We start from the raw sequence: 72,089 nt of genomic DNA on the forward strand, positions 1-72,089 counted from the left end.
GACTAGTTTGACTTAAGAGATGACAGAAAGGGGCGCCTGGGTGGCTCAGTGGGTTAAGGCCTCTGCCTTCAGCTCAGGTCATGATCCCAGGGTCCTGGGATTGAGCCCCGCATCAGGCTCTCTGCTCCGTGGGAAGTCTGCTTCCTCCTCTCTCTGTCTGCCTCTCTGCCTACTTGTGATTTTTGTCTGTCAAATAAATAAACAAAATCTTTAAAAAAAAAAAAAAAGAGAGGACAGGAAGTTCTAGTGTGAGACCCTCAAACAAAACCCCTAAATTTTTAGACACACACACACACACACACACACACAGTACTACTTCTCACTCCCTGACTCCTTTTTTTCCCAGCCTTTGTGCTCATTCTTACTTGCTCTTTCTCCACTTACTCCTCACATTCCTTTGAGACCATCTCAAGGGCCTTCTCCTCCATGAAACATTTCCTCCATTTTATTTATTTTAAATTTATTTTTATTTTTTAAAAGATCTTATTTGTCAGAGAGAGAGAGAGAGAGAGTGCATGTACGTGTGTGGACATGACCAGGAGCAGCGGCAGGCAGAGGGAGAAGCAGGCTCCCTGATGAGTAAGGGGCCTGACTTGGAACTCAACTCCAGAACCCCGGGATCATGACCAAAGCCAAAGGCAGACACTTAACTGAGTCACCCAGGCATCCCCATTTCTCCCATTTTAAAACACTGATATATGATTCACACACCATACAACTTACCATTTAATGTACTCTAACCACTGAATTTAAGCACAATTCAATGGTTTATAGTATATTCAGAGTTGTGCAGCCATCTACCAAGAAAATCACTTTTAGAACATTTTAAAAAACCGTAAGACACCCTGCATCTCTTAGCTCTCACTCCCAAGCCCCCCATTACCTACTCCCAGCCATAGGTAAACCACTAATCTACTTTCTTTCTATATTTGTCTCTTCTGAGCATTTAATATAATACCAAATCCTTCAATATGTCATGTGTGGCTTATTTTACCTTGCATGTTTTTAAGGTTCCTCCAGGTGGTAGCATGTTGTCAGAACTTTGTTATTTATTATTTTATTAAAGATTTTTATTTATTTATTTGACAGAGAGAGAGATCACAAGTAGGCAGAGAGAGAGGGGGAAGCAGGCTCCCTGAGTAGAGAGCCCGATGTGGGGCTCGATCCCAAGACCCTGAGATCATGACCTGAGCTGGAGGCAGAGGCTTAACCCACTGAGCCATCCAGGTGCCCCATTTTGTTCTTTCTTAATGCTGAATCATACTCCATTGTGTGGGATATACCACGTTTTATCTGTCCATTCATTAGTGACGGATATTGGGTTATTCGCACTTCTTGGCTATTGTGGATCATGGTGCTATGAATATTCTTGTCCAAGTTTTTGTGCAAGTACATGTTTTCAGTGGAATTACTGGATCATGTGATAAGTCTGTGTTTAACCATTTGAGAAGTTACCAGCCGGTTTTCCACAGCAGCTGTGATGTTCCCGCAAGCAGCGTGTATGAGGGTTCCCGTTTCTTCATATCTTCACCACTACCTGATATTTTCTGTCTTCTGATGATAGCCACCCTGGTGGGTATAAAAGTGGTTTCTCATGGTCCAATTTGCATTTTCCTGATGGCTAATGCACTTGATCTTAGCCAAAAGGCCGAGAAGCGATCCTGATGGCTAATGTCAAGCATCTTCTCGTGTACTTATTGGTTGTTCATGTATCTTCTTTGGAGGAATGTGTATCCAGACCTTTTGGACATTTTAAAATATGGTTGATTATGTATTTATTGCATTGCAAATGTCTTTGTATATTCTAAGTACAGCGCCTTATCAAATGTATGATTCACAATTACTTTCTCCCATTTTTCTGTGGGTTGTCTTTTATTTATTTTTAAAAGATTTTACTTATTTATTTACTTGAAAGAGAGAGTGATATATATAGAGAGAGAGAGCGCATGAGTGAGGAGGAGGTCGGAGGGAGAAGCACACTCCCCATGGAGCTGGGAGCCCAGTGCAGGACTCCAGGATCATGACCTGAGCTGAAGGCAGTTGCTTAATCAACTGAGCCACCCAGGTGCCCTGTGGGTAATCTTTTTTTTTTTTTAAATTTTATTTATTTATTTGACAGAGAGAGATCACAAGTAGGCAAAGAGACAGGCAGAGAGAGGAGGAAGCAGGCTCCCTGCCAAGCAGAGGGCCCAATTTGGGACTCGATCCTAGGACCCTGAGATCATGACCTGAGCCAAAGGCAGAGGCTTAACCCACTGAGCCACCCAGGTGCCCCTGTGGGTAGTCTTTTAAACTTCCTGGTGGTGTCTTTTGAACACAAGATTTAAACTTATTTTTTTTTTAAAGATTTAATTTATTTATTTGACAGAGATCACAAGTGGGCAGAGAGGCAGGCAGAAAGAGGAGGAAGCAGGCTCCCCACTGAGCAGAGAGCCCAATGCCGGGCTTGATCCCAGGACCACGACCCAGTTGAGGGCAGAGGTTTTAATCCACTGAGCCACCCAGGCACCCAACAAGATTTAAATTTTGATGAAGACCCATTTATCTATTTTTTCTTTTGTTGCTTGTGCTTTTGGTGTCTGGTCTAAAAAGCCATTGGCTAATCCAAGGTTATGAAGATTTAATCATGTTCTCTTCTACGAGTGTTATACTTTCATTTGTTATATTTACGCTTTGACCCATTTGAGTTGATTTTTATATATGGTGGGAGGTAGAGGTTTGATTTCTTTCTTTTGATGTGGCTACTTAATTGTCCCAGCACCATTTGTTGGAAAAAATAATTTCTCTAATTAATGCCTTGCTGCCCTTGTCAAAACTCAGGATACCAACCGACTGCACAAAACCTTTCTTGACTGTCCCAACTCAAAAGAGAACCTGTGCCGAGGGAGCAGGCTCTATGGGGAGCACTCCCAGTCCTGTGGCAGAGGGAAAATGAGACATGATAAACTTTGGGCTGGCTCTTAAAGTTTTTGCTCAGAAGTGACATGTCAGTCCCATTCTTCATTGGCCAAGAAAAGTCATAAGGCCACCCTGAGGTCCTTGGAGGTAGGAAAATTAGTCATCCTATAGGGTAGGGGCTGCAGGGAGGGAAAAGAGATTCTTACTGGGAATAGTAATACAATTTAATTCTTCCTCACCATCTCCTGTATGACTTGACATCTTGTTCTCCTAGTTTTCTTCTGATCTCTCCTTATTCCTTAGCTTTCTCTGCCTGCTCCTTTCATGTTGGCATTTCCCAGTGTTGTGAGCTTGGCTCTCCTGTCTTCATACTCTACAGACTTCCTGGGGAAATCTCACCCACTCCCTCATCTAATACCTGCCAACTCTCACAGTTACACTGTCAGCTTCTGACCTATGTAACCGATGTCTATTGAACATCCACAGACATCCCAAATTCAGCATGCCCAGTCCCGAATTTATGATGCCACCCCAAATCTGTGCCTCCTCCTGAATCCCCAGCTTGGGAAATAGCACACCACTGTTCCCAGTTTCCTTAGCCAGAATCTTGGCATTTTTTCTTTAGTATTTTATTTATTTATTTAGAGTGCGAGCACGGGGGAAGGGAGAATGAGAATCTCTAACAGACCAACCATTAAGCGCAGAGCCTGAGGCAGGGCTCAATCCCACAACCCTGAGGATCACGACCCAAGCCAAAATCAAGAGTCAGATGCTTAACTGGCTGAGCCACCCAGGTACCCCATAGTCTTGCCTCTTTTTTTTTTTTTTTTTAAGATTTTTATTCATTCATTCGAGAGAGAGACAGTGAGAGAGAGCATGAGCGAGGAGAAGGTCAGAGGAAGAAGCAGACTCCCCATGGAGCTGGGAGCCTGAGGTGGGACTCGATCCTGGGACTCTGGGATCATGACCTGGGCCGAAGGCAGTCATCCAACCAACTGAGCCACCCAGGTGTCCCTAGTCTTGCCTCTTCTAATCCATTCTTCATGTTGCAACCATAATGATTTTTATAAAATGCAAATACAGTTTTGCCACCCTCCAGCCCCCAGATCTCTCACTGGCTTTCCACTGCTCTGGGAATAATGATTAATACACTGACAGGCTTCAGTAAGACCTTTTATGATCTGGGCTCTGTTATTTCTCCGTCCTCACTTCTGTACAGCATCTGCCTGGCATTTTATTCATCTTGAGCTAAATTTAGTTCCCTAGACACACTGTGATCTCTTCATTCAGGGCTTTTGAACAAGCACTTCTCTGTGTCTGGATACTCTTCCTTCTCCTCGGGGTAACGCCTACTTGTTCTTAAAGTAATGGGCTGGGCATCGTTTGCTCCTTCTCTTCAAACTGTGCAAACACAAAGTGATTGAAAGATATTCTAACTCAGAGGTTAAGAGGGAGGGCTCTGTGAACTGATGGCCCAGTTTTGAATCCTGGCTGTCATCTACCAGCTTTGAAACGGTATGCCAGGCCTCACTCTTCTGTGCCTGTGTTTCCCCTGGCATAAGTTAGGGAATAATAAGAGTCCCTATTATATAATATAATCTAATATATATAATATAGAGAGCCTATTATATAAGGCTGTGGTGGGGATTAAATGAATAAATCTATAGAAAGTGCTTAGAATACTGCCTGACATTGTCAGGGCTCAACCAGTATTTGCCATTACTTTTAGGCATCTCCAAAGCACCCTATAGTTACCTCTATAATTAAGCATTTATCAGATAAATATAATTCCCAATTTACTTACCTGACTACTTTACTGCATTTTAAGATCCTTATATTTGGGACAATGTCTTATTCATTAAGCTTCAGTTCCTGACACACAATATTTATTAAATATTTGTTAAATGACTGAATAAATGAATGAATGAACTTGTCTTCATGCAACAACCACTTCTAATCTTCTATTATGAGGATAAATTCTGTCTTCCCCACTTGATGTACTACAAGCATCCTTACTCAGGATCACAAGTATGGTTATCTTGGCCAATCCCATCTCCTTCCAACCTAATGTTGCTTAGCAACACTGAATTAACCAGTTGAATTAAATTCTCCTCCCTGAGAGCCTTTAGTCTTCTCCTGGCTTTTCCACTGGCCATAACTTCTGATCTATTTCTACACAACCCATTGTAACCTGAAATTCCAGGGAAAGACATTCCTCTATCTCCTGCCCATTTGTTAGAGTAGGTTAGTTATACAAGAAGGGGTTGAGGGCAGTTAAATTCAAGTTAGAGTTTGGAGTTACATAGGGTCAGGGGTCCTGTGATTTCTGAAAATAATACTGAGCTGAGGGATTTTATTTTTCCTGATCTTGTAAAAGCTACTGAAATCCAAGGCCTTGTTATAATTTACTTACATGCTGGGTGGGTAGAACAGGCTGAGTGAAAGGGGATTAAGTAGGATGTAGGGATGCAAGTTTTAGTCTAGGCTGTCGACAAATAGATGTGACTTTGGAAGTCACCGCCTTTCTGGGCCTTATTTATCCCACCTGTAAAGTGAAGAAGTATAAATGGTGTCTAAGTTTGCCATAAATTCTGACGTATCATGCATCATCTCTCCAGAAGTAGCTCATTCTAGGAAGACATTTTCTGCTCTTCCACTTGATCTCAAGACACAGAATAGAAATGGTACAGAAGAAACCATAGCTCCATGTCTTTAGCTCCATGGTCAGTAATAACTGAAAATAATCATAGAAATCGTCTGAATAAACCAGGAAAGAATTATTCATATCTTGCAGGTGAGGCCTCAAGTGGGATGTAATACTGGACTTTTGAGTAAAACAGGCTTGAATCAAGTCCCAGCTAAGCCATGTACTAGTTTGAGGGCTGTGGGCCAGTGGGTCTGTGGTTAACTTCTTTATTTATTTATTTATTTTTTAGATTTTCAAAATTTATTTATTTGACAGAGATCACAAGTAGGCAGAGAGCGAGTGAGAGAGGAGGGGAAACAGGCTCCCTGCTGAGCAGAGAGCCCGATGCAGGCCTCAATTACCAGGACCCTGAGATCATGATCCGAGCTGAAGGCAGAGGCTTTAACCCACTGAGCCACCGAGGTGTCTCTGTTGGTTAACTTGTTCTTTTTTTTTTTTTTTTTTTAAAGATTTTCTTTATTTATTTGACAGACAGAGGTCACAAGTAGGCAGAGAGGCAGGCAGAGAGAGAGGAAGGGAAGCAGACTCCCTGCTGATCAGAGAGCCAGATGTGGGGCTCGATCCCAGGACCTTGGGATCATGACCTGGGCCAAAGGCAGAGGCTTTAACCCACTGAGCCACCCAGGTGCCCCTCTTTACCTTCAGTTTCCTTGGCTATAAAAAAGCAGGACTCATATCTATGTTGTAGAAGTAGGGTAAGGATCAAAAGAAGCAGTTCATGTATCACACCTGGTGTGTAGGCCTTGAATGAACATTAGGTCATTTTCCCTGTTCTATTCAATCCTTTGCTAGCCAAAAGTACTTTCACAGATTCCCACCCGGGCCTGTGAAACTATTCATTTGCTTGTCCTCAAAGGTATTTGGGTCCCTTGGATAAATGTCTAACACATACATTTCAAATTCAAATATTATACAAACCTAGATATCTTCAAATTCAAGCAGTGCGTCAAGGTAACAAATACTGTGCTGTGAAAAAGGATCATTTTATTAATCTATACGTAACACATATAAAAGCAAAATCAGGATGTTTTCCTTAGCCATCCTTTCCACATTTTGTGTAGCTTTAGTGAACTATAAACCACTGTTTTCTTCACACCTAAAAGACAAAGAGAAAAGATGGTGAAAAAATTGGTGCTTGCTGACTACATACTCAGCTGGAGCTTCCATGATATTCTAATCAGAGACCTAACTTTGGAGTGGAGCAGTAATGGGATGACTGGGAAGCCCAGGAGACCGTTTTTTTTTTGTTGTTTTGTTTTAAGATTTTATTTATTTATTTGACACAGAGAGAGAAAGATCATAAGTAGGCAGAGAGGCAGCAGAGAGAGAGGGGGGGAAGCAGGCTCCCTGCTGAGCAGAGAGCCTAACACGGGGCTCAGTCCCAGGACCCCGAGACCATGATCCAAGCTGAAGGCTAAGGCTTAACCCACTGAGCCACCCAGGTGCCCCTGGAGTAAGTGAATCTTTTGACTCACAGGTCTATCATCAACCTTTGACTTGAGTAGCTCTTTTAGAGGAGAAAGGAAAACAAAGACAAAACTCTGTATGTAACTAACTGGATGTCCTCAGCTTCCTTTCTATGCCAGCATTCCGACCACCCCAACCCAGCTCCCTGCTGCTGTGTAGCTGCGTGTGTCACCAGTCTGCCCAGAACAAATGTCATTCTATCACTTTCTGCGGGTACACTCCTCAACCCCTTTCAGATTCCTTCTACAGAAATGCCTCCCTGGACAACCCAGGCCAATTCAGACACAGCTCCTCCTGGTCCCAGAACAGCACCTGTGCTGACCTCTCATACACACTTAACCACACTGTGTGGTGTTCATCAGCTTACTGATCTGTCCCTGCACCTAGACTGGGGGCTCCTCAAGGACGGGGAGCTCGTCCCACTCATCTCTGTATCCCTATCACATAGTAGGGACTCAGTAAATGCTTTTGAAATGATGGAACAGATGTACCTCATCTGACCTTCTAGCACCCCTCACCTCATTAATCACAAGCAGCTGATGAAACTGGAGAAGAGACTCTCTGGGAGCTAATGGGACAGAAGTAAAATGGGGTAGAATATGGGGATGCTATTTGTCTGTCAGGTCTAATTGGAGCCTATTTGCAGATGGTATTATGGGCTTGACTTCCTTTGTACTGAGGATGAGATCACTTAGTCTGTGTTTCAGGGTGTGGCTCAAAGATCCAAACGGTCTTTTCCCCCAAGAGATAGGAATTGTGGTTTGTGCTGCCAGTCTGAAATGCACACCTCTGGCAGTGCACTTTAAGCACAGGTAGGCATTGTGGATGAGGTAACAGGACTGAATTTGGAGACTGCTAGCATTGGGGTTTGAGTAGTCTCTTGAAAATACCTGGGCCTGTTACCTGTAAGCTGCCCAGTCCACTTAGAATCTTTGAAGAGGCAGTGGCAGGTAAAAAGGCTGCAGACCAGGAAAACTGTTAGCAAATTCTTCCAGAAACTCTGGCCCAGCTTGCAAACGAACTGAGCCTCGTCAAGAAACTCAGAGCTCCTTTCCCTGCCTCCACCTCTTTTAATTTTCTCCCTGGAGCAACCACTTTGGCGAACCTCATCCACTTGAGCATTGAGACTGGAAACTTCTTACGTAAGGTGCTTTTTAATATTCCAGCCAGAACCAATCAAGACACTAAGCAGAACACAGGTAGGTACATACAGTAAGGTTCAACACAGCAACCCCAGGGCACTAAGTCACAGCTAGAGGAAGGTGCACTGGCCATGATAAGTCCCAGCTCAACTTCATAAACCTTACATACAGACATGCTGGACTTTAACATTTAAGGTAGATATCTAAAGTACCTCAGTGTCACCATGCAGCCATATTTTGTTGCTACTGCATAGAAACTTCCCTTCATTGGGGCACCTGGGTGGCTCAGTCAGTTAAGTGTGTGCCTTCAGCTCCAGTCATGATGTCCTGGGATTGAGCCCCACATCAGGCTCCCTCCTCAGCAGGGAGTCTGCTTCACCCTCTCCCTCTGCCCCGGCTTATGCTCTCTCTCTTTCTCTTTCACTTTCAAATAAATAAAATCTTTAAAAAAAAAAGTCTCTCCCTTTGACAGCTCTGCCTGAGATTCTTAAAAAGACCGTAGCAGGGAACTGTGTTAGAAAGAGCACTGGAGGGGCGCCTGGGTGGCTCAGTGGGTTAAAGCCTCTGCTTTCAGCTCAGGTCATGATCCCGGGGTCCTGGGATCGAGCCCCGCATTGGGCTCTCTGCTCAGCAGGGAGCCTTCTCTCTCTTTCTGCCTCCCTCTCTGCCTACTTGTGATTTCAGTCTGTCAAATAAATAAAGTCTTAAAAAAAAAAAAAAAAAGAAAGAGCTCTGGAATAGGAGTCAAGAGACCTGAATTCTAGTCCCAACTGGGCCATAAACTTACAGTGTGTCACACCCTCTCTGGGCTTCAACTTCCTCATCTGCAAAGAGACTGGTTGGACTAGTTCAGAGTTCCCTGACAGGGGGCTGTGGGCAGGTTTCAACACTGGTCTGCAGGCAAGTTAGGAGGAAACCAGGAAAGTTTGCTCTGTGTGTGCATGCATGCACTTCTGTGCCAACGGTACAGATTTCGTTGGGTTTTCACAGGGAGCCAGGATTTGCAGAAAGTTAAGAGCCAATAGACTGGAATGAAGGATCCTTTCTGCCTTAATAGTCTAACTGCAACACAAGTGGAAAACTAAAACCCCATGAAGTTGTGGTGGGCAACCTTTCCTACACAGGGCACAAAATGCTACCCATAAAGGACAAAACTGACAAATTGTATTGAATAAAACTGAGAATGCCTTTTCATCAAAAGACACCATCAAGAAAGTGAAATGACAGACCCCCAAGTAGGAGACTTTTGCGTTTCATATATCAAAGGACCTGTATCCAGACCAAATAAGGAATTCAGTAAGAAAAGGCAGACAATTCAAGAGAAAAACAACGAAAACACTGGAATAGGCACTTCACAAAAGAGGATATCCAAATAAACATGAACAAGTGCCCAGCTTCATGAGTCATCAGGAAAATGGAAATTAAAACTCTAATATGATGCCACTACTCACTTACTGGAGTTCCTATAATGAAAAAGACACAGAGTATTAGGTGAGGAGGAGATGCACCTAGAGCTCAGCTAGTGGGAGTAGAATGTGGACAACTGTTTGATAGTATTACCAAAGAAGAACATTCACATACACTAGGATGCTGTATTCTACCCAAGTATGTACCTAAGAGAAATGTATACGTTTGCTTACCAAAAGACAGTCACAAAAATGTTCACAGCAGCACTACTGGTAAGGGCCCCAAACTGGACACTCCAAGAAACAATTAAAGGAGAGTAGATAAACTGGTATAATCATACAATGGGTTTGGTGCAATGAAGATAAATGAACTATCGCTGCTTCCAACACCATGTTAAATCTCACTGATGTAAAGAGGAGTGAAAGGCCTGGGAGACTACAGATTTATCTAAAGTTCAAAAATGGGCACAATAGAAGCATGGAATTGGAGGTCAGAGAGTAGTTACTCCTGGAGGACTAGTGACTATGACTGACACACCATCTGGGGGACAGTCCTATTCTATTTCTTCATCTTGGCCCTAGGTTCATGGGCATGTTTACTTGGTGAAAATTCACCAAATTTATGATTTGTGCACTTTTCTGTATCTATGGAGATTTTTTTCCTACTACCAGAAAACCTAGAATCTTTCATTTACTCAGTCACTGAAATACACTGAACCAGTACTTATAAAGACATTGAACTAGATGTTGAGGTTATGCTTATAGTCTCTGCTCTCACAGAGTTCACAATCCTCAGAATTCTACTTGGCTTACATTAAGCCTACTTTTGGTTTCTGCTCACTTTCTAGAGAAAAGGATGATGATTTAGGAAGTCTGCATTTAGAATGTGTCTTTAGGGAAGACAGTCTGCTAAGAGAGAAACTTTAAGAACAATCATCCTCGTCTTTGCTCCCTCCCCAATGGATAAAGATGCAACACCTCTATAGATAACAATGTCTTTAGAGACATCTTTATCCACTGAAAGTGAGTCATTATAAATTTTGACTAGTATCTAAAGTCAAGTCTTTTTTGGAAGTGTATAGAAATCCACTTCAATATCTGGATCCTCAAGTTTTACTTTTGTTCATTTTCAGCCTGTTTCACATGACCTGCAGCAAAGTTACTACACATGTAAGACCACAAGTCCTTGTGTGACCTTAAATAAGATGCGTCCAGTGACAGACATGGTTCTCCAGGAAACAATATGAGGCAGCAATATGAGTAGGTTGTGAGAGGTCTCTCCCTTCCCATAATTCTACATTTCAGATATTTAGGAGGGAAAATCAGTAAGCCCCCAAACATTCTTCCAATTATTTTCTAACCACAATTAGATATTATCTACAAAGAAGATCTCTTGAAGCAGAAGTACAAACTTATATTAAAAGGACTCTCAGGTTAAGTAATAAGCAAATCATTAGAAAAAAAACCCTTAATTATTATTATGTGTTCTTCTTATTTAACGTGTAGATACCAAAAAATGGAAGAAGTACTTTAGTTATAAGAAATCAGAAGCGGAGGGTAATTGACAATCCATTCTCTTGTGTTCCAGGAAAGGGCTGGTAAGGAACCCTTCAGGCATGCCAGAAACTTCTCAGCAAGATCAAACCTGTCTTGTTAATTCAGGTGAATCCTTTGAAGCTAGAGAGGTAAACAGGTATTTGTCCCCAGAGTCAGTTCTGACTGACCAGAAAGTCAGGTGGGGAAAAATAAAGCAAGATTTCAGAAATTAAGCTCATCATCCTCCCAACCTCCCTCACCTCTGGGAATGGCACCACTTCCCAAGCCAGACACGGAGTTATCTCTGACTCCTCTCTCTCCTTCACTTCCCATATCCCTCCAACCATCTGGAACAGATAACTTGACCTCTAAATACTGTGTGCATCTCTTCTCTCTACCTGTACTGCCATGACCTGAGTTCAGGGGGCAACCACAGCTCCTCTCTGACTGGCTGCAATCACAGCTAATCAGTTTCCTGAGCAAGAATGTTATTTCCCTTCCATCTGCTCTCTACTCTCTAGCCATTGAAGTCTTTCTACAGTCCTTCCTTGGCTTCCCTCCACCCTCAAAAATAAACTCTGAATTCCTCTGCCTGGCTTTTCAGGCTCCCTTCACCAGCTGCTGCTTACTTCTCAGTCTTATCACTAAATCTCCCATCTCTCTCCTATTCCCATACCAGAAGACTCAGACAGGTTAGTAATGTGAAGGCTGTTGCTGATCAGAATACAACACTTTGCTTTGCTGGTCTTCTGTGACCAGTCTGAGAAGTGATGCCATCTGCTGCTACCATGAAAAGAAGAGAAGACAAGTATCAGGAGACTAAATGGCCTTTCACTTCTCCTGAGCTGTTGGTGAGTTAGGCTAAAAGGGGGAAAAAGTGTTTGGGTTTGGAGGCATATCTGTACTCAACTTTGAACATGGGTGTATCTGATGAAGGGATTGAGGGAACTAATAAAGACAGAGTGTCAGACCACATGAGAACAGGCAACTGTGTTATCTAACACACTTTATGAGAAAAGGCAATCCTCTGGGCTGGTTATAGATTCCTGGCCTCTATCTTGTCTAGGAATATAGAGTTGTTTAGATCTAGACTCACCCAAGTTTATAAAGCACCTACTAGGTTCATACTGGACATGCTGAACTCATAGTGGCTTGGGTATTAGTATCCCTTCCACTTTAAGGAAGGAGGACTAACTAACATGCCAGGGTTAGAGAGTGAAAAATAAGTTGCTACAACTCAAATCCAGGTCTTCTGACCCCAAGCGGAGCTCCTTGGTTAGTGCTCTCTCTGAACTGAACTTGAATATAAAAGGTATTCACTAGCTAAAGGGGAAGACTGAACCTTCCTTTTCACCCCCACTGAGTGGGATGGTGAGAAAGGGGAGGGGTGAGAATGGCTTCTATGGAATACAAACTCCATCAAATACACAGGTTCTCCCCCGTCACATGATGGATCAGCCAGCTGAAAAACTGAACACAAGTAGAACTTTGAGGGTCTTGCCTTAGCAAAGTGAGCAGTGTGACAGCTATGACCACAATGAGATGCTTCTAAGGAAAACATGCAGAAGCATAAAGGTTCTGAAACTTGCTGTGAAGTCAGAGGGAAAAGAAACAGTAAACCAGCCACTTGGGGCCTTTCGTTGCTAGTTTACTACAATTGGAGACCTGGTTAATGGGTCAGCAAATGTCATCTGAATATGACACTGCAAAGAGGCCTATTCTTTTTTCTTTTCTTTCTTTCTTTTTAAAAATATTTTTATTTATTTATTTGGCAGAAAGAGTGAGAGAGCATAAGCAGGCAGAGCAGCAGAGGGAGAGGGAGAAGCAGGCTCCCCACTGAGCAGGGAGCCTGATGAGGGGCTCGATCCCAGGAGATCACGACCTGAGCCAAAGGCAGTCGCTTAACCAAATGAGCCACCCAGCCACCCCCCCAAAGAGGCCTATTCTAAAGAGGGGTCAGGAAACTTTTAGGTAATGGTACCAAAAAGAGAAAGTCCATGTACAGTGCTAGATGGGTTTGTTTATCGTAAGATGTAATTTTCACAACCTGGTGAGGCAGGTATAATTATCTCTATGAAATTAAAACTAAAAAAAAAAAAATTGGGTGACTTGCCCAAGTCACAGTAGTTATATTGGAATATGAGCTCCAGGCTCTAGGCCTTTGGCCTGGGTCAACTTCACAGCCCACAAGCACCATAAAACCAGAGAAGCCAGAGCACAAGGTAAGTAAACCCACACTTTGAAGGGATGCCCATCACTTTCCACAGTTTCTGCACCTGCAGAGCAGGCTGCATACATTCAGGTATTTTGGCCTTCCATGATCCAATAAGGCATCTTTAGAAAGGAAAGGGAAGTAGGCAGTGAGCACACGCAGGAAGGAACACTGGGCACTAGCCCAGCCACATGAAACGGCTGCAGTTTGTATCACCCGCTGCCCTCTGCTGGCCACTGGAAATAACAAGTGGAAAGAGGACCAAAGATTCATTTCACGTTGAAGCGTCAAGAGGTGATGATGACGGATTTCTAAAAACATTTTATTAGACAAAAACTCAAACTTATAAAAGAAGAGTAGAATATGTCCCATGTTTCTTCACTCAGCTTCAACAATTTATCAATTCAGGGAGAATATTGTGTCATCTACCCCAACCCACTTCCCTCCACTATGTTTTTTTCCAAGCAAAACCCAAACATCCTGTCATTTCATCTGTAAAAATTTTAATATGTATTTCTAAAAGAAAAGAAAAATTAAAAAAACCCATAACACCTGATCACAGCTTAAAAAAAAGTCCATAAATCCAATAATTCCTTATGGGCCAAACAGCCCCAAATGGGGGGCGGGGTGGAGAAAGAAAGAAAGACCTAAAGCATTCAGCCTCACCCAAGAAGCTGCAATCATGCAAATCACAGATTAATAGCCTGAACCACCCAAGCAAACAAAAACACTTCATCTATAGCCTTGCCAGGATAAACCAGCAGGAACATAGATAAAAAGACTATGTGAACTGGAAATGCAAAGCTATGTACTTCTGTATAGTAGGAAGATTTTCAGCACATGGGCTACTAAATCTTTGTTGCATTTTTGGCTAAATCTTTCCAAAGACTCAGGAGGGGCAGCACTGTGTCCTTGGGGCCAAACATAGCTGGGTATCCATTGGGGTGAGAGGTAAGAGGGTGACCACACCCACTTCCCTGGGCAATCTCAGCCCAGGGATCAGAATCAGGCTGAAAGAGTATTCCCTACTTTGTATTACCTCTACGCCATCTATCACCCAGTATTGCAAATTTCTATTCACACATCTGCCTCCCCTTCTAGATAACGAACTCCTTGAAGGCAGAATGATGTGTTCATTTTTGTATCCTGCATGGCTGACACATTAGAGAGGCTCAGTAGATGGTCACATAAAGAAAGACTGAGTCAGGAAAGTCCATCATTTGACAATACCAAGTGTTGGAGAGAAATGGGGAGAAAAGAGAACACTAATTTCCTGCTAGTAGACCTATACATTGATGTAACCACTCCGGAGGGCAATGTGGCAATATCCAAAGATATGTTCAAATGCTTAAGCCTCTAAGACAAGAACAGAATATTTAAATTAAAAAATATATATATACATTCTGGGGCTCCTGGGTGGCTCAGTTGGGTAAGCGTCTGACTTCTGATTTCAGCTCAGGTCATGATCTCAGGATCATGAGCTCAAGTCCCACATGGGGCTCTGTGCTCAGCATGAAATCTGCTTGAGATTCTCTGCCTCTCCCTCTGCCCCTTCCCCTGCTCATGTGCACACGTATGTGCACACACTCACTCTAATAAATAAATCTTTTTTTTTTTTAAGATTTTATTTATTTGACAGACAGAGATCACAAGTAGGCAGAGAGGTAGGCAGAGAGAGAGAAGGGGAAGCAGCCTCCCTGCTGAGCAGAGAGCCCGATGTGCGGCTTGATCCCAGAACTCTGGGATCATGACCAGAGCCGAAGGCAGAGGCTTTAACCCATTGAGCCACCCACGCACCCCAATAAATCTTTTTTTTTTTTAAAGATTTTATTTATTTATTTGAGAGAGAGAGAGTATGAGAAGGGGGAGGGTCAGAGGGAGAAGCAGACTCCCTGCCAAGCAGGGAGCCCGACGCGGGACTCGATCCCGGGACTCCAGGATCATGACCTGAGCCGAAGGCAGTCACGCTACCAACCGAGCCGCCCAGGCATCCGCCCCAATAAATCTTTAAAAAAATTTAAAAAAATGTACATTCAGAGAATAAAAAAGAACACAGATAGAGCTCCTGAAAATTAAAAATATAATAACAGAAATACTCAAGAAGGGTTGGAAGCTAAAGTTGAGAAAATCTCCTAGAAAGCAGAGCAAAAAGACAGAAATCAAAAACAGGAGAAAAAAGAAAGAAAGCCAAAGGGCTCTTCAAGGAGGTCTAATATTCGAATAAAAGGAGTTCCAGAAAGAGAAGAGAGAAAACAGATGGGAAGAAGGTAAAAAAACAATAAAAGAAAAATTTCTTATATTCTTATTTTCTAAGTTTCCAAAATGAAAGGCCAATGAGTACCCAGTAAAGTAGATAAGAACAGATACATTATCAAAGCATATTAATGAGAAATATCAGAGCCCTGGGGGCAAGTGAAGACCTAACCAGCTTCCAGAAAGAACATACACAAAGGATTGAGAATGGCTCTGGATCTCAAGAGCAATCCTCAAATGAGATGATAATTGGAATAATGATATCAAAATTCTTATTCTTTTAAAGATTTTATTTATTTATTTGACAGAGAGAGATCACAAGTAGGCAGAGACAGAAGAGGAAGCAGGCTCCTTGCTGAGCAGAGAGCCAGACGTAGGGCTTGATCCCAGGACCCTGGGACCATGACCTGAGCCGAAGGCAGAGGCTTTAACCCACTGAGCCACCCAGGCGCCCCATGATATCAAAATTCTTAAAGAAATGATTTCTATCTCCAGCTTAAATGTCCATTATCTGTAAGGATTAGCTAACGAGATTTCTAGTTATACACAGTCTCCCGATTTGCCTCCCTGCATCCTTACTCAGGAAGTTACTGGAGGCATGCTTCATCAAAATGCAAGTATACACCACAAAAGTAAAAGACATAAGAGATGGGAAGATAGGGGATCCCTCCCAAAAGACAGGGGAAGACAATCTCCGTGGGAAAACAAAGTTGTGCAGGGAAGGAAAAGTGTATGATACGGCTCACCTATGAATCACAGTTAGAGACTCATATGTTGTAAATGCTGACAACTGGCTTCACCGAAGGTGCACAGTAACTACCCGAGGACTGAGGGATGGGAGGGGTGAGCATGTGTGGCCTGGTGGGTACAAGAGCTGAATTCTAATCTGCCACAGTGAGAAGTCCACAGATGATGCCAACAACTGAAAAGGAGAGAGGCGGCAGTATACACATACTATTTAGCAAACTGGCAGTGGAAATAAAACCAACCCACTAGGAGAGTTAGCAGCAGGTGTCTCTGGAAAGGTGAAAATGCAGGGGTCGGGGAGTGTGTGGAAGGGCAAGGTACTGCTGCTTTGGTAACGATCTGCACATGTGACTTCCATAAATCCTAAAATGAGGGGATAACCTGCATACAAGGAGTTATTTGGAAAACTGAAGAGAGGCAGTAAGGCTTCCAACAGTACATTACATGGTTTTGACTGTTTCAGACTGATGACAGTGCTGTTTTGCCAGTCTGTACACCAGTGCTATGTCCTAGTTCATGACTGTCATAATTTAGCACTTCAGAAGTACTTGCAGGATACAGATACAGCTTTACATTTTAATCAGGAATACTGAGACCTTTGATCCAACAGGTACATTAAGCCTAGATCTTCAAGAAGGAAATGATTTTACTTTGCAAATAACTAATGTCTCTAAGACGATGTTTTTAGGTGTTGGTTCAGAGGCTCTTCCCTGTCCCCTCCCTTGAAAGAGAGCTCTTATAACCCAGGACTCGGCCCAGGTAACACACACAGGAGACGAGGGTAGCAAATGGTGATAGGAGCTTTGTATAGCAATATGTACATTTGTGTTATAGGCCTTTTCACGCTTTATGTGTAGATTTTTACCTGTAACCTTCATTACATTGTGAATTAAATGTAAGTCTTGTCAAAAACAGAAACAAAAAACCAAAAACAACCAACCATGGATTTTTGGAAGTTCTTACCAGCAGTGAAAATGCCTTTGGTGCTCTGTTTCATACTAGAGGGTCTCACAATTGCTGAAAGCCCTGTGAGAGAAAACCAACAAAGATGCAAAAAAACCCAGATGTTAGTCATCTTCACACGTTTAAAACCTAAAACAAAATACTCTTTCCAGTTATCTATAACACCAGCAAATCCAGCTCTGCCCTGGTGTCACAGAATGACAATGGAAGGGGTATCAGGATTGAGGGCCAGGAGATCAGAGCTGCCAGCTGTGTTACCGACCAGCTGTGGGAGCTCAGACAAATGCCTGGTCCCCTCTGCGCCTGGGCCTCCTCGCCTTAATTAAAACAGGAGGTAGATTAAATCAACCTCGAAGCTCATTTTATGACTTTTAAATCTGGTTAAGGCTGCTGGTTCTCAACCCCAACATCTGAAATGATTAAAAAGAACCCAAAGTTTCCATCTAGGAGCTTTCATTCCTCAGTCCTCCATCCTCTCACAAAGGCAGAAGAGATCATATTGTGACAGAATCATGTTAAAATGAAAACAAACAATGTGCCTCCTCACTTATCTTCAGAAATAGATACCTGGGAATCTAGATGCATGCCCTGATAGCCTGGGGCAGGTCCCCGGGAGAATGCATCACTGGGTAGGGTATCTAAGCCAGTAGCTTGCATCCTTGAGGAGCTCTAGAAATATTTACTCAATAAAACAGGAGAATGTGCTCATCTGGAGAAGAGAGTCATTTTTAGTCATGATTATTTCTTTACGGACAGCCCTTGTAAACACCTCAAAGGGAAGCAGGTCTCTGAAGATAAGATTTTTGGGTAAACAGGAGCACCTGGGTGGCTCAGTTGTTAAGCGTTTGCCTTTGGCTCAGGTTATGATCCCAGCATCCTGGGATAGAGCCCCACATCAGGTTCCCTGCTCCTCGGGAAGCCTGCTTCTCCCTCTCCCTCTTCCCCTGCTTGTATTCCCTCTCTCACTCTGTCAAATAAATAAATAAAATCTTAAAAAAAAAAAAAAAGATTTTTGGGTAAACACTGAGAAGGCCCCAGGGTAATATGTGGAACATGGGCCATGTCAGAGGGAACTGACGAAACACATGATGAGACACACTGAACAGGAGTCAGCTGGTGAAAGCTGTATTCCTGATGTTATAAAAGCACTAAAAATGTCACCAGTCTCCTTCCTTCTCAGACCACCATGAAGGACATGGAGGAGTCTTTGGAAAAACTTCTAGAAGTTATGTTCTTAGAACCAAAACAAACATTGTTTTTTCCTTTGACAGTGATTTAGGATCCAGGAATCTGAAAACAGAAGTACTTTCACCACCCTACTTCAAACAAATGACAATTTAGATTTGGAAAAACCCCAGACTGTTAGCGCTTTCTTCTTCCATGAGACAATCTGTCTCTCCATCTCACCAGGAAAGGAAGAATAAAGAATACATTTCAGTCACAGAGTTTGCTTTTTACCCATGGTCAGCATTTCCTGAATATCAAATCCAGAAACATACCTAGTCGCACCACTTCTCCACAGTCAGGATCATGAGCAACTTGCAATAAAGTTTCTTCCACATCTCTGTTTTTTCCAGGAGGGTCCATAATATGATTAATTTGTTGCTGTAAGGTTTTGGGCAATGTCATTAGCTGAGTGAATTGTCCTTCTGGGCTTTTATCTATCTAAGGGGGGAAAAAAGATAATGTCTATGCAAAGTTCTTTGAATTTTATAAAGATTCAACGACACATGGCTTCTCTTTCAAATCACATAAACATACACTGAACCTATTCCCTAGACTGGGCAGCACACTAAGGAGACTTGCTCCTTTCTGAAACTGAATGCACAAGAGTTCACATGCTAAGTTCCTTCAAAGAGGTCAACTCCTTTCCTATAATGGTCCATTTTTACATGAAAAAAGTATAGAAGCTTCTTTCAACGATCAATTTCTGTCTCTCAGTTTTGAAGTTCCTATGGGTCTTATATCCAGCAGCTGAAGGAACTGAGGCTGCTACTAACATTGACTGAGGCTCAGCAAATCCAGGTACTCACTCTCTCCCATTTTAAACACAGAGGCACTGAGTGGCACAACCAGGGTCCTACCGCCACTGCGAGAGAGCCACCTCTAACCTCGTGCCTCCTGCCTTCTGGGCCTTTTTATTCACCAGGCCGTATTTCATTAACTGTAGGAATAAACTGAAGACAAGTTTATTTGCTTTCAACCTTCTGGCACATAGTAGGTAGTCAAAAACCCTAGCTGAGTAAGGAATGAATAAGTGCATCAATAAAACTTAGTTTTTGTTATTTCTTAAGGAGGATTAAATTACACCAGTGGTTTCTGTGCCCCACATATTCCAAGGACATCAAGTTGAAAGATAAATACAGAAATAAAACATACAAACTACACATCAGACTTTACTTTGAATCCAAATTTAGCCACAGAGCCAAGACCACACCTAGCTTCCCTAACTCCTAGTCTAATATACTTTACTTCATGGAACTAAGTTTTTACAAAATCATATAGACACTGCCTGCCTGTCAATGTGAGAACCGGTTAGCACCGCCCTTAATGGCTCATCCCATTATTTTTCAGGTAAGAATCTGTCTTATATTCTTTCACCAAATGTTTAGGTTTTAACTTGGACTAAGAGGAGAGTAAGAAAAAATGAGACAAATGAATGTATTAAATTTTAGATCCAGATTTTCTAGATATGACTTATTAATACTTAGTTTCACTTAGTCTACTACTTTTTTTCATATAACAAGTATTTGTTGAGTATTGTCTGGATTTTCCAGTTTTCTATAAAATTCATGCAAAGAAGAGCAAAGTTCTATTATCCACTGGCTCCAGTAAAGGGTTTTTTTTTTTTAAATTTCATATTTATCATTAAAATGATTCTAAATCCAAAGAATTTGTACTCAATAAATGATAGAAATGTGGATATTATGGGGCACCTGGGTGGCTCAGTGGATTAAGCCTCTGCCTTCAGCTTAGGTCATGATCTCAGGGTCCTGGGATCAAGCCCCTGCATTGGGCTCTCTGCTCAGCAGGGAGCCTGTTCTCCCCCACCCTGCCTACTGCTCTCTGCCTACTTGTGATCTCTGTCAAGTAAATAAATCTTTTTTTTAAAAATGTGGCTATTATTGTAAAATATATTAGAAATAAACATTTATGGATTCATACATTGGGGCTAAGAATTGAGATTAGTAAAAAGGATCTTATATTTCTGTAAGGCTTTATCTATGAATATCAAGAGTTAAAAAATAGTATTTGCCACTGCTTTCTTTTGAGGAAAAGAATGCACTGGAATTTTTGCTTGAAGACAGAACATTAGGTGACATTTTCAAATAAACTGCTAAATTCTGTGTAATTATCCTCTTTGATTCTCATTAAAACATGGAAGTGAAAGCATTTAGTTAAATCATGAGAGTCAGTAAATAAAGGAGAAGAATTTGAAAAAAAATCATGGAAGTCAAACTGCATTTTAAAAGCAGATAAGAAAAGGCCACACACTGTATGGTTCCATTTATACAAAGTGTCCAGAATAGACAAATTCATAGAGGCAGAAAACAGATTAGTGGTCACCTGTGGGGTGGGGAAGATAGAAACTACAAATGGATGTGGGATTTCTTTTTCAAGTGATGGAAATGTTGTAAAATTAGACTGTAGTGGTAGTTGCACAACTTTGTGAATATGCTAAAAAAACACTGAATTTTATAGTATGTGAATTACATCTCAATAAAGCTGATGTTTTAAAAAAGCACATGTGGTCACAGGATACTGGATGCTGCATTATACCACACAGATCCTGGCTTAAGGGCCAAGGTATCCACTCTACTAGCTGCTGGGGAAGTTGGCTGACTCCCTCTCTTAGAGTCCCTACCAGACTTGTCCTCAGCCAAAGGGAGGGCTTGGACCCAATGACTGGACAATGCAGTGTACAAAGGCCTGGCCTCTTTGCCCCAAGACGGGACAACCAGGAAAGGCCACCTAGTTCCACAGTGCCATCGTAGGATCAGATGACGGCTTGTTTCAAATCCACTCAATCCCGATCCTACACAATAGGTACCAGGAGTGGTCCTAATGCGCACACTCTGTGTTGGTATTTTAGAGCTGTCATACTAAGGAAGGCCAACTGGAAGCCTCTGAAGCTGCCATTTTACCTCTTATGCAAGACAGTGATTACAAAAACAACAACAACAAACACCATATCTCAGGAGGAACAGCAGGGTATCAGTGTTATCTGTATACCTGAAGGATACAGGGGTGTGATGCTTGATTTTGTGTCACTTGGCTAGACTATTGTGCTTAGTTGCTTGGTCAAACATTAGTCCAGATATTATTATAAGAGTACTTTTAAAGATATAATTAATATTTAAGTCAGCAGACTCTGAATAAAGCAGATTTCCCTCTATAATGCAGGAAGGCCTCATTTAATCAGCCAAAGGCCTTAAGAAAAAAGACTAAAGTTGGGGCGCCTGGGTGGCTCAGTGGGTTGAGCTGCTGCCTTCGGCTCAGGTCATGATCTCGGGGTCCTGGGATTGAGTCCCGCATTGGGCTCTCTGCTCAGTGGGGAGTCTGCTTCCTCCTCTCTCTCTCTGCCTGCCTCTCTGCCTACTTGTGATCTCTCTCTGTCAAATAAATAAAATCTTTTAAAAAAAAAAAAAGAAAAAAAAAAAAAAAGAAAAAAGACTAAAGTCTCCAAGGAAGAAGGAATTCTACCTCTAGATTGCCCTCAGACTTAAAACTACAACATACTCTTCCCTGGGTCTCCAGCCTGCTGGCATGCTCTGTACATTTCAAACTCATTAGTCTCCACAATTTAATTCCTTAAAATAAATCTCTCTCTATATATATCCTACTGGCTCAGTTTCTTTGGAGAACTCTGACTAATACAAAGGCTAATGGTCTCCATCATACTTCCTTTAAGTGTGGCCTTCACAAAATCCAAATGTGTTCTGGAAGATTACAGCAGACTACCACAACTCAACCAAGTGGAAGTCCCAGTTTCATCTGCTGTGCCAGATGCAGTAAATCTATTAGAGCAAGTCAACAGAACTGCAGGTATCTGGATGGGGCCAAAACTAGGGAATGCACTCTTTTCCATCTTTATTTGTAAGGAGGATCAGAAGCAGCTCCCATTCACGAGACAGACAATAGTATATCTATGTTTGCCTCAGGGCTCTGTTAACTCTCCCATTCTGTGTTGTAAGATCCCCCAAGGAAACCAGACAGTGTGGCCATTCCGTGTAATCTTGGGCTGACCCACTTCATCAATGCTTTGCTGCTGCTGTTACCTGGTAAGCAACAGACAAAAGTACACTGGAGTGCCTGGTAGATAAATGCACTCCAGAGGGTAGAAGATAAACCCTATGACGTTTCAGGAGTCTACCATATCAACGAAAAGTTTGGTGGCCAAGTGGTCTGATGCATGCTGGGACATCCTCTCCAAAGTAAAGATGAATTTTGTGCATCCTGCACCTCTTACTGCTAAGACTGAAGCATGATGCTTGATAAGCCTCTTCAGGTTTTGGAGGCAGCAGATTCCACACTTGACTGTAATGTTCAGACCCATTTATGAAGTGGTATAAAAGGATGCCAGTTGTGTGGGCTCAGAGCAGAAAAGAGCTCTACAACAGATCCAGGCAGCAGAGCAAGCAGGCCCTCACTTGGGCCATACACTCCATATATACTCCATAATGCTAAAGGTATCTTTGGTATAAAAAGAAGCCACAGGGGCACCTGGGTGGCTCAGTGGGTTAAGCCTCTGCCTTTGGCTCAGGTCGTGATCTTGGAGTCCTGGGATTGAGCCCCACATTGGGCTCTCTCTCAGCGGGGAGCTTGTTCCCCCCACCCCCGCCCCCTGCCTACTTGTGATCTCTGTCTGTCAAATAAATAAATAAAAATCTTAAAAAAAAAAAAAAGAAAAGAAAAAAGAAGTCACAGGAAGCTTGTGGTGGGCTCTCAGTAGGAGAATCACAATGTAGACTGCTAGGGTTCTGGAGATGGTCATGCCCTCTGGAGTGAAGAACAATACATCATTTGAAATCAGCTCCCAGATATGAGACCCTTCTAACCGTGGAGCAAAAAAAGACCATGCATCAAGAACCGTCCATCATGAACTGAGATCTCTCATATTCACCAACTGTTAAGTTCAGGCAGGCTCAACAGTAATCCACTGTAAGACAGAAGAGGTACACCAGCATAAGTAAGGCCAAAGGGCACGAGTAAGCTGCACACGCAGGAAACCCAGGCCCCATACCATCGACTATGCACTGTTGCACCAGTGCACGCCATCCTATTTCTCCACTGTTTCATGCATATGGCTACATGGAGGTTCCCTTATGACTGGCATGTGGTGGATAAAGGATGAGTTTGCTCCAGGGATGACTTGGCTTGGTATGAACAAGCCAAAACTGATGCATTACAGCCTCACTCAGGGGCAGCCCTGAAAGACACTAATGAGGGGAAATCCTCCCAAATGGGTATGCTTCCGGTAGTGCACCTGGCCATCCACTTTACATGGACAAAGCAGCCCTGGGGAAGAATATACAAAGACCCATGGGAGTGAAGCATGGTTCACTGGTTGGCCAGACCTGAAAGGAAAAATACTGGAAGACTAAAGACAAAAATCTGGGGAGAAGGAGCACCTAGGTGGCTCAGTGGGTTAAAGCCTCTGCTTTCGGCTCAGGTCATGATCCCAGGGTCCTGGGATCGAGCCCCACATCGGGCTCTCTGCTCTGCAGGAAGCCTGCTTCCTCCTCTCTCTCTGCCTGCCTCTCTGCCTACTTGTGATCTCTGACTGCCAAATAAATAAATAAAATCTTTTAAAAAAAAAAAAAAAACTGGGGAGAAGAGGTATGTGGATGCACGTACAGGAGGCATGCACAAAGTGTGAAGATCTTTGTATTTTGCTAATGTCCACGAGAAAGTATCCTTCACAGAAGAATCAACAATAACCAAAAGAACAATTCAGCCAGTTAATTCAAAAGCCTCTGGCACAATGGCTTATAAAAGGAGTAGCCATGGTGGCAGGGAACAAGGTTCTGCCTAGTCCAAGGCTGACTTAGCTACTGCTGTTGTTAAAGTCTATCCTGACAGCAACAGAAGCCAAAGCTGAGAATCTGATAATAAGACCATCTCTTGAGACTAACCAGCCACTTGGTGGACGTTAACTACATTGGACACCTTCCATCTGGGAAGGGGCAGTAATTCATCTTAACTGGAAGTTACACATGTTCTGAACATGGGTTTGCCCTTCCTGCCTACAGGACCTGGCCAATACCATGACAAGGCCTACAGGATGCCTGCTTCACCAACATGGTTGTACTATGGAACATCACTTATGGCACTCATTTTAGAGCAAAAGAGGTACAGAGTTACAGCAACGGGCACAGGACCATGCCTCCACTATAACTACCATATACTTCATCAAAGCCGCCAGACTGATAGAGCAGTTCCCAAAAAGAGGAAATCTGGGGCCCATACAGCAAAGAATTATCTAGCCCCAAATGCTAATAGTTCCATCATTAAAAAATCCTGACAGGGCAATGAAGAACAGGTAAGCCAGCAGCTTGGAGATGATACCCGGTGAGAATGGGGTGCAGTACACATCCTAAATTAATGCCTGTTACAGAGTACCTCATTCCCAACCAGTAGAATGCATAGGTCTGGGAACCAAGGGATGGAAGAGGTAGCCTTGCTTCCCATTGTTCCCAGTGACCCACTCAGAAAATGTGTGCCTCCTATGCCTACGACTTCAAGACTTTAAACTTAAAGGTATGACTGCCACCCGCTCTCTTCAGATCCCATGCCAAAAGTCCAGCAGACACAGAAAGGAGTCACCACAGTGGCAGAAGTAATTGATCCTGATCATCTGAGGTAAAGCTGCTGGTGCACAACTCTCAGTACCCCTTGCCCAATTTTGATGGTAAAGGGAAAGGGCAGCAATCGTAGCCTGAAATGGGAAATGTGACCGGGTCTCAGATGCCTTAGGGATGAGGGTCTGGGCCACCTCGTCTAGCCCAGCACAAGTGCTAGATAAGGGTGAGGGGAGTTTGGAATGTGTAGTACGGGAAGGAGCAGGGGGGTGTCAGTGACAACCTCAGTAGTGCTGGGAACTGTAATTTGGTCCATAAATCTTACTCTTGTAAGCTTCCCCAGGATAAGAGATCAATTAGGACTTAGATCATGCAGGCTTTCATAGGCCATAGCGAGGAATTTGGAAATATCTTCAGGGTTAAAGAAAATTCCCAGCCCTTTTCCCTTGCTCAGTTTCCCAAAAGTTGGCAGCTAGGCAATCTTTTCTGATTCCAAACCAGGGAGTAGATGATGTCTACTGGACATCCTACAGATGTCTGGAGAAATCCTACAGATTCTAACAGTAAGAGAAATAGAAACAATGTAAAGAAGAAGATAAAACTTCAAAAATTATAATGAAGACCACTAAAGGGGTGATGAAAGATAATGCCTTTGGAAAACAAAAACAGGATGCTATAAGAAAAAAAGAACAAAGGAAATTAAATATTTAATAGTGGTGCTAGAAGATCAGTTGGAAAAATTCTTCTGGAAAAGAGAACAGAAACCGCAAAGAAAAAGGAAGGAGAAAAGAAAAATTAAAAAGATCAAACCAGGAGGTCTGACAACCAGCTAACAGAAATTCCAGAAAGAGCAAAGTAAGAAAATGGATATGAAGAAATTATTATAGAAGTAACAAAATTTCTTAGAATTGGAGCTCAAGAGTTTCCAGACTGAAAACGCTCATGAAGTACCAGAATAATAGTGAAAAACACATATACAAAGACAAATCATCATGAAATTTAAGACTGGAAAAAGGGAAAGGATCCTAAACACTATCTGAGAGCTAAAAAAGGACAGGCAATCTGAAAGGACAGGCAATCTGAAAGTCACTGGACTTTTTAACACAACACTTAGAAACTAGAAGAAGGATGCTGTGACTTAAAAAGTCTGAGGGAAAAATTATTTCCAACCTAGAATGTAATACGTACCCCAAACTATCAATCAGTACAAGAGTAGAATGTGCAGAGGTACATGGTCTCAAAAAATTTACCTTCCTTGCAACCTATGGTAGAGAGGTACTAAAGGTATATTTCACCAAAATTAAAGCGTAATCATGAAAAAAGAAGACAAAAAATGCAGAAAACCAAAACCTAGGAAAGGAGAGAAGGCGGAAAGAACCCTCAGGGTGATAATGAAAAGATGCTCCAGGAGAAGAGCTGTGCCACAAGGCTAGAAAACAACCAGTCCAGAAAGAACAGGGCACACGGAGCTCCAGGAAGAAACACCCTCAAGAAAAACAAGAAACAGAAAATACCTGATGTGTTGGTCTATGATGAGAGAAGCTATACAGATCTGTAAGAGGGTATCAATTAGTGACAGGTATTAAAAAAATTAAGCAAATGAAGAAAATGAGACAATTATTAACTCCAAGAAAAACACATTTGCACAGGAAAGAAGATTTCATAGTAGTGTATCCCAGCAATGAAGAAAAAGTAAGTTTCATAATAATGTAAATAGAAAACATTAACTTAACCAAAAATTATGAAATAACTGTACGTGGAGCAAGAGGGAATGAGGTGGGAAGGGAAGTGTGTGCGTGTGAGTGTGTACCCGTGAGAGCATGTTGATGGGAGTGACAAAAGGGAGTAAGAGAATCTTCATCTTCCACAGAGGAGGACAAAAATAAAGTATAAAACAGAAAAAAAAATCAACAAATAACAGTGACATCATATTGTTTAGAAACATGGAGGTAAACATTGGACCGCTAACGAGATGAAAGCAGTCGCCTCTGGGAAGAAGCACTGTGAAGCAGGAAGTTGCCAAGTAGGGAACTGTTACTTTTTGTTATAAACCTTGAGGTCCCATTTGGTTATTAAACCATGTGCTTGCATTTCTTTGAGAAAAGTAAAAAGTTTAAAAAACTTGCAAAATTCTGGGCATTTCATGTTACTCTCTCTTTTTTAAAAAAATACTTCCTTTTTTTTCAAGGTTCCCTTTCAGTTGTAAAAATTCCATTGATTCTATATTTAATATAATATTAGTTGCCCCTAGGGGCGCCTGGGTGGCTCAGTGGGTTAAGCCACTGCCTTCGGCTCAGGTCATGGTCTCAGGGTTCTGGGATCGAGTCCCACATCGGGCTCTCTGCTGGGCAGGGAGCCTGCTTCCCTCTCTCTCTCTCTGCCTACTTGTGGTCTCTGTCTGTCAAATAAATAAATAAAATCTTAAAAAAAAAAAATTAGTTGCCCCTATTATTTGGAAGAGGAAGAGTGTTCTTTGTGATAAACATAAAAAATAACTGTGGTTTCCAGAGTTTTAAAAAATCTTAAATTCAAAATACTTTCCTCAAAGGAAGAGTTCTTTAATATTTACTTTCAAATATTTAATAATATAATTTTTGGGGGTGCCTCAATCGGTTAACGTCTGTCTTTGGCTTAGGTCATGATTCCAGAGTCCCAGAATCAAGCCCTGCATCAGGCTCCCTGCTCAGCAGGGACTCTGATTCTCCCTCTGCCCTTTGCCCTGCTTGTGCTCTCACTCTCAAATAAATAAATACAATCTTTAAAATATTTATATATATAATTTTTAAAGATACTCGGGAAGAAAGTTTCATTTGATGTATCAAAAGGAAAGCCAAGATATAATAAACCCAACGAGTGAGGAAAACAATAAGCATCAGAAAAATATATGTGAGAGCCCATTTACATAAAACCAAACCAAACAAACAAAGACCAAACTCATACATGTGTATATGTACAAATAAATACAAAAATGCACACAAAAAGAGATCTGGGAGAATATATGCTGAACTGTCAGTAAGGTTACGTCTGGGGAGGCAAGTGGGTTTGGGAATGAAGAATCTGAGAATTTATTTTCACTTGTTTTTGACTGGTAATCAGTACATATAGTAAGAATTTCAAATGGCAAAAAAGATATACATGGTAAAGACAGGTCCTTTCCCACATCAGCCCCTGTTCCCTTTCCCAAAGGTGGCCTCTTATTACTTGTCTCTTATGTTACCTTTGGCATTATTCCAAATACATGGACTAGTATGTTTACATATGAAACCTACTTTTTATAAACTGTAAATGTTATCACACTAATCATATTGCTCTAACCCTTCTTCCTCTTAGAATAGCTCTTGCCTTAGAAACAATATAAATTATTTCTCACATACAGTTTACCTCCAGTCGGCCGTGCTGGATCTTATACACCACTTGAGGATTCTCCTGTAGTATGTTGCCATAGAGCTCACGAAAGTGGGCTATGTTGGGCTTCACAATATTCAACACTTTTGTCTTATCCTCTCCAACCACCATCCGAAAGTCGCCTGGTTAAAACAAATGGAAAAACAAATTTTCCATTGAGAGTCCACATCCTGACCTACAAAACTACAGCCCCATATTCATCCTATGCTAGTTCAAGATGGTGGCATCCCACATTCAAATCATTTGCCTTTCCTCTTTAAAACTGTGACTAATACATTACCCAAGAAATGCAGGCACTTGTTCAGGGGCAAACAGAGCCTCTCAAATCATAAAGCTCTTTTTTCTGGTTAAAATGCAGTTACCTAAGTGCAAAAGGTAATCACCATTGAGAAACTGATTTGTTTTTGTTTTTCCAATGCAAATGCACCTATACTTATAATCTTCCATCCTGTGAGCAAAATTCTGTGACTAATCATGGAGCTGATGGCTGTGTCATCTTGGATGTGTCCTTGCTACTGCTTACTTGGCTTGAACCTCTTTGGTGTGTTTGTGCAAGGGCTTTGAGGTACTTTATGAATATAAAGAACTTTATCTATCATATTTGATAAGGACAAGAGCAGCGAGCATTAAGAGTCCTAGCCACTGGGTGGCTCAATGGGTTAAGCCTCTGCCTTCAGCTCAGATCATGGTCTCAGGGTCCTGGGATCAAGCCCTGCATCTGGCTCACTGCTCAGCAGGGAGCCTGCTTCCCCCCCCTCCCCATCTCCCCTGCCTGCTTGTGATCTCTGTCTGTCAAATAAATAAATAAAATCTTAAAAAAAAAAAAAAAAAGAAGTCCATATTCTTAAAAAAAAAAAGATTCCTATTAAGAGGTTTACATTTAAGATGAAATTCTTGAAAGCAGATACCATGTTTTACATCGCAAGTGGTGAGAAATGAGGAATGTTACACTTGCCTGTGGGATGAATTGAGCTGCAGAATAAACAGTTCTGAAAGACAAAGAGCCAATTCTGACACAAATTTGAGGTGCCCTGGCCTGCTTATGCCATTGACAGTTATCGGCAAGATGCAGAGGAAAAAAGATAAGGAAATGTGAAAACTTGAGGGAAGCCCTACTGGGCTAACCATGTCCAAACAGGCTGGGTGCATGTGAGGGCCTCCCAGGTGAAGGCTGGTAAGAGCACGGTGATGAAACCTTCCTGACAGGTAGAAAGTCATCTGGGAAAACAGTGAGGTAGTAAGAGTAGGCAGGTACCCCGGGTGCTAACAAATTCCTAGGCATCAGGTGACAGTGTAATTCATCATCTGAACAGGTCGCTTTTGAGGGTGAAGTGGGCGTGATGGATAATCATACCAGGATAAGTAAAAACTGGGCAAACCCAAACATATGGTTACCCTTGCCAATTCATTTTCTCGGGGGGTGGGGTGGGCAGGAGAGGAGGGAATAATTGAAATTATTATGTGTCACAACAGATATTACTAGACCAAACTATCGCTTTGTTCTAGAAAAAATACTGATACCCAATACTATGTACTTCAGTAAGGAATAAAGTATGGTGGGTTTTAAAGGTTCAGAGGACCAACTTAAAGCACAATTTCGTGGAAAGCAGCTGAGGACTACAAGCTTTAGGAAAACAAACATAAAAACAGCCTCTGCAATCCAACATTTGTGACATGAGGTCTGTTCAGGGCAGTGAGCAGAAGAGAGTTCCAGTTGTAACAAGCTGCCCCAATATGGGCAAACTTATTTTCACTATCATTTTATTTTATTCATTTTATTTTAAAGAAGATTTTATTTATTTGAGAGAGAACGTGAGACCGAGAGAAATCAGAGCAGGCAGGAAGGGTAGAGGGAGAAGCAGACTCCCTGCTGAGCAGCGAGCCTGATGTGGGGCTCAATCCCCAGACCCAGGGAGCATGGCCTGAGCCAAAGGCAGATGCTTAACTTCTGAGCCACCCAGGCATCTCTTTTCACTACATTTTAATTTTTTATTTTTTATAAACATATATTTTTATCCCCAGGGGTACAGGTCTGTGAATCACCAGGTTTACACACTTCACAGCACTCACCAAATCACATACCCTCCCCAATGTCCATAATCCCACCCCCTTCTCCCAAACCCCCTCCCCCCGGCAACCCTCAGTTTGTTTTGTGAGATTAAGAGTCACTTATGGTTTGTCTCCCTCCCAATCCCATCTTGTTTCATTTATTCTTCTTCTACCCACTTAAGCCTCCATGTTGCATCACCACTTCCTCATATCAGGGAGATCATATGATAGTTGTCTTTCTCTGCTTGACTTATTTCGCTAAGCATGATACGCTCTAGTTCCATCCATGTTGTTGCAAATGGCAAGATTTCATTTCTTTTGATGGCTGCATAGTATTCCATTGTGTATATATACCACATCTTCTTGATCCATTCATCTGTTGATGGACATCTAGGTTCTTTCCATAGTTTGGCTATTGTGGACATTGCTGCTATAAACATTCGGGTGCATGTGTCCCTTTGGATCACTACATTTGTATCTTTAGGGTAAATACCCAATAGTGCAATTGCTGGGTCATAGGGCAGTTCTATTTTCAACATTTTGAGGAACCTCCATGCTGTTTTCCAGAGTGGCTGCACCAGCTTGCATTCCCACCAACAGTGTAGGAGGGTTCCCCTTTCTCTGCATCCTCGCCAGCATCTGTCATTTCCTGACTTGTTGATTTTAGCCATTCTGACTGGTGTGAGGTGATATCTCATTGTGGTTTTGATTTGTATTTCCCTGATGCCGAGTGATATGGAGCACTTTTTCATGTGTCTGTTCGCCATCTGGATGTCTTCTTTGCAGAAATGTCTGTTCATGTCCTCTGCCCATTTCTTGATTGGATTATTTGTTCTTTGGGTGTTGAGTTTGCTAAGTTCTTTATAGATTCTGGACACTAGTCCTTTATCTGATATGTCGTTTGCAAATATCTTCTCCCATTCTGTCAGTTGTCTTTTGATTTTGTTAACTGTTTCCTTTGCTGTGCAAAAGCTTTTGATCTTGATGAAATCCCAGTAGTTCATTTTTTCCCTTGCTTCCCTTGCCTTTTGCGTTGTTCCTAGGAAGATGTTGCTGCGGCAGAGGTCGAAGAGGTTGCTGCCCGTGTTCTCCTCAAGGATTTTGATGGATTCCTTTCGTACATTGAGGTCCTTCATCCATTTTGAGTCTATTTTTGTGTGTGGTGTAAGGAAATGGTCCAATTTCATTTTTCTGCATGTGGCTGTCCAATTTTCCCAGCACCATTTATTGAAAAGGCTGTCTTTTTTCCATTGGACATTCTTTCCTGCTTTGTCGAAGATTAGTTGACCATAGATTTGAGGGTCTATTTCTGGGCTCTCTATTCTGTTCCATTGATCTATGTGTCTGTTTTTGTGCCAGTACCATGCTGTCTTGATGATGACAGCTTTGTAATAGAGCTTGAAGTCCGGAATTGTGATGCCACCAACGTTGGCTTTCTTTTTCAATATCCCTTTGGCTATTCGAGGTCTTTTCTGGTTCCATATAAATTTTAGAATTATTTGTTCCATTTCTTTGAAAAAGATGGATGGTACTTTGATAGGAATTGCATTAAATGTGTAGATTGCTTTAGGTAGCATAGACATTTTCACAATATTTATTCTTCCAATCCAGGAGCATGGAACATTTTTCCATTTCTTTGTGTCTTCCTCAATTTCTTTCATGAGTACTTTATAGTTTTCTGAGTATAGATTCTGTGTCTCTTTGGTTAGGTTTATTCCTAGGTATCTTATGGTTTTGGATGCAATTGTAAATGGGATTGACTCCTTAATATCTCTTTCTTCTGTCTTGCTGTTGGTGTAGAGAAATGCAACTGATTTCTGTGCATTGATTTTATATCCTGACACTTTACTGAATTCCTGTATAAGTTCTAGCAGTTTTGGAGTGGAGTCTTTTGGGTTTTCCACATATAGTATCATATCATCTGCGAAGAGTGATAATTTGACTTCTTCTTTGCCGATTTGGATGCCTTTAATTTCCTTTTGTTGTCTGATTGCTGAGGCTAGGACCTCTAGTACTATGTTGAATAGCAGTGGTGATAATGGACATCCCTGCCGTGTTCCTGACCTTAGCGGAAAAGCTTTCAGTTTTTCTCCATTGAGAATGATATTTGCGGTGGGTTTTTCATAGATGGCTTTGATGATATTGAGGTATGTGCCCTCTATCCCTACACTTTGAAGAGTTTTGATCAGGAAGGGATGTTGTACTTTGTCAAATGCTTTTTCAGCATCTATTGAGAGTATCATATGGTTCTTGTTCTTTCTTTTATTGATGTGTTGTATCACATTGACTGATTTGCGGATGTTGAACCAACCTTGCAGCCCTGGAATAAATCCCACTTGGTCGTGGTGAATAATCTTTTTAATGTACTGTTGAATCCTATTGGCTAGTATTTTGTTGAGTATTTTCGCATCTGTGTTCATCAAGGATATCGGTCTATAGCTCTCTTTTTTGGTGGGATCCTTGTCAGGTTTTGGGATCAAGGTGATGCTGGCCTTCTTTTCACTACATTTTGAAGGGGAAGAGAGTTACACAGTTAAATCCTGGGGTAGTGAGGGTGTAGAGAAATTGGTCCCTTCACAAAATACCATTGAGATCCTAAACTGGTAAAATCCTTTGGAAAGCAGTGGATGAAACAACTCCATCTCTATAGAGCAATCCTAAAGGAACAGACCCAGAGTTACGGAGGTAATGTTTGCTGACCACCTGGTAAGAGCCAGGCACTGATGCAAGTGCTTTGCTGTATTCTTTCATTTAATCCACACATCCCTGTCCTCTCAGATAGATACCTATTCTATCCCCATTTAGTATCAGGGCAACAAAGACAGAGATGAAGCCACGGGCCTTAGACTTCCCAGTAAGTAAAAGAATACACTGCATATATACAACTGTTCTTGAGGCCCTATTTATAATACTGAAACATTGGAAGCAGCCCAAATGTCCAACAACAGGGGAATGGACAAGTTACAATGGTACTGCCATATCCTACCAAAAAACAGTATGCAACCATTAAACATTATAATAACCATACATAGCAAGATGGAAAGTGATCATATAATAGTAAGAAGCTAAGAAAACAAAAAGTACAACAAGAAAACAACTTGGTACAAAAAGAGGAAAAATGAGACAAAAAGATGACATAAAAATGTTTTTACTCTAGGGCGCCTGGGTGGCTCAGTGGGTTGAGCCGCTGCCTTCGGCTCAGGTCATGATCTCAGGGTCCTGGGATCGAGTCCCGTGTCGGGCTCTCTGCTCAGCGGGGAGCCTGCTTCCTCCTCTCTCTCTCTCTGCCTACCTCTCTGCCTACTTGTAATCTCTGTCTGTCAAATAAAATAAATAAAATCTTTTAAAAAAAATGTTTTTACTCTAAAAAGTACACATTTATTGTGGCTTTTTTGGGGCGTGCACGCTTTATACTGTTAACTTATTTAGTCCTGGCAAAGCCTCCTAAAGAAGGCAATAAGTATTCCCAATTTTATAGATGAGGAGATTGACGTGCAAAGGTACAGCCACCTCTTGTTATCAGGGCAGTGACATTTTAGGTGACTAGTACAACTGTACTTTGCAGTTTTCCTCCATTTCTCTCACTTCCATAATGCTGGCATATTACTTCTAGCATTTTTAAATAGATGCATGGGGTGCAAAGATGTGCTAACTTGGCAAATGTGCATGAAAAGGCAGCTGGGTTAACTTTCAATGTGTAAATCCTTAGGCTTTTATTTAGAGCCTATAAATGGATTCTATCAATCTTGGAAGGGAAAAAATGTCACCCAACTCTGAAACCAATGTGGCTGGCTCTGAAGTGAAAGATCAGTTCCGATCACCGTTGAATTCTAAACATGTGTGTCTTTTTTTTTTTTTTTCTTGTACATTCAACAAGGAATTCTTACATTTTAGATAGTAACTTTCTAAGAGTGGCTGTATTTTACCAAAATATAAAACAAACTAATCCAAAGTCTACCCTAAAGAGCATCTGCATGTCATGATTAAAGGGCCTGGAAAATACTCTGGACTCTATGAGAACAAGGACTGGGGTGTATTCATCCCTGTATCTCCATCTCCTTGTGCACTGTCTGGCACATGGAAGGCACATCAATAAACGTCTGCTGAATTGAATTTCTCCAACTGCTGTGCAGCAGAACTAGCTCAGCCACAGGGAACAGCAAGCAAATGGGCTTACTACCCATTTCTTCTGAACAAAATGAATAAAATTGTGGGCACAGCATGGCCCAGCATTTTGATCATAAGAATCAATTTTTCTTACCTCAAAGATGTTTGCAACAAAACACAGGGATTGAGAAAAACCGACTGCTGACTTTTATTTTATACCTCTACTGGTAAGTTTAACTCTTGACTGCTCAAGCCAGAAAACTGCCAGTCTAATAACAATGGGTAACCAAAAGGATGATTTCTCTTCGACTTTGAAATGAAATAAACCCAGAGGCTTGTAAAGCATCTGTAGTCGGCCTGCTCTGTGATTCCAGCATGCTACCAATGGCCAGGGGCCTTATTATGAACGTAGGGACGTAAGGGGCTGCACTGCCCAGTGGAAAGACCCTCACTTTCAAGTCTGGCAGTGTTCTAGGGTGACTGGAGATTAACCCTTCTGAGTCAGTTTTCTTATCTGTAAAATGGCTGTAACCATCACACTGACCTCACTAGGTTATTTATTATTATTATTTTTCAAAGATTTTATTTATTTATTTGACAGACAGAGATCACAAGTAGGCAGAAAGGCAGGCAGAGAGAGAGAAGGAAGCAGGCTCCCTACTGAGCAGAGAGCCCGAAGTGGGGCTAGATCCAAGGACCCTAAGAATCATGACCTGAGCTGAAGGCAGAGGCTTTAACTCACGAGCCACCCAGGCACCCCTATTTTTTATTATTTTATTTTTTAAAAAGATTTTATTTATTTATTTAGCAGAGAGAGAGAGACCGTGAGAGAGAGAATGTAAGCAGGGAAAGTGGGAGAGGGAGAAGCATGCTCCCTACCGAGCAGAGAGCCTAATATGGGGCTCGAATCCCAGGACCCTGGGATTATGACCTGGGCCAAAGGTAGACACTTAACAACTGAGCCACCCAGGTGCCCAGGTTATTTTTAGATTTAAATGAGTTAAGGCAGTAGCAAATGCTTTGTAGGTGGTAAAGCAGATAGTACTGTTGCTATGATATGCATATGGGACGTGGAAAGGACAGCAGGGTAGAGGAAGCCCGAAGTCTTTGAAAATGAAAACTGGCTAACTTTTTCCCTCTTAAACTCATTGCAATACTGCTGTTATTTCAGTTCAGTAAATATCTGGGTGGCTAGTAAGTACTAGGAGCTGTACCAGATATTGGAGATATAAAGATCTTTGCCCTACCTGAGGCAGGAAGTGCTATGAAAACAGGTCTTTTGGGGCGCCTGGGTGGCTCAGTGGGTTAAAGCCTCTGCTTTCGGCTCAGGTCATGATCCCAGGGTCCTGGGATCCAGCCCCACATCGGGCTCTCTGCTCAGCAGGGAGCCTGCTTCCTCCTCTCTCTCTGCCTCTCTGCCTCCTTGTGATCTCTGTCTGTCAAATAAATAAAATCTTAAAAAAACGAACAAACAAACAAACAAAACAGGTCTTTTCAGTGTGGATTACAGAAGTGGGGATTTCTTATGTGGTAGTGTTTAAGAACAGTAGCCCAAACTGGATGTTGATATGGCTGAATAACAGTCATTTAAAAAAATATTTATTTACTTATTTGAGAGAGAGAGAGAGAGAAGGTGCACACACATGCCAGGGGGAAGGGGCAGTGGGACAGAAACTCAAGCCAACTCCATGCTGAGCTCAGAGCCTGATGTGGATCTCACAATCCCAAGGTCATGACCTGAGCCAAAATCAGAAGTCAGATGCTCAACCAACTGAGACTTCTAGGGGCCCCAAATAATATTCATTTTTTAAAAGATTTTACTCATTTATTTGAGAGAGAGAAAGCATGAGCAGGGGAAGGGACAGAAGACAGAAGGAGAGGGAAAAGCAGACCCCTTGCTGAACAGGAAGCCTGACGTGGGATTCAGTCCCAGGACCCTAAGGTCATGACTTGAACCAAAGGCAGATGCTTAACCAACTGAGCCACCCAGGTGGCCCCAATATTCATTTTATAACAGGTTATTATTTTTTTTTTAAAGATTTTATTTATTTATTTGACAGAGAGAAATCACAAGCAGGCAGAGAGGCAGGCAGAGAGAGAGAGAGGAGGAAGCAGGCTCCCCGCTGAGCAGAGAGCCCGACGCGGGACTCGATCCCAGGACCCTGAGATCATGACCCGAGCCGAAGGCAGCAGCTTAACCCACTGAGCCACCCAGGCGCCCCTATAACAGGTTATTTTTTAAAGATATAATTTATATGCCACACAATTCAACCATGTAAAATATATAATTCAATTTTTTAAAGTATTTTTAGTATATATTAAAGGGTTATGCAACCATCTAATTTTAGAACATTTCGGCCTCCCAAAAAGAAACCCTGTACCCATTAGCAGCCACTCTCTGTCTCCCTCCATCCTTCCATTCCCAGTCCTAGACAAAGACTAATCTACTTGCCTTTAGATTTCCTTATTCTGGACATTTTATATAAATGGAATTGCACAATAAGTGGTCTTTTATGACTTAGCATTATGTTTTCAAAGTTCACCACGTTGTAGCATGTATCAATATTCATTCCTGTTTATGACTAAATAATATTCCATTGGATGGATGTACCACATTTTAAAAAAGATTTTACTTTTTTATTAGAGAGATCACAAGTAGGCAGAGAGGCAGGCAGAGAGAGAGGAGGAAGCAGACTCCCCGATGAGCAGAGAGCCCAACATGGGGCTTGATCCCAGAACCTTGAGATCATGATGTGAGCCGAAGGCAGAGGCTTAATCCACTGAGCCATCCAGGTGCCCCTATGTACCACATTTTTTTAATCGACTCCTCACCTGATAGACATTTGGGTTGTTCCCACTTTTTGGCTATTTATTATGAATAAAGCTATGATGAACATTTGTGTACAGGTTTTTGTGCATATATGTGTTCTTATTTCTCTTGAGTAGATACTTAAGAGCAGAATTGCTGGGCTATATGGTAACTCTATGTTTAATATCTTCAGAACAGCCAAACTATTTTTCCAAAGCAGCTGCACCCTTTTACAATCCTATCAATGATGCATGAGAGTTTCAATTTCTCTGCATCCTTGTCAACATTTGTTCTTGTCTTTCAATTATAGTCATTGTACTGGGTACGAAGCACCATTTCTGGTGTTTTGATTGGCATTTCCCTAATGATTAATGATGTTGAGCATCTTTTTAAGTTCTTACTTGCTATTTGTATACCTTCTTTGAAAGCCTGTCTATTCAAGTCCTTTGCCTATTTTAATATTGGGTTATTTGTCTTTTTATTGCGTTCCAAGAATTCTTTATATATTCTGGTGTTATTCCTTATCAGATATACAATTTGTAAATCTCTTCTCCCAAGTTATTGGTTGCCTTTTCACTTTCTTGAGGGTATTGTTTACAGCACAAAAGTTTAATTTTCATACAGTTTTCCCATTTATCTATTTTTTCTTTGTTGCTTGTGCTTTTGGTGTATATCTAAGAAACCCCTGCCTAACCCAAAGTCACTCTGCTAAAAGCTTTCGACTTTTAGGTCTTACATTTGACTCTTCTATACATGATCCATTTTGAGTTTATTTTGTGCATAGTATGAGAAAAGGGCCCAAAGTCATTCTTCTGTATGTGGACAATACAATACTTATTTAAACACAGATAACTAGGACAGTATTTCTAGGAGGCAGTCTACTGCACCATTCAAAATATATTCCCCCAAATATCTCCATGGCTGCAGAAAAGACACCATATCATACCACTTGCATGTGGAAGACAATGAGATAAGAATAAATAGCTTTGGGGTACCTGAGTGACCCAGTCAGTTAAGCATCTGACTTTAGCTCAGGTCACGATCTCAGGATCCCTGAATAGAGCCAAAGGTCAGGCTCCCTGCTTCTCCCTTTCCTTTTGCCCCTCCCCCTATTTTGCACCTCTTTCTCTCTCTCAGATAAATAAAATCTTTTTAAAAAAAGGAATAAATAGCTGATGCACACGGTGATATGAATTTGAATTACCTTTTCTTTTCCACACTTTAGCGAACACAAAATAGATCAGTGTAGAAAGGGAAGGGGAGGAATCAGGTTGACAATACTGGTTCAAGAAGGAACCGATATTACAGTCATCCATCCATTCATTCATTACATATTTACTAAACAGCTAGAATGTGTCAGGTACCACTCTAAGGACAAAATAAGACAAACATTTCTGCCCTTTACATTCTAGTAGTGGAACAAAGACCAAAGACAAACCAACTAACGAACAAATAAAATAATCAGTATTTCAGACAGTGCTGTGAAGAGAACACAAGCAGAGAAAGATGACAGGGTAGGGGCAGGGGAGCGGCTGGGGGAGGGAGATAAGTCACCCAGGGACCTGGGAGAAGCCTGTCCCAGGCATGGACCAGGAATGATACCCACCACAATAGACCATTGGTAGAAGAGCAAAGGGTTCTAGAAACAGATCCCCTGTGTTTATGTCCTAGCTTGGTACTCATAAGCTACCTGACCCAAGGCAAGCTACTTAGCTTCTCTAGGCTTCAGTATCCTCAAATATAAAATGGAAGCAATAACAGTAGGTTGCTTATAAGATTCAGGAATTAAATGCATTAATACACATAATACAGAACAATATCTGACACACAGTAAGTAATCCATAAACATTAGGTATTATTGACGATTAATATCCCTTCTGGAGTACTCAGAAATTAACCAGTGACTGAGTATAGAGGTCCAATTGAGGCTTCAGCAAAAGCTCAAGCTTGCCAAGCATAGAGAAATATGCTTCCAAATTACTTAATCTATCTCTAATAGTCAAGTAATCCAATGGCACTGTTTGCAAGGTTTCAGATGGTTCGATTCTCATGCAATAAATCTTAATAGCTCTCCAGAGAAGAAGTTTCTTTACTGGCTTTTACTAGGATCCAGAAATGAGGATGTTTACTCATACTTCAGAGGGCTGGCACCCAGTTCTAATTTTTTTTCTCCAAGAATCACTCAACTGGCAACTTCCTCGCTTTGTCTTATTCCTAGAAGTAGCTGAGCTTGTGTTCAGACAATCTGGCATTGAAAGAAACCCATTCTCTCTCTTACACAAGAGTGCTTGAAGGTGTTTTTTACTCCGTAAGGACAAGAAAGTACCAAACGAATCCACTTGATCTAAGTGGATTCTAATGCCTGCTAATTTTTGTCAACATGTAACAAGTTTTGTAATTCTTTTAACTAACAACAAAATTCTGTTTTGGAGAACACATCCCAGGAAGTTAGTGACCCTCTCTCCCCCATTTCCCTACCAAAGTAATTTCTCCAAAGTGATTCACAGCCGTGGCATTAATAAAACAATGGTAAGTGGAACCAACGTGGATGTCCATCTATCACTGAATGGGCAAATAATGGTGTCTCAACCTAAGAAAAAACTGTGTGGCCAGGAATACTATGTTAACAGTAATAAATAATAATAGCAATAATTTTCTAAGCACCAACTATCAAAGAGGTGTGATGTTAGGAACTTTTTTCTATACTACCTCACTGAAATAACAGGACAGTTCTTCTGTTTTACAGATAAGAAAACGGGCTCCAAAAGGTTCAAGCACCTCTACAAAGCCAGTATTCAAACTAAGATCTGACGGTGGTCTTTCCCTTTCTTTTGTTTATTACATTTTATTACATCAAGGGGCTGTGTGAGTACAATCACGTATCCAAAATGACAATGATAACACTTACTGAGCCTTTACCAAGAGCCAGCCACTGTGTTAAGCACTTTACATGTATGATTGCATTTAATCTATATAAAACCCTTCCTTAAAGATGAAGAAAACTGAATTACAAGGAGCTAAGAAACTTGCCTGAAGACAAAAAATAAAAAATACAGCCAGGCTTTGAACCCAGACCTCTGACTCTAGAGCCCCAGCTTTTAAACACTTCCCTAATTCTGCCTTCCATGAGTAGAATGTTTAAAAAAAAAAAAAAGGCAGCAAGGTACAAAATAAGATACTTAATTTAAGAAGTTAAGGGCTGAATGTCAATTCTTCTCATAAGAATTTGTGCACTTTGCTGAGATGCTACTCTAATTCAAGGCCTCATCACCACTCACCCTATCAATAGCCAACAAAGATGGACAGTGTGCTGTGCCACTTTGTGCCACAGCACTGTTCCAGAGGCCGAGGACGTGAGGCTGGTTGGACATGGGCACAGTCCTAACTAGACCCCTCTCTGCCAGACAGCTCTCATGTGGGCTCTCCTCGTGGGTCCTTATCCGTTGGTGCTCAGTTCAAATGTCACCTTCCACAAAGACTTCCCTGGTTATAAGCCACATTAGCTTTCCTCCCCTATTCTAGCACTGCCATGAGTTTGCTGTCAGACTTTTCAACTGGAATGAAAGCCCCCCAAATCTCAGGGTCGATGCCCACCTGATTTATTTCCTTCATCCACAGAGGTTAGAGAGTGCTTGGCATAGGAGACTCTTGTCCTTATTTGCTCAATGAGTAAGGCCTTTCCCTATTTTTAGTCTCTCTCCCTCCTGAACAGTGCTGGCAAAACGATCTTTCTACAGCAACAAATCTCATGCCACCTCACAATGTCTGGAACTTCCTGTGGTTCCCAGGTGTGTACAGGATATCAAATTCCAGTCTCATTTGACTTTGTATTCAATGCCTTATCTGGCCTGGCCAGGGCCTAACCTCTTCTCCAAAATACCTGAGAAGCAATGAAGATAAATGGTGAAGAGCATGGGCTACAATTCCAGCTCCACCACCCATGAACCTACCAGAAAGATTTGGGCCTCCGTTTCTTCATCTTAAAACAGGGCAATAAATGAGCATGCAAATCAAAAGAAGACTGCAAAGATTAAACTAGTTATTAGATCAGAAATATTGAGAGTTGTTCCTGGCACATAACAATAAGTGCTATTTTCTCCTGTTATGAGGCATGGACTTCAGTCACATCAATCTATTCCTTCTTCCCTAAATAAGCCATGTTCTTTCACACTCCCTACCTTTTCTATATGTGTTGTTTTTTAAGTCTATCACTGACTCACTATGACTACATGTTTATTAATGTGAAGTTCTTTAGAGCAGAAATTATAGCTTTAATTCTTCATGAGGTATGGGATGCTGATTCATTTGATAAATGTTAAACTAGGATCATTATGTAAAATTAGTCATTTTAATAGTTTGTACTTACATGAGAAAGGTCAATGTGACCCTTTAAAGCTCATTTGGTTTTCCTTTTCTGTTTACTTAAATGCTGACTTCTAAGAATAACCGAAGGATTAGAAAGCTTTCTCCTCCCCTATTCTGCAGGCTCTCATCTTCCACCTACTCCTTTCTCACCATCATTTACAACAATAATGTCATCAATACCGACCCCCCAAGCCAGTCAAAGTGATCCTTAAATACTATATAAAATGCAAGGAGTTATTACTACTACTAGTAATACAGACAGATCTTGCCTCTGCTAGTAACTACTGGCAGGAGCTTGTCCAATAACATGGAGAGATGCTGTTTCCTGTTTCCCTATCCTTACCCCATTCCAGGGAGAAATGCTGACCTATGCAGGTTAGGAGCAACATAGAAAATAAATGTCCAAAGTTGTAAATAAAAATGAAACTGGTGAGTTAATTTGTAGTCTGGAATATTCTGGGGGCCCTGGGAGGTTTGCCGACAGGATAGAATCCAATTAGTTCAAGGATATTGGGTTCTCAGAAATCAAGGAGGAAAAGCTTGCTTTTCAACACATGGCCTGGGGCAGGTCTCACACCATGAAAGGTATCTACCTGTAGGGCCTAGATCCTTCCCTATCCTCACTATTCTACTCTAATTTCATTATTTTATGGAGTAGGTAATCATAAATTATACAGTGTCCTGGTTTAGGAATATCATATGCTGTTGTCTTGGTGTAAAAATATGTTCCCAGTTCTAAACAACTGGCTGATAGACTGCTTTTTGGAAAATGTCTCATTTATAAACTGGGGACTGCATAGGTTTGGAATCAGTTCCCTCTGGAGAGGATGTGCCAAGTATTGTGTCCTAAGTTTTGCAGTAAAAAGAAGCCAACCTCAGCGAAATGAGTAATGTAGGATCCTTGGCCAAATTCTCAGATCCAAATCCGAGTTAAGCAATAAATAATATAATGGCAAGGGAGCAAGAGGAGACAAGATGAGAAATGGGAGAAACTAGAAGCTGAGAAAGCCAGAATCAGGCGCACCAAGGTTAAGACCTGCCCCTTAGGAAGCAGCTCTCCCCATGTGCCCTTCTCCCATCAGCTCAGGGTGGGCTCCCTGCCACTACTAGATCTGGACTTAGACATCACCACTTTAGAGGGCCCTCCCTGCCTATCCAAGGTAAAGGTGACCCTCCTCAGGATTTCTTTTCTTCTCTTTATTGCACTTGGTGATCTTTAAAATGGCCTTTCTGCTTCTTTACCACCTGCCTCTGCCCAAGGGAACACGAACTCCACGAGGAGTCTTACTCATGTCAGGCTCACCAGTGTATATCCAGGGCCTAGCATAGTGTGTGGCACATGGAAGGCACACAGGAAATATTGACTGAACTAACAGGGTTATGGTGTGAGAATTCAATGATGGAATCAATGATCGATTTATCTATATATCCCTGGACCTACTGATTTTTTAATCTTTCTACTTAACCCCCTCCCCACCTACTATGTCTGGTATAGCACTGCTACACACCAGTCCTTCATAAAAATTATAAAAGAAGCAAAACAGGGTGCCTGGGTGGCTCAGTGCGTTAAGCCGCTGCCTTCGGCTCAGGTCATGATCTCAGGGTCCTGGGATCGAGTCCTGCATCAGGCTGTCTGCTCAGCAGGGAGCCTGCTTCCTCCTCTCTCTCTCTGCCTACCTCTCTGCTTACTTGTGATCTCTCTCTGTCAAATAAATAAATAAAATAAAATCTTTAAAAAAAAAAAAAAGAAGCAAAACAGACAATGATACTGTTATGAGTCAGCAAGAACTCACTGAACACTTTGTACATGTCTCACAGTATAGGAGAAAACAGGAATATAAAACAGGGCCCATCCAGGAGGCAAAACAGAATCAGCTGAAGACTGATAGCAGCTTGCATGCTAACTTGAAATTTGCTAATACATAAAGGCAGTTATGCCATTCAAGACACTTCGAGTCAATGTTCAGAATTTATAGGAACTCCTGGTATCCACCTGACACTACGCTGATGTTGATCACAGTGGAGGAAATGGAGGAGTGGCAATGGTGTGGGCAAAGGAGAAATTGGCTCTGCATCATTCTCCCACAAAGCTAACCCTTTATAAAAGGTTTTGGGCCCATCTTTTTTCACAAGGGAACAAGGGGAGGGAATCATCTTATCAGGGTGACCCCCTTTTCCTACATGTTGCACAAAGGCCCATTTATTCTGGTACCCAGCCACAGCAGCCTCTGCCCCTCCATTTCCTGTTGAAAGTCAGGGATGCTGCCATGTGGAGCTGACCATGTGACCAAGACCAAGGGCACGTCACTTCCCTTCTCTCCAGTGTTACAACTGCAGCTGTAGTTCTGTTAGCTGCACTTTGGGGAAAAAAACTCGAGAACAAGGCCTTCACAGTCTCTTTTAGCATTATAGTTTCATAAAATCTTACCTGTACAGGGATTCAGAAAATGAGTAAACTGCTTTTGAAATGTTTTCAGCACAGAGTTCTTTGACTCACACTTAAAAGTTGGGAAAGAAGATACTTATTTAAGACAGTGGTTTCAAACTTTTTAAAGTAACGGACTACTTTTTTTGTAAATAAAATTTTACATGGATCCTTAATACATTAAACAGGAAGGGGAGCTCCCCTCTGGTTGCAGCTAGGGTGAGAGGCCCCAGGCTATATCCTCTCAGCTTTCCCCTCTCCCTTTGAAGGGGCCCCTGACAGCTCTGAGGAACACACTTGTCTAAGAAGAAAGGGAAAGGAAGTTAAGATTTAGATAAATAAACCAATAAATGGGGAAGATGGGAAAGCTTTTTCTTAATGGTCAAGGAGTGGGGGAGTTGGAAAGTCCCCACTTGTAACCATCATAATAAAGACTGGTTGGAGCATGAATCTTCAATGAATGCTCTATCTAGGACGGAAAGTTTGATAAGAAGCAGGAGATTCGAATGATCTTCAAATGTCTCCTCTTGGATTGCTTAGAAGAGAAAAAACTCTGCTTATCAGGGCACAAACATCACTGGTCTAAGTCTTCAAAATGTGAATGTCATGTAAGAAAAAGAAAAGCTAAGGAAGTGTTCCTGATTAAAAGATAGAAGAGAGAGGGCATTTTAATAAATATGATCCTTGACTGTGTACTTGAGGGGGAAAGAACATCACTGCAACATATGAACTATGGATCATCTATCTGATAAAATTTCAGTGTAAAATTTCTTGAATTTGGTAACTGTGCTGTGGTTATAGAAGAGAATGTCCTTGTTCTTGGGAAACATATATTGGAACTATTTGGCTTGAAGGGAACAGGATATGTGTGAGCTACTCTCTAATATTTCAGAAAAAAATACATGATATAATCTTTACAGGTAAAGAGAGAGCAGTGGTTTTCTGAGTGGGATCGCTGCAGGAGCATCAGCTTCACCCACTTGCTAGAAATACAAATTCTTCAGTTCCACCCCTGATCTGCCAAAGCAGCTGTGTGGGGGTGCACTCAGTACCTCTAGGGTATTCGGATGCACACTCCAGTTAGAAAACCATTGAGACAAAGAGGATGATAACACAAATGTGAGGAAACACTAAAATTGGCAAAGGGCAGTGGAGGGCACATGGGAGTTCTTTGTTTATTAATGAAACTTTTCTGTCAGTTTGGAATTGTTTCCAAAAGAAAATGAATAGTAACAACTGTAAGACTACCCTGGGGTGATTTACATACAGAGGTGGAGAGGAAGAGCCCTTGGAGGCAAGGAGGCAAATCCTGGGGTTCTGGCAGTCCGACCCCCTCCCCGCCAGAGGAGGTGGTGGGATGGGGGTGTGGGGAGGTTATGGGCCTGCAGCTCCAGCAGGGAGTGAGAAGCAGGATGTCTGTATGCGTGGTCTTCAAACAATGCATCTCCTGGGGAACCTGGGTGGCTCAGTGGGTTAAGCCTCAGCCTTGGCTCATTCTGGGATCGGGCGAGCCCCGAATTGGGCTCTCTGCTCAGCAGGGAGCCTGCTTCCTCCTCTCTCTCTGCCTGCCTCTCTGCCTACTTGTGATCTCTATCTGTCAAATAAATAAATAAAATCTTTAAAACAAACAAACAAAAACAATGCATCTCTTTCCTGCAGAAAACATGAGCACCAAGTCTACTAACCCGAATAAGAGAGTCCAGCAATCTCTATAAAGAGGTCTTCTTCAGAAAAGCTTTCAGGGAGCATGAGGAAGGCTGTGGTCACAGCACTCTTCAGATTTTTATCAAGGGCTGACCTAAGAGCAACATTCTCATTCATTGCTATGATCTTTACCTGCAAAAAAGCAGAACATTTAGAAGAAAAATGTCAAAGTGGACTACTGCTCAAGCTATGGGTTCACGCATGGACTGAAACTATCCCAAACCCTTTGCGCTGAAGATCTTGAAATATTAGGCCAGTAGACATGAAATAATTATTCTAATAAGAAATCCCAGAGGCTTGTGTTCTTTGCCAGAATCAAAGATATCATGATACAGGAAAGAAAGCAAACTAAATATTTCTCTTAAATGAGGAAATTCTCCATAGGTTTTGAAAAAGAAGTCAGTATAAATGAAATAAACATCCTTCGGGAAATTTTGTATTTTTAAATTTTATAATCTCATGATTATTTACTTAATTTTATGGTAAACAAAGGCATTTTACTTCTTTATTTAGAACTCACCTCTACTCTTATCCATATATAATCTAAGAACTTCATGTTTTATTTTGAACTGATTGTGAACCTGACTAAGGAAAAAAGGAAAGAAAATTAGCTAGAGTAGAAACAGCATGCGTTTGGGGGTAGGTATGGGCTCAGGTCCAGGTATTTACTAGCTCGTGAATTTGACCAAATTACTTAATCTCTCTGAACTTAAGTCCTCATCTATAAAATGGCGATAAATGTGCATCAAAGAATTATTGCAAAGATTGAATGAAGTAATAAATGTAAAGTACCTAATGTACTAGTGAATGCCTTGATCAATAAAAAGGATTTTTCTCCTGAATACACAGTGGAAGGTGCTGTCTTTGACTTTCCTCAAATCCATTAAAATACAAATTGTTCCGGTCTGCTCTGAGATTCTGTTTTGAAGATGGCACTGTAGTTAGGAAAGTGTTCAAGACCCATCTCCATCTTTTGGTAGCTCTGTGACTATGGCCATAATTCCTTATCAGTAAAATGGGGTTAATAACAGAACCAAATTGATAAGGTTGTTGGTTAGATTAAATGAGATACAGCATACGACCCTCAGCTGAAGTGAGCTTCCTTCTCTATCTTTGGGCACAATACAAGAATTTCCCTGGCCAGAGATTCTCACCTTTAGCAAGCACCAACAATCATTTGAGAGCTTATTAAAATGCATATTATTAGGCCCATTCCCCAGCATTTCTGATTCAGGAGGCCTAAGCCAGGCCTGAAAATGTACATTTCTGACAAATTCTTAGATGGTCAAGGAACCTTCACATTTTGAGAACCACTGCTTGCAGGTATATATTTAGAAGTAGAAATGCCACATGGCTCTTCAGAGTGCTTGTGCCAATTTACACTCCCAGTATAATCTTTTTAAACCATCAGGCTGCTTCTAACTGATTGTCTATAAACAAGGGAAGAGTCTGCAAGTTCCTAATAAGGACCCTCACCTATCTGAAATGTATCTACCTTCTGTAAACCATTTAGTGCTGTCACCAAATCTTCCCCAATTCTAGAAAACGGGGCTTAAGTTGACTTTTATTTGTCAAATAAAGATGTTTTCTGAGAAAAATTAAGATGGCATTAAAAGACATACACTATCAGAAACAAAATTAAAATTTTATTAGACTGCAAGGAGAAAAGATGATGTATGTCTCAAAGTAATTTCTTCTTTTTATTGTCAAAAACGGTATTATAAAACAACTATTTTATTAACTTAAGAACCTAAATTCTATCTTTTACCTTTTGTCCCTACTTTTTTCCTAAGGGAATATTTATAATAACCAAACCTCTCTATGGAAGGTAAGATGCCTTATTCAATACTCCCAACTCCTCCCTTGTAATTACAGCACTTAATAGCCCTTAATTAGGCCTTTCAGCACTTGGGTGAGTTTAGCATTACTGCAATCATCTGCAGAAAGGAAAATGAAGGTGCAGTCCAGTAGCATGACTTGCCCAACATTGCATAATGAGTTGATGGCAAAAATCAGGGTTAACACCCTTATACTTGGCAGATCCAGTTCTAAATTTTTTGAATTATTTTCATGCATTCAGTTAGGGATCTGTTCTGGTTAACTTTTGTTGTTGTTGTTGTTCTGGTTAACTTCTTATCTGGAAAGTTGATTAAAAGAAATGTTAAGTTCCTATATAACTCCTATGTTCACTCCTTGAATAACTTTCCCAAACTTTGTATTCCATAAAGAATCAGGTCTAGGAGGGCAACGTCCTCATTTTCCTAATTGGGAAACTGAGGCCCAGAGGGTTAAAAGATCTTCCCTTGAGAAGTAGTGGCACACCAAAAGAGGACCTAGGTCCCTGATTTATCCAGAGCTCTTTCTAAAACCCTGTGAAGCCTGTTTATTTCCTTATTTCTGTTCTTCATTTTCATTCACCAGGTCCTTCTCAATAATTCATCATCCTCTCTCTTTTCAGTGGCTTTTACAGAAACTCAACAAAAACAGAAGATGCTAACAAATCAGAGTAAGTTTGGGGAAATTTTCCTATTCAAAGCAATACACTTGTTCTCCAAGAAAGTCACTCTACTTAGTGAAAAAACCCAGTTTGCTAAGTAAGGTTAAGAGAATAAAAATAAAAGCATCCTTACTCAAAGGAAAAATGTCAATTCAGAAGACTCTGCTACTGTGCTGATCTGGCTCTCCAGTGTAAGGTGACCTAGGCACTTGTCTCAGCAGCACTGTTATTTGTGGTTCAGAGTCAAGCCAGTGAACCCCTGGGACACTGCCAGAGAGGCCTGGGAAAAAAAGAAAGTCCTTCGATTTGTGAATAGCTGTTTGTATCTTACTGGGAATGCCCCGACCTGAACCGCATAGATAGCATTAACATTACTGCCAAGGGGAAAATCGTTACTGGAGAGAGGAAGGAGTAAAGCTTGAAGGGACTTTCAAAAGCTCAACTTGAGAGATTTGTGAGTACCTTTCAAGATAGAAAAGAGTCACATGCGGTGGTTTCCTCTATAATACAGTCACATGGAGACAGTCCTTGAATTGCAATCAGTAAAGTCATAGTCACAAAGAACACAGCCCTACCTAGTGTTCACTCAACTAGTAACCAAATGACACTTTCCACAGAAGTTTTCCATTCCAAATGGCCAGAAACATTAATTTTTCTAAATGGTCACTGCTTGAGGACCAAGAAGAAACCCTGAACATTCGAGCTGGATGAAACGTTATCATCTATCTGTTGGACTGTGGGTTCTTCCAGGATCAGCAATGTGGTGGTATTTTTCTATTCCTTTAGCACCCACAGAGGGGAAACTTAGTCGTCTCTTGAATAAGTAAATTAATGGCTCAAATTTTGCATTTCAAAGGCTAGCGGCACAAACATTTGCTCACAGCTGGGCAGAGCCAAGAGCAGTAAGTCAGGTTTTCCAACTCTCTTTCAGGGATCTTTAATACCACTGGGATTTTTCTGGCTACAAAAAGTAAATCACTGAAGTTACAATATGGTAATAATTGCAAAACGCTGAATGTACTAAAAACCGCTGTACACTTTAAATGGTTGAATTGTATGGTATGTGAATTATACTCAATAATTTATGTTATAAAATATCTATATTACTAGCAAAATAAGAAAAAATACTGCAATGAATATATTAAGTTAAAATTCTCTTAACTAGGTAGCAAAAGGCTATGACATATCAATGAGAATGCTTTAAAAATTCAAACCAAATTATCTATATACTAAAAGCATGAAATTCAAAAATCCAGACTTAGGTTAAATAAATAAATTTAAATAAATAAATTAAATTAAATAAATTTCTTTAAAGTTCTTTTGACTTAAAAAATAACTGACCACAAGATTCTATTAAATACTTCAAATTTCATTGCTCTTTCCTTGAAAAATGATTTGGTAAGTGACTCAGAAACTTAAAGCTACACTAGAAATAAAAGTGACTTATCTAACCTCAGTTATGAGGTAAGTTAATGGTAAAGTATGATAGAAATTTAATTTATACTTATTTTTTTCCCCAGAAATGTCCATCTTTTCAAGCAAGGTATTCCTTTATATTTTTAAAATATTATTAATAAACTTTATTGTTTTTTTAAAAGATTATTTATTTATTTATTTAACAGACAGAGATCACAAGTAGGCAAAGAGGCTGGGAGAGAGAGAGAGGAGGAAGCAGGCTCCCTGCTCAGCGGGCTCATCCCAGGACCCTGGGATCATGACCTGAGCCAAAGGCAGAGGCTTTAACCCACTGAGCCACCCAGGCACCCCTAATAAACTTTATTTTTTAAAACAGTTTTAGAATCACAGCAAAACTGACCAAAAAATACAGAGTTCCCATACACCCTCTGCATATTCCTTTTAAAGACCTGAATTGAGAAATTTTGTTCTATTTGCAATATGGAAGATAATTTTAAAGGTTTAGACAATATAATTTAAAACAACTCCTTCTCTTAAAATACATAAAAACAGAATTTGTACTCATTTCATGATTCTAAGACCTTCACTTATTTTTTTGGGGAGGGGGTCCACAAGGCTACCACCAACCCTTTCTCATGAGATTTGTTCACGTTTGACTACTACTTGCTGCCACCTAGTGGTAAAAAAAATCATTGGTTTAAATACCATTACCACTGACCATTCTCTGGTTAACAGTGATTTCCATGGACAGGGAAGGAAAATGCTAATGGGTGAAAGAGTTAATTCACCCATTCATAATTTTTTATTTTATTTTTTACCATGTATTATGCTCAACACTTTCAAATGAGTCTTAATATAGCCTAATTTTCTTCAGTTATTAGTTTAATAAACCTGAAAGGCAGTCATTGTCCTCAATAACATTTTCTTTTACAAGTTAGCTGAGAAATGCAGTTTTGATCAAGATGAGTATAGCAACTACTACTTGTCTTGAGTTGCTGTTTTTATTTTATCAGGATATGTGACATTTAGATAAAATCTGAGGTTATTTCCAGTGCTAAATTCTGAGACTTTATGGCATTTCATTTTCTAAAACTTATCTTAAAAAAAATTGAAATATTCCAAGTACAAAGCATAGTACAGATAATAATAGAACATTTTCACATTAAATATCTCATTTATCTCAAAATAACTCTGAGATAGGCAAGGACAAAGAGAAAGGAACAATCATTTCCTAAGTATCTATTAAGTGCCAGGCAATTTAGATCGAGGCATTTCTCAAATGCCTTTTAAAGGTTGATGTTGTCAAACTAATCCACAGAGGAGGATATCCTAAGGCTCAGGGAAATTTAGTCACTGGTACAAGGTCACATAGCTGGGGTTTGTCATAGCTGGGACCCAAACCCTAGATCTCATTCTAAAACATCCGTGTTCTTTCCAGCATTATCATTCTGCTTCCACTTGTCAACACCTTTGTGAAGGCAAGTACTTTCTTGTTACTCCATCCTACAGATAAATTACCTGAGGTTCAAAAAGATAGGAACAAGTTTCCCAAGTTCACATAAACAGCTAACAAGTGGCAGGAATGAATAAGACCTGAAGATTCTAATTCTGTTTTCATTAGTCTTTCCATTAGGTTACATTATTTTATAAATTTATTTTATTTTTAAATCTCTTTCATGTTTTTAAGTAATCTCTAATTACATCATGGGGCTTAAACTCACAACCCAAGATCAACAGTTGCATGCTCCACTAACTGAGCCAGCCAGGTGCCCCCATGTTTTATAAACTAAAAAAAGAAAAAAGAAAAAAATTTGGGAAGATAATATCTACAAATTTTCAATTATATCTATTTATTAAATTATTTTACTAATTATCCAGTTTTACTGGATTATCTTTAATAGTTATCCAGCTTAGAAATGTATATGAATATACATTATATACATTAATTTCATTTATGTATATGAAATTAATTTAGTAAGCCCATTGTTTCTGAAGTTTAAGAAAAATGTTTTACTGGGGTACCTGAGTGGCTCAGTCAATTGGGTGGCCAAACTCTTGATTTTGGCTCAGGTCATGATCTCAGGATAAAGCCTCTCAAGTCAAGCTCTGCACTCCATAGGAAGTCTGCTCCAGAATTCTCTCTCCCTCTGCCTCTCTTCTCGCTTGTGCCCATATGCACACACACTTTTTCTCTCTCAAATAAATCTTAAAAAAAATGTTTTTACTAAAGTAAAAATTACATAGTGAAATGCACCAATCAAAAGGGTACAGCTTGACAAATTTTATATATGGACATACCTATATGCCTATTGTCCTGATCAAGTGTTTCTGATCTTTTAATGAGCTATCCCATTAAATTCTAAGTTCAGAAGCAAGGTAAGAGAATTGCGTTCACCCATGTACATCAATGGAGATTTGGGTGGGGGGAAGGGCAGAGGAGAGGAAGGAGAATCTTTTTTTTTTTTTTTTTAAGATTTTATTCATTTATTTGACAGACAGAGGTCACAAGTAGGCAGAGAGGCAGGCAGAGAGAGAGGAAGAAGCAGGCTCCCTGTCGAGCAGAAAGCCTGATGGGGGGGCTCCATCCCAGGATCCTGGGATCATGACCTGAGCTGAAGGCAGAGGCTTTAACCCTCTGAGCCACCCAGGCGCCTCTCTTTTTTTTTTTTAAGATTTTATTTATTTATTTGACAGAGAGACACAGAGAGAAGGAACACAGCAGGGGGAATGGGAGAAGGAGAAACAGGCTTCCTGCTGAGTGGAGGCCCAGCTCTGAGCTCAATCCCAGGACCCAGGGATCATGACCCAAGCCAAACGCAGACAGACAGCGAACCAACCCATGCGCCCCAGGGTGAGAGAATCTTAAGTAGGCTCCACACCCAGCACAGAGACCAAAGCAGGGCTCAAACTCATGACCCTGAGATAATGACCTGAGCTGAAATCAAGAATTGGATGCTTAACCGACTGAGCCACCCACATGCCACTCAATAGACATTTTTATGACACAACCAAGTGAGCTAAGGTTGTATAAATCTCTAATTTTTTGCTATAACTGACAAAAAGAGGAGCAGCAGAATCACTCTTATGGGAGACATTTGAGAACAAACCATGTACCTTGTTTTGGGGCCTGAGACCCTCTAACAGCACAAAGAAAATTGTTCCTTGCTGTGATATTAGCAACTATTACTATTCTGCATCGTTCAACTATGAAAACACTCCTTCATAGAAAATAGGCTATATATCTGCAAAAAGAATACAATGTCAAAAGTTCAAGTCCTTTGGGAAGACTGGGTGGCTCAGTCGGTTGGGCCATTCTCTTGATTTCACCTTCCTGTTTTGTTTTTATTAAAACCCAGGGGAATCTTACCCCCCACAGCCTCCTCTGGTGGCAACCCAAATGAAGGAAGGACTTTAAAGATTTTTTTTTTTTAATTTATTTATTTGACAGAGAGAGATCACAAGTAGATGGAGAGGCAGGCAGAGAAAGAGAGGGGTGGGGGGGAAGCAGGCTCCCTGCTGAGCAGAGAGCCCGATGTGGGACTCGATCCCAGGACCCTGAGATCATGACCTGAGCCGAAGGCAGTGGCTTTAACCCACTGAGCCACCCAGGCGCCCAAGGAAGGACTTTCAAACAGGATCTCACCATGGGCCTGAGGAGGGTAAGAAAGGGGATCAGAATCTACTCCCTTCTGAAATACTACCTGACTCATTCATTTACTCAAAAAATGTTTGCTGGATGCTTACTATGTCCCAGGCACTGTCCTAGGCACTGCTGGGATACATCAGTGGACAAACAGTGCCCCGTGGCGCTTACATTCTGGAATGGTGACTTGGGTCATGCTGACAGAGGTTCCACTGAGGCACTGGGCACCTCTCCTGCCATCCTCCTGAGCCCAAATGGACTGATTCTGAGCCTCATTCAGACAACTGGGGTATCTTTAGAGAGAAGGCAGGAGTAGTGTGGATAATATCTGGATGTTATTTGGCACTAAATTCTATATGGAGTAAAAGGAGTCTGAAATTCATTTCTGTTTTGGAGTTCCATCTCATTGTAATCACACAGATCAAAGCAAGGTCAGGTTCAGAGAGGAGAGATATTCCTAACTGTGGCAGCCAATAAAACACTTGCTCACCGGTTTTTGGAGTCGTCCAGCAACATACAAGTTATTCCAGTTGAGAAGATCTTCAATCAAACTGTTAGTGCTAATGACCCCGTATTTGATAAGCTAGAAAAGAAAAGATATGGGCATGAAAGAGAGTAAAATACCACACTTGCTTTTGCAAATGCAAAATATAAGAAAAAAAAATCTGACCAGAGTAGCACTTTGATTTCCAAAACCACTTAAAACTTCTGCCTTGTGAAAACACACATCTCCACCAGAATCTTTCACAAAGGATTAGTTTCCCAGACTCATCTGTCCCCTCAGGGATGTGAGGTGAAGCAATCACTATCTTCACTCAGGCTCTTGTGATGATAAAGGCACAATGGCTCTCTACTGCTATCTAGCACATACTGGTCCTCACCAAATTGGAAATAAAAACTGGGTCTGCACCACAGTGTGAGAAGCAAAGATATAGTTCGTGTTTCTCATTTCAGAAATAAGAGACCTAATAAATGGTGTGCCCAAGGAGGCACCATTAATAGCTGAGCAAAAACTAGGTCCCGAATGTCAGTCTGGGCTTCCAATGTTCATCACAGAGTACAAGAAATTTTCTTTATGTAGAAGTTTTCACCAACATCCTTTACATGGTGAATTTCTCTTTCACTATTAAGTATTTCAAACACTTATAATTTCAAAGCCACATCTAAAAATTAAACCCCTTTATCAGCGCTAAACACATGGAATTATGGCCAAGCTCATTTCAAAAGCAATGTGTACAAACCCTGAATGTAGTTGTTCCAGGTTACAAAATCCCATTTGCTTCAACAAATAACTTCAGACTCACTCTGCTAAACTTCAGTATTCAAACAGCCTTCTCAGGCTACAAATATCTAAAAAGTAGCTTAAGAATTTTAATTAAAAAGTACAGTCCCTTTGGCATATAATTATGCCCCAACATTTGGCTACTGGAGCTTATAATATTGTTGAAACCACTAATTAGAGATAGGCTCAGCATAATACTAATTATGGAGAAAGAACAAAGTTACATGTTTGGCATGACTAAAGTAGATGTGAAACACTGCACTAAGCCACTATCGACCCTACAGTCTGGCCACAATACAGCAGAAAGCCCTACTTAATGCAGGCACAGAACAGCTGGGTAGTAATGGAAACACCACTGACCTGGAAGTTAGGGGCCTCTCACATTATAACAAGTTGCATGACCTTATAGAAGTCATGTCCACTCTGAACCCTCATTTCCTCAACTGCAAAATTCAGGTTGGAGCAGGATTAGACCCCAATCAGAAAAGTAAACAGAGGGCCTAAAGGCTATACAGACATCACTAATCAGTCATAGTACTCATTTCTGCCAAGTTCAGACAGGTCTTCAAAATCCTTAAGTCAGTACTCCAACTTCCTGCCCTTCAAAGCCTGGTCCATTGATAAGTAGTATCAGCATCACCTGGGCGCTGGTCAAAATACCCAGAATCTCAAGCACCATTCCAGACCACCTTAATCACTATCTGCATTTCAAAGAGATCCTCACGTGATTCATCAGCACATCAAAGTAAGATTGCTCGAAGCCAACAGCAGCACAGAGCAGAACTGGCAGAGCTGATGGAACCTGTATGTCACCAGTAGCCCGGCTTATCTCTAGGGGGTATATGACTTAGTCCCCCCTTGGTCCTCTTAGGCTGCAGTCCTGCCTAGTTCTTGGCAGCTCTCTTAGAGATTGGACCCCTTCATGTGAAAATTTGGCAGGGTTCCTGCCATCAGACAATCCTCTGCTGTGATCTGTGCTGTTTAGCTACTCTCCAACAGGGACATGGGGTGCCTCCTCAAATTCTACCGACTTGCTGGCACCAAAAGGTTCCTATTGCACAGCATCACATGCTCTTGACTACCTGTGATACCCTCATCCTGAGTGGGCCTGAGTATTTGTCCCACTAACCAAAGCAGTGGTTCTCAAAGTGTGTTTTCCAGACCAGCCGCAGCAGCGACATCATTTGGAAGCTGTCAGAAATGTAAACCCTTGTTACTAAGGGAGTAAGTCTTGAAAGTTCTCCTATCAGAAAAAAAAGAATCAAAAAACAATACCTGTGTGTGGTGATGAATGTTAACTAAACTTATTGTGGTAGTAATCATCTTGCAATACAGACATATATCGGATCATTACATTGTATACCCCAAATTAATGCAATGTTCTATAATTATATCTTACTTAGAAAAAAATTCCTCAAACATCACCCCAGATCTACGGAATCAGAAACTCTGGCGGGGAGCCTAGCAATCTGTGTACCTAAGAGGCCCTCTAGGAGATCTGATGCTCCCTCAAATTCGAGAAGCACTGGCCAAAGGCAGTAATTAACAGTCTCTCTCTCAACCACCTTTATCCAGCAGGAATGTGAACACTTCCTGACTGTAAGAATACATATTTAGCTGGTATTGTAATACTTAATTTAATAACCACCCAAGTTAAGACAAACGTCCAAAGTCACTTACCCTACCATCGCACATGATCAATGGATTATAGTAGACTCCAGCGCCATAGTTATTCTGGATAGTGGTGATAATCTTGGGTCCCAAAACTTTTAGGAAAGAGTAATGGTTCCAATTTTTTTTCAGGTTCTTTGAGTGCCATGTGACAGGGTCATCTACTGTGAAAACAAAGTCTAGCATGGCATTCTGAGAATGAAGAAAAGAGATTTTAGTTTTAATTCCTCGAAAGGCACCTAGATAGAGTGGAAAGCTCTAAAATTCTATGCCATTATGATTAATAAATAAAAGACCTGAGGCTGTCATCAGAAATCTAAGCAAGTCTCTGGAACCAGTCTGAGCTTGCTTTCATCAACGTGCATAGTGAGGGCAATGCTTGCTCCACATGTCTGGTCCTGCCAGCACTCTTCCAAATACTTTGTATGTATCATAGTTCAGTCTAGCCTCAAAACAATCCTACAAGGTAGGTACTGACATTATACCAATTTTATAGGAAAGGAGACCAAGGCACAGAGTAAGTTCCAGGCCTATGGACACAAAGCTAATGAGTGGCAGACACAGTCTGGTTCCAAATTCTGAGTGCTGAAGCTTATGCCACACATGGCCTTTCATCTAAATGTAGCTACATGTGTTCCACTTTTCTTCCAGATCACATAACACAGGATGGATAAGCTCTGAAAAGCATTATGTAATGGAAAATAAGTTATTTTAACTCTTACCCATTCACCAACCACTCACTGAGCACCTACGAGGAGCTCTGATAGATCCTGGGGTAGAGGTAAAGAGAGTCTACTGGGGAGAATAGACAAATTATCACTAAATGAACTTGATAGAGGAATGCAAAATGTACTAATTTTACTCAAAATGGGGTCAGAACAGAAATGAGAAACTTTGCTATGAAATTACATTCTTCAAGACTCTGATAAATCTGAGTCTTAAAGAAGGTACAAGAGTTGAGCAGGCTTGGTGGAAGGATAAGCATGGGGAAGGGAAGGGAGTCTTGTTAAAGGAAAGCACTCTTATGCATATGAGAGCTAGGCATGTTCTGGATGTTGCATTTACTTTGATATGCTGGAAAAGAACACAAGCAAGGGAGACCAGAGGAGGGCTGGGTTGCCATGCTAAAAAAATCTTTCTGCAGAAGAGCTCACTGAAGGGAAGGATGACTAAAAGTGGGAAACAACACAGGGGGCTAACTGCAGAAGTCTGGGTGAGAAGTGAAGACATTAAGTAAGGCACTGAGGGTAGGGACTGATGGGATAGAGACTTTTTATTGCAATCTATAAGGCTTGTTATCTTGTAGGGAATGAGGGTGAAGGAAAGGGAAGAAAGGGCCTTTTCTTGGAGGAAATTCCAGGCCTAATCAAAGGAAAATCTCCATTGAAAAATGAAGTGGCTATTGAATCAGGAGGCTAAAGCCTGCTCTAAGTGTCTCAAAAACCACAAACCACTGGTGAAACTTAAGATTTGGGGTGGACATGTTTTTTTAAAAAATGTGTAACCAGGGGCACCTGGGTGGCTCAGTGGGTTAAAGCCTCTGCCTTCGGCTGAGGTCATGATTCCAGGGTCCTGGGATCGAGCCCCGTATTGGGCTCTCTGCTCTGCAGGGAGCCTGCTTCCTCCTCTCTCTGCCTGCTTGTGATCTTTGTCTGTCAAATTAACAAAATCTTTTAAAAAAATGTGTAATTATGTTAATGTATGTTAGAAAAAAACAACTAGCCTACATTGATCTATAATTTCTTACATACCTACAATCTATAAATTTTCATATGTTGTCAACTTAAAGCAAAGCATTACTTAAATACTGTATAGTTGGAAAAACAGAAATTCAAGCAACAAGTATAGATGGCCTTACCCGTAAGTGAACAGGCAAACTTTAACCTAAAAACAGATTAGTCAGGTGTCCAAATCAAGGAGGCCCTATCACAATCATTTCCTTAGTTTGTGTGACAATGAATTGTTAAGCTGGGCGTTAACCACAGCAAATAAAAATCCAGTTCACCAGAAAACATCTCTATTTAGATTCTTGCTCTTTTTATGTTGATTTAGCAAAAGCTTTAAAGCCTGAATGGAGAAAGTCAGTAACAGCCTCATTTAAATGAAAATAGTTGCTTGCTACTCCACTTCCATAGGTCTTGAATCTTGCTTCCACCTTGGAAGCAAACTTTTTCCCCCTATTGACAGGAAAAAGTCGGCAATCATAATGAAAACTGTACCCTCACTGCTATTGCACTCAGGCAACTTTGAAGAGTAACAACTCCTAGTCCTAAATAGACTCTTGTTAAGTCCTGAGCGTGTGTAAATACACACGCTTTTGCTGGTAACTTCACTGCATCTGCCCTGGCCCTACAACCACCCGCCATCATTTCGTACTTTCTCCCACAGCTATAGATGAGACTCATACTTGGCTGCTCATTAGACTCACCAGGTAAGTTTTTTTTATTTTTTATTTTTTTGTTTGTTTTTAAATTCCCGAAGCCCAGGTCTCATCCCAGACCAAGTAAATCAGAATCTCCACAAGTGGAACCCAGGCATCAGCATTTTAAAAATTCTCAGAAAACCCTAATGTTCAGCCAAGGCTAAGGACACTGAACAGGCAAATTATTTCTTGTCTTCCATCTTGCCTCTCCATCAGCTTTGCCCTCCGCATAATTGCATCTCCTGTTCTACACCGAAGTGAGCTCCTACTTAACCTTCAAAACTCAGCTCATGATGTCATACCAGGTAAACATTTCTACGGTTTGTAATTTGCTAGTGGATACGTGAAATGCGCAGAGTAGAGGGGCAGCTCTAGGGCTCTGGAGGGATCCAGGGCAAAAAGGAACTCGTGAAAACAGGCCGATTCCCGGCGTGGTGCCTGCCCCGGGGCCAGCTCACCTTCTGGTCTGAACTGGGCCCCACCTGGCGGTACACCCCGGAGCCGTAGGCGAAAGCCAGGCTCAGCTCCTCGGGGAAGTGAGACAGGATCTTGCGGAAGGCCACCCCCGAGCTCTGCAGCGCCTGCAGCGCCATGGGGCCCAGGATCATAGACAGACACACTTCGCGGAGCACGAAGGGAAGAGGACAGCGGGCCGGGGAACCGATACTGGGGCAGCCGGTTCAGGGTGGGGAGATGCAAGTTGGGGGACGGCCCGGACAGCAAAAGGCTGCAGCCGCGGGTGGGAAATGAAGGGACCGGCGAGAACTCGGGCCAAAAGCCACACCTCGCCTAAGCCTGAGGAGCGGCGCGGATGGACGCCGGAGCAGGGGGCAGTCTTGCGGGCCGAGAGGCCAATCCTCCCCACGCCTCTCGCGTGCACACGCGCTTCAAAGGCGCAAGAGAAGACGCTCCTCCACGGGTGGGGACGCGAGGGCTCTGCGGAGACCCCTCGCGGTCGGAGGAGCGCTCTGCAGGCTGGCTGCCTCGACCTGTGACTTGGAGATGTGGGTGCGGAGAGTGCGGCTAATTGAACTGCTTTTGAGGCTCAAGAATCCGTTTTTGGTGCTCGCTTAGGCAGCACATATACTAAAATTGGAAGAATCCGTTTTTGTTCTCGACTCAAACACATTTCAGTAAATGGCTGTAAATTCATGCATGTATATGGCAGATTTTTTTTTAATAAGGTGGAATTCACAAAGCTAACATAAAATTGTGCACTTTATGTGCACTTCAGTGGCATTTAGTGCATTCACAATGTAATGCAACCATCATCTCCAACCAGCTCCAAAATCGAAGATTTTGAAGGTTTAGGAAAGCACACATAAAATTAAAATCATGCCCAATTCCACCATCCAGAAATTATCACTGTTAAAATTTGGCTGTGATTTTTTTCCCCTCACAAAAGCCCTTTTCAAATCCAATGATGGACATGAAAGTCTTCCATGAATGATAAAGGACTTCACCAATGTTCTCTGATATTTGTATTTAATTCTAAGGGTAGAGAAGATCTTTGCTTCTTTGCCTGAGGAGCTACGCTCCTCACAGCAGGGCATATCAAATGCAATTTCTGGAGGAAACAGATCCTACGAGAGAGCTCACCTGTTTAGGTATAACTAGAGAAATTTGTTCAGAATCACAGGGTGTACTTTAACTTCCAGGACAGAGACTTTTCAGATACTCTTTTCTTCTTCCCTGGTGCACACTGCCTTTCAAAAAACAGAAATAGTGGGGCGCCTGGGTGACACAGGCAGTTAAGTAGCCAACTCTGGATTTCAGCTCAGGTCATGATCTCAGGGGCTTGACATGGAAATCCCTGTTGGTTCTGCGCTGAGCATGGAGCCTGCTTCAGATTCTCTCTCTCCCTCTGCCCCCCTTTCTCCTTCCCTCACCAAAATAAATAAATAAGTAAGCAAAAAGCAGAAGTAGCAATGGTCAAATCTGGGTAATGTTGATGCCCTTCACACGCAGTTTTCCTTGAGTCCCCTCGACTACTGGCTGGGAGGAGGTTATTGTCTCCATTTTACAGATAAGGAAGCTGACTGTTAGAGATAGAAAGCAGTGTGCTTAGATCACATTAGCCTGTGACAAAAAGTGCAGCTAAAATTCAGAGCTGAACGTCAGCCTGGATTGGGAGGGAGAGCAGTTAGGATGCTGTTACCATAGTTTCACCAGGAATGAAAGATGACTGGCCAGGGGTAATAGAGGCAGAGAGGGGATTAATTCAAGTTGAAATAAAGGTTATGTGAATTCAAACTTTGAGCCCCGTACTGAGGTAAGTGCTGAGGATTTGAGATGGGTAGACCAGGGCTGATGCTTTGCAGGAGGTCAGGGTCTGTAAAGGAGACAGACAAGAGAACCCAGAACGTCACACGCAAATGAAGCTGGGGAGCCCAGGACGCTGTGGGAGCTCTGACAAAGGACTGTTAATCAGCTCTAGGTGTGTGGGGAGAGACCAGAGGAGGTTTTGCAAGGATGGTATCTAAGCCAGAGCTTGAGGAATGGGTAGGAGTTTATCAGGCAGAAGGTAGATGGAAGAGATTCTACCAAGAGAGAATTGATAGGGCAAGACAATAACAATAGTAGGTGATACTTGTTGATATATTTATTATTCCCAAACACTTTCTTTTTTAAAAATTTTAATTCCAATGTAGCTAACACAGTGTTATATTCGTTTCAGGTGTACATCATAGTGATTCAACAGTTCCATGTATTACTCAGGACTTATCAAGATAAATTTCCTTGCATTTTCTATTCTCTTTTCATCATTTGAAAGACCCTAGTAAGCAGGATGTCTAGAATCTTCATTTTTCACGTGAGGAGACAGAGGTCCTGACAGGAGAAGCAAATTTCTCAAAGTCACACACTTAGAAGAGTGGTGAAATCGGGATCTGAACCCAAGGCTCAGGAACTCCAAAGGCCAGGTTCTTTACCACAGTGTTTTAGCGCCTTCTAAAATGGGTGAGACAAGAGAAGGAAAAGGAAAAGCAGCTACTTCTACTCTGTCAGCCAAGTTTGACGAGCAGCAGCACTAGCCAAAGGGACAAGCTAAAGACCAGAATAGGGACTGTGTCTCATTCTCACTGTGTGAGCACAATCATTTGGGTTCATTCCGACCAAATAACACCCTTGCCCAGATTGCTGGAATCTGAAATTACAGAACTGCAGAATTACACTAAAACCTTTCACATAAATACAGTGAATATATCTCTGCCAGCCATGTTTCTTTTGTTCTTCCCCTTCTTTGCAAAGTAATCTATGCTCATAAAAGTGTAAACATTACAAAATTATTATACCATCTCCCAGAGATAGCCACTGATAATCTTTGGTACCTATTCCTTCAGATATTTGCTACATATCTGTTAACATTAAAAACATTTGAAAATGTTTTTTAAAAGTTTTTAAATTAAAAAAATTTAAAATACTAGATACTGTTTAGCAATGTGCCCTTTTCACTTAACATATCAGAAACATCTTTCTGTGTCAAATATATAGATTTATCTCATTCCATCCATTAGCAGCAAATTTTTCTAAAATATGGATATGCCATCATTTGTTTAAATATTTTCAAAATGGTTACAGAGGTTATTTTCTTTTTTTCATACATGCAAACAATGCTACAGTGAATATTCCTCATACATAGACCTTTGTGTACTTGTACAAATATTGCTATAAAGTAGATTCCTAGAAGTGGAATTGCTGAATCAAAGGGTCTGCACCTTGCCAAAATCCCCTCCAAAAGATTATACCAATTCAGATGGCCACCCACGAGGTTCAGCCCTTGATTTAAATAAAAATTCTGCAATGTTTCTCCATTTTTCTCTCTTACAGGCATTCACAACTAATTATCAGTAATTTTCATTTTCACAAACACTTTCCTTCCTGATAATGGAAAACTATCAACTGGAAAGTTCCATCATATGCCTGTGTGCATTTTGCCTCTCTCCGGCAAGAGGCAGAAGCAATGGCAGAGAATGCATTTGCATTCTTCAGCAGAAATCTCCTTGCTTCTAGCAGTTCATCCGTTCTTTTTAAAATTACCATGGCTTGCTAAGTTAGAAGGCTATTAATAAGGCTTGGTGTTCTATGTAATCGCTTTAGGGTTCTGTTAGAGCTCTCATACCAATGCAATACAAACGTTAGAGAGCCGTTTAAACTGCAGGTAAATGCCACTTGATTTTCAGTGAAAGTTGGGCCTCATTTTTCTGATTTATCCAGCTGTTGGTTTTGTATCTTTAACAATGACCTTATTAGGTTGGGTTTCACTAGGACAAGGCTCAGGTAGTCTATCTTTTAAAAAACTCATGAAATCTCTCGTTACAAAATCCTCGGAAATGACACTATGGTAAGTGTTAGGGCTAGGGTTATGGCAGACCAGGACTGCCAGTGCTCTTTCGATCTTCACAGAGGACTGAGTTGAGAGCCAAGTTCAGGGTGAGGGTCGGGCTCTGGGTTTGTGTCCATGGGCTGGGTAAATGTAGGGGTGGCCACAGCTGCCCATGCAGGTTTCTGCTAATCTGAATCCCTTCTGGAGTTCCAAATGGCACAGTTTCCTTCTGGGTGACATGCTGAGTCCTCTGGTATTGCTCAGGTGTCCCCAATGCCTGGGGCTTTGGAGTCAGGATTCTGTGGATGGACCTCTCAGAAACCAACCTAAGATTAGGGTTAGGGCCTGGGGGTATGACAGGCCCTTTATGGAGGCAGTTTTGATCTTTACAGGAGGCTGAGATGAAGGCATGAGTCAGGGGCATTTCTAGGGTCGGGTTTGTGTCCAGGGGCCCACTAAATGCGTGTGTGCCTCTGGTGGCCATGTTGATTTCCCTACACTGAATCTTTTTTGGAGCCCATATGTCACTGTTTTCTTCTTGGTGATAGCCTGAGTCCACAGGTAATGCTCAGGTGTCCCCAATCTCTGGAGATTTGGGGCCTCGCCCTTGGGGATGGAACTCTCAGAACCCAACCTAGGGTTTTCAGCAGGGCCTTGGTGCTTGGTAGCTCTGAACTGAAGGTGCTGTAGGAGCCTCCCAAGGGGTTGAATTGATGGCGCGAATTATGGTAGTGTCTGGCTCTGGGTTTGTGTCCATGGATCCATCAAATGTGGGTGTGGTCCTTCTGGGTGGCAGGCTGAGTCCTCTGGTATTGCTCAGGTGTCCCCAATCTCAGGGCTTGTGTGCCAGGAATCTCAGGACAGAACCCTCAGAACTGAACCTAGGGTTAGGGTTAGGGCCTAGGCGTATGGCAGACCCAATCTGCTGGCACTATGCCCTCAACTCAGCAACCATCATCATAGAAATAGTGCTGGAAGATTGGGCCTGCCATGCCTCTTACCATAGTGTTGTTTTTGAGGGTGCTGTAACGAGAGGCCTGGCACAGAAGCCCCCAGACTGGGGAGACCTGAGCAATACCAGAGGACTCAGATGCCACCCAGAACGAAACCAGGCTGTTTGGAATACTGGAAATGATTAACAGCAGAAGAAATCTGCCTGCCCATCTGAGGCCACGCCCACATTTAGTGGACCTCTGTTCAAAAAACCCAGAGCCAGACCATCTCCCTGACCCACACCCTCAACTGAGCAGCCCTGGAAACTCTCCACAGAGCCTTCAGTTTGGTCCTGCCATACCCCTGGACCACAATTGTAACCTTTGGTTAGGTTCTGATAGATCCATCTCCAAGGGCCTGTCCTCAAAGCACAAGGGACTGGGGACACCTGAGCAATACTAGAGGACTCAGTCTGCCACCCAGAAGGAAACCATGCCATTTGGAACTCCAGAAAGGATTCAGAATGGCATAAATATGCATGCCCACTTGGGGCCACCCACATTCACTGGCTCCCTGGACAGAAACCTGGAGTCTGAGGCTCACCCTGCCCCATACTCTGATCTCAACCACCCTGCCCCATAAAGTTTGAAATAGCACCGGCAGATCAGGCCTGCCATGTCCTTAGGACCTAAACCTAAACCATAGTTTGGGGTTTGGCCCATTGTTTGAGGGTTCTGGCCCCAGAGGCCTGGCACAGAATCCACATAGTTTGGGGACACGTGGGCAATAGCAGAGGACTCCACCTGCCACCCAGATGGAATCCACACCATTTGGAACTTTGGAAAGGATTAACAGCAGTAGAAATCTATATGCCCACTTGAGGCCATGCCCACATCGAGTGGACCTCTGGACGCATACCCAAAGTCAGGCACTCACCCACAACCACACCATCAACTCAGCCCCCCATATAGCTCTCCGCGGGGTCTTCAGATCAGTCCTGCCAATGCCCTAGTCCCTAACCCTAACCATTGGTTGGGTTCTGAGAGGATCTTTCCCTAGGGTCTTGTTTCATATCGCCAGGGATTGGGGACACCAGAGCAATACAAGATCACCAGCCATAAGGACACTGTGCCATTTGGAACTTCAGAAAGGTTTCAGAGCATGAGAAATCTGCATACCCACCTGAGGCCACCCCTAGATTCAGCGGCCCCTGGTAGAAACCCAGATTCTGAGGCCACCATGGACCTGCCCTCACCTTAGTCCCCTAAGAAGCTCTCCTCTGCACCTTTAGAGTGGTCCTGCCTGGCCCCTAGGCCCTAACTCTATGTTGTGCCCTGAGGGATGCACCACCAAAAGGCAGATCCAAAGACCCAGGGCTTGGGGAACATGAGCAATCACATAGGACTCAGCCTGCCACCCAGAAGGAAACCATGGTCTTTGGAACTCAGGAAAGGATTCAGAGTAGGAGAAATCTATAGGCCCCTTGAAGCCACCCCTACATTCAGCAGTCCCGTGGGCAACAAACCAGAGCTGGACACTCAAACTTAACCAAGTCCTCAACACAGCCCTCCATAAAGGTTGAATCAAAGCCAGCAGGAACGACAGCTGGGGAATCTGAGTGTGGAGATAAAGTGCATTCGTGCCACTATAACAAGTTGACTGCACTTTGAAATCACCACAGAGGAAATGACTCCTCCAAGCATCTCATCACAGAAGCAGAGAGGACATCAAACTTCAAGATAGAGGCCAAGCCCTCCCAGATCCAGTTCACTCACCATGGAGTGACCACTCACCCTTGTAGGAGGCCATGTGTTGACAAGAGACTCGTGGGAGGATTAAATTGGGGGCCCCCGTGCAGTAGAAGCAGTGGGATTTGGAATTCCAATATTCTGATATTCCAATATTCCACAATGCTCCACCACAAACTGGTTAGAACTGTGAAAAAACATGAAGAGAAGCCTCAGTAAAGTGGGCTGGGGATGCCATAAAGGGAGGCTGGAAGGCAGAGCCTACCACTCAGTGTCCACTACAGACCCCATTAGAATCCACCACAGGAGAAACTTATCCATTCCAGGCCCCACAGGGGAAGCTGGAGGGTTCATCTCCTACAAGAAATCCACCATCCCCACAGCTCAGCCAGTGAGAATCCTCCATCACCCTGAACCCCTACCTTTCTTTCTCCGGTGGACTTTCCTTCCAAACAACTCTCTCAGCCTCTTCTTCCCTCTCCATGAAATAATGTTCCTTTCCTTTGTTTCTTGCACTTGACTGTGATGTGACTGTAGCTTGCTCATCCCAGATTGCAATTCTCTGCTATTCTTAAATAAACCCATTTTGCTGATCCGATAACTGGCAGTTTGAATTTAAGGTGAACAGAACTAATAAATTCAAGAAACTTGCAAGGAACAAAATCAATATACACAAATCAATTGCATTTCTATGTGCTCCTAAGGAGCCATCAGAAAGAGAACTATGGAGAACAATCTCATTTACACCTGCATCCAAAAGAACAAGATACCTAGGAGTCCGGGGCGCCTGGGTGGCTCAGTGGGTTAAAGCCTCTGCCTTCAGCTCAGGTCATGATCCCAGGGTCCTGAGATCGAGCCCCACATCGGGCTCTCTGCTCAGCGGGGAGTCTGCTTCCCCCCCACCCTCTCTCTCTCTTTCTGCCTGCCAATCTGCATACTTGTGACCTCTGTCTGTCAAATAAATAAATAAAATCTCAAAAACAAACAAACAAACAAACAAAAAGATACCTAGGAGTCCTTTGAACCAAGGAAATGGCAGACCTGTCCTCTGACAGCCGTGAGGCACTGATTACAGACATGAAGGGAGACACACGGAGACAGGAAGACACTCTGTGCTCAAGGAAGAACCAACACTGGGAAAATATCTACTCTCTCTACACAGCATGAACCCAAACCCCAAATTTGACCTTGAACTTTATCCTGTAAGCCCTAAGTCTTCAACCCTAAATCATAAACCTAAAGCCCTAACTCTAACTCTAACCATTCCCTTGTCTCTCACCCTAACTCCTCCGTCCACAGAGTCTACGCTGTTGCTATGAAACTTCCAGACACCGGATCAACCCTGAAGCAGGTGTGGATATGGGAAGGACCCCACAGTGCCAAGGCTCAGAGGGTAGCATGAGCACCAAGGCGGGCATCTGCTCCCTGACTGCAGACTGTCTGAGGAACCCCAGGAACTGAATCCATGTGCACATAAACACAGATAGGGGACCCAGGGAGTAGATCTGAGCCCAGAAAGGGGAGACCTAACAACCCCATGCACAGCACAGTGGGAGTCCACGTCACTGCACACAAGCTACGTAAACCCCACCATCTACAGAGCACGCTCTTCCTCTGTGGGGTCCTGAGACCATGCACCTCCCTTTCCAGTCCCCACTCAGGTCGATTCTCCTCACCTCCTCCAGAGACAGGTCCTGAGGAGACTGGGCTGCTGTCAGTATGGAGGTGGCCCCACATCCTCCCTGAAGCCTACATGGTGGGTCCTGAGGAGGCCAGGCTTCTGTTGGTGTGGAAGCAGACCTACATCCTCCACAGTGGTTCCTGTCAGTGTGGACGCAGACCCACATCTCCACAGCAGGTCGTGTCAGCATGGATGCTGCCACAGGTCCTCCACAGTGCATCCTGAGAAGGCCAAGATCCTGTTGGTGTGCACATGGACCCACATTCCCCCCTCCAACAAGCCTCCTCAGAGGGTCCTGAGGAGGCCAAACTCCTGTCTCAGCTGAGACTGCATGCCAGGCTCCAGGTGGGAGGTGGGGTCCTGCGCCCTCTGCAGGCAGTGGAGGCAGTGCAGGACTAGGTAAGCTCACCTTTAAAAAGGAAGCAAGCACCTTCGCCCTCCCTGGGTCCAGCTGGAGCCATTTCATTTTGGAAATTCAAGCTGTATGGAGACCAATATCCCCCAACTTCTCCAAAAATATCTAAGGAACAATAAATTGAAAATAATATGGAATGACAACAGTCCCTGACCCAAACAGTGACACTAAACTTGACCCTGGCCCTGACACAGACCCACACTCTGACCTCAGCTTGGTCTCCAGCCTGGCCCTAACTCCAACCCAAGACCCTAACCCTAGCCCCCAACCCAAACAATGTTCACAAGAATCAAAAGGTAGAAACTACAAATATCCATCAATGGTGAATACATAAACAAAGTGTGGTGAAGGGTTTGAATTTGGGTTCAGGTTCAGGTTCCAGTCAGAGTTCTAGATGAGGGTTTAGGTTTAGGATCAGGGTGAGGATTTAGGGTGAGAGACAAGGGAATGGTTAGAGTTAGAGTTAGGGCTTTAGGTTTATGATTTAGGGTTGAAGACTTAGGGCTTACAGGATAAAGTTCAAGGTCAAATTTGGGGTTTGGGTTCATGCTGTGTTTTGGGTTCAGGGCTTATGACTCAGAGTTCTGGTTTAGGGTTTGGGTGTGTGGTTCAGGGCTTGGATCCAGGGCTCAGGTTCAGAGTTCTGGCTTCAGGTTCCATTTTAGGTTTGGGATTCAGGGTTCCAGTTTGGGTTTTAAAGTCAGGTTAGGTTTCAGCATTAAAGTTAGGGTTTAATGTTAGGCTTAGGGATGACATATTTTCTTTAGTTGTCATCATGAAAACAAAATTTCTATCTGATGTTTCTAATGTTTCTAAATCTGAAATGTATTTCGTCTGGGTGTGAGGAGTTGGTTTAGAATTTAGGATCCCAATAACTCTCTACTGAGAGCGTTTGGATTCTAGAGTCTCCCAGTCACCCAGAAGCAGTGTTTTTCTTGGCTCAAACATACCGTTGGCAGAGAAGGGCAAGCTGGTGCCAAAGTTGGGATTGATTTCACAATGGTAGAAGTGTGAAACCAAATATCGTGGAAATGTTCATGGAAATTGAAACAGGAGACAAATAATTGGTCAACTCCTGATTCTTCCACAATAACAAAGTCAAAGTTTCCAACAGAATCTGATAATATGCCCTAGGAAGGCCTACGGTACTCATTACCAGTACCAAAATAGTGCTCCTCCCCTGGTTTAAACTAAGAATCACAGCAGGATGCTTCCTACTTTGTGTCAAAAGCAAAATTTTATTATTTGGCTGTTCCAGTGTAAAATTTGTGGAGGCATTGACAACATTTCCCATTCTCAAATCCTCATTAACACATGAATAAATTGCAGGCAATGTTGCAATGCACTGCTCATTAGGGTACCAACTGGGCTATTTTTAAAAAAAAGAATTTTGTTTATTTATTTGACAGACAGAGGTCACAAGTATGCAGATTGGCAGGCAGAAAGAGAGAGAGAGGGTGGGGGGGAAGCAGACTTCCCGCTGAGCAGAGAGCCCGATGTGGGGCTCGATCTCAGGACCCTGGGATCATGACCTGAGCTGAAGGCAGAGGCTTTAACCCACTGAGCCTCCCAGGCACCCCTCAACTGGGCTGTTGGAAGTAATAATAATAATTTAAAAAATCGAAGATGAAATTCAGAAAAAGCACCCCTTAAGAGCACTTAATGAGGATCCCTAACCATAAGATCTAACATCTTATCCTGTGGAATTCCCCCCTAAAAATCATCAATAAAAATAGCCTGCCGACCACTGTAACCACCCCACCATTGACCTCTAGGCTTGTAATACACACTCCAACCACTAGAGACACACTTCTCAGCAGCTGAACGGGACTTGCCCACTGGTCCTGGTGGACCAACTCTTACTTAGAGTATGCAAAAAAAATCTCTGGAAATCCCAGCCATTAGGACAATGTTACAGAAACCACACTCAGAACTCAATAAAGACGGACATCTCATGAAGCAGTTGCTGCAGATCACTGCCACTCACACGAAGTAACTACAGTGGACTCCAGATCTCTCCTCTTCCCAGGATTGCAAGGGGCACCACATTCTTCCAATACTCCATCCTTAAAACAAAACCTTGAACTGTCCTCATCAGTTCTATGTGCAGGCTCACAGTGATCCCTGCAAAAGCCAGACACCTTCTTGAAAGCTCTCAGTCTCTCACACCTATCCTAGCAGATAGAGTGTGCTGCTCTCTCCGACTTCTGTACCAACTAGAAAATACTTGGAATGAGTCTTGCCACACAGCATGCAAAAGGCATATTTTTCATCTGCAAAATGATGGGTGGTGAAACACCATGGAGTCCCTGCACCTTCTCTTGTGCATGCTGAACCATTCATCCACTTTGCTTATTTTCAGCCATTGTCTTTGCAGAGTAGTACAGTAGTACCAAGGTGCTGGGACAGGTGTTATATGCTAGGCCAACATCTTGGACCCACTTACTATCATAAATTAATGTTCATTTTATTAACAGATGCATCCCAGAAGATCTTGTCACCATGACCATTAGAAAAGTCATTACAACACAGGTTCTAACAACCTGTGCCAATCTCTGTGGCTCCACTCCCTGGCTCCAGGGATTGGCTCATCCATGGGCATGTGACCTGGTCCCAGACAATAAGGTGGCAGGAATCTTGGGTCTCAGCCTGCAGAGCCAAGCATTTGGTGAGCCACCCAGGATGGGGCTTTTCCATCACAACTGCAAAAGTTCCCTAGGCCAGGCCTGTGCCAGTGTCACGGAGGGCCCAGGAAGCCGGGTGCTCCATAACATTGCTGAGGGCTGAATCGGACTCATTCTAAAGTCTGCACATGCTAGATTCTCTGCTAACTCAGGAGAAGCCTAAATGTGCCCATGGTCTTGGCCTGAACAAGATGACCATCTGTGTGGTATATAACTTGCAAGATATACCCAGGCAATGGAGACATACTCAACCAAACAAAACCTACATGGAATTCAACCACAAACAAACATCTCACGGGAAACTACCACCCATGGACCAAATGGGACCTCCCCCCATAATCCATCAACCAAGTATGGCTGGAACATAAGTTATGGACAGTCTGTGGCTGCTTTCAAGCCACAATGCAAGAGTGGAGTCATTGTCAGAGAGACCACATGGATTGCAACACTTAACAGAAAATCTTTACAGAAGACTTTACAGAAAACTAGGTGTGGATCCCTGGTCGCAAGATCATAGGATCATGTCACTTCTTTGAGTAGAACGTAGCGCCTTCTGGGTAAAATCTAATTTTTTCACTCCCAGAGGCAAGAACTTCCATCCTTTTAGCCCGAAATTCATACCCATCCTCCTCTATTTATTGAATGGCATGTCTACATGTCTGCAGCCCAACAGGAATTCACTGTAGTTTACATAGGAGTTATGCTCAGAAATGGAGGTGTAAGTGTGAACTTGTGAGTGTGAACGTGTGTTTCCTCTTTGATAGTCACAGTGTGCAAGGAGAATACAATACAGTAGCATGCTTTCTGTCTCACAGGAATGGCCACTGAGATCATTATGTGGTTCCATAGTGATCTCAGAAGGAATCCACCTTCATAGAACAAACTTCATCTGGGAGGACCCTCAAATCCCTTGTCCTAGGCACTATGTTTCACTGAGGCTGGGGACACACAGAGGGAAAGAGATTCACCCTGCCCATCAGGGTTTTGAAGGATGCCCGCTGTTCCAGGACAAAAGATCCCAAAAGCATTCATCCACCTGTCATCCAGCCAGGCATCTCTGAGAGAGATCTACTTCAAGAAGAAAGGACAGACCTAGAGACAACAAATGACAACCTTGTGTGACAAGTACCATGACAGAGGACACTCAGGAGGACTGGTGGTGTGCAGGGTTGGCAGAGCAGGGGGCAAAGGGACCAGGAATGCTCCAGGAGGATGATCTCAGCTGTGTCACTATGGGGGATGCTCAGGAGGACTGGGGGTGTGCAGGGCTGGCCAGACCCAGGAGACAGGGGGACCGGGAGTGCTCCAGGAGGATGTCACAGTTGTGCCTTTGTGTAACTACATGTGTCAGTGTGACTGGGCATTGGCCAGACTGA

At 42.2% G+C, this 72,089-nt stretch overlaps 1 protein-coding gene across 4 annotated transcripts; it reads right to left on the reverse strand.

The window, feature by feature from the left end:
* Positions 1-6,567: 6,567 nt before the first annotated feature.
* Positions 6,568-59,796, reverse strand: TAMM41 (TAM41 mitochondrial translocator assembly and maintenance homolog). Of its 4 annotated transcripts, XM_059387908.1 has the most exons (9): positions 59,387-59,796; positions 57,229-57,298; positions 56,516-56,698; positions 54,044-54,136; positions 45,979-46,129; positions 28,515-28,660; positions 18,831-18,996; positions 17,332-17,394; positions 6,568-6,701 (listed from the first exon to the last, which is right to left on the reverse strand). In XM_059387908.1, exons 3-9 carry the CDS (start codon positions 56,690-56,692, stop codon positions 6,625-6,627), a joined length of 873 nt encoding a protein of 290 aa, XP_059243891.1. In that variant the 5' UTR covers positions 56,693-56,698; positions 57,229-57,298; positions 59,387-59,796; the 3' UTR covers positions 6,568-6,624. The 4 variants fall into 4 exon arrangements, with proteins under 4 accessions (XP_059243891.1, XP_059243890.1, XP_059243889.1 ...); XM_059387907.1 differs by lacking the exon at positions 57,229-57,298 and having other exon boundaries at positions 18,831-18,936; XM_059387906.1 differs by lacking the exon at positions 57,229-57,298.
* Positions 59,797-72,089: the final 12,293 nt, after the last annotated feature.

This window comes from Mustela nigripes, chromosome 2 (genome assembly GCF_022355385.1).
Source record: "Mustela nigripes isolate SB6536 chromosome 2, MUSNIG.SB6536, whole genome shotgun sequence".
Taxonomy (NCBI): domain Eukaryota; kingdom Metazoa; phylum Chordata; class Mammalia; order Carnivora; family Mustelidae; genus Mustela; species Mustela nigripes.

What these genes read in the sequence shown, in the direction of transcription:
- TAMM41 (XM_059387906.1), bottom strand. Translation starts at nt 59,536, where the DNA reads ATGATCCTGGGCCCCATGGCGCTGCAGGCGCTGCAGAGCTCGGGGGTG. An exon ending in GGCCCAGTTCAGACCAGAAG is followed by an intron (nt 56,699 to 59,386) that starts GTGAGCTGGCCC and finishes CTTCATTCTCAG; the next exon opens with AATGCCATGCTAGACTTTGT. An exon ending in TGCTGGACTCTCTTATTCGG is followed by an intron (nt 28,661 to 45,978) that starts GTTAGTAGACTT and finishes TGTTTTAACCAG; the next exon opens with GCGACTTTCGGATGGTGGTT.